At 39.1% G+C, this 67,047-nt stretch overlaps 2 protein-coding genes, 1 long non-coding RNA gene and 1 other non-coding gene across 4 annotated transcripts; 3 read left to right on the top strand and 1 right to left on the bottom strand.

Annotated features, from left to right (window-relative positions):
- The first annotated feature begins 24,903 nt into the window (after window positions 1-24,903).
- Window positions 24,904-39,648, top strand: LOC100357463 (membrane-spanning 4-domains subfamily A member 5). Its single transcript, XM_002709188.6, has 5 exons — window positions 24,904-25,056; window positions 28,067-28,195; window positions 30,559-30,615; window positions 32,198-32,350; window positions 39,538-39,648. Exons 1-5 carry the CDS (start codon window positions 24,904-24,906, stop codon window positions 39,646-39,648), a joined length of 603 nt encoding a protein of 200 aa, XP_002709234.1.
- Window positions 31,461-47,854, bottom strand: LOC127493038 (uncharacterized). Its single transcript, XR_016216802.1, has 3 exons — window positions 46,574-47,854; window positions 37,474-37,551; window positions 31,461-31,644 (listed from the first exon to the last, which is right to left on the bottom strand). It is a non-coding gene; the product is annotated as an uncharacterized LOC127493038 (long non-coding RNA).
- Window positions 44,771-60,200, top strand: MS4A1 (membrane spanning 4-domains A1). Its single transcript, XM_002709189.6, has 7 exons — window positions 44,771-45,082; window positions 51,054-51,228; window positions 51,636-51,758; window positions 52,859-52,915; window positions 54,208-54,444; window positions 55,324-55,425; window positions 56,145-60,200. Exons 2-7 carry the CDS (start codon window positions 51,070-51,072, stop codon window positions 56,361-56,363), a joined length of 897 nt encoding a protein of 298 aa, XP_002709235.3. The 5' UTR covers window positions 44,771-45,082; window positions 51,054-51,069; the 3' UTR covers window positions 56,364-60,200.
- On the top strand, window positions 47,560-47,695 carry LOC127485222 (small nucleolar RNA SNORA2/SNORA34 family). Its single transcript, XR_007912366.3, has one exon. It is a non-coding gene; the product is annotated as a small nucleolar RNA SNORA2/SNORA34 family (small nucleolar RNA).
- Window positions 60,201-67,047: the final 6,847 nt, after the last annotated feature.

Below are 67,047 nucleotides of genomic sequence, written 5' to 3'. Positions count from 1 at the left end.
CAATCTGCTAATCAGAGAGGCAGTATCTTTTCAGAAATTATACCTTACAACTGTCTCCTTGTCACAAATAAATAAAGCTTTCCTCTGAGAAAGCCTCCTGCTTGAGGCTCATTGTTTGGTGACATCCCATATGAATGGAATCCTGTGTCTAATAACAGTAGTCCCATCTGGAACACTAAATATCTCTAGTGCAGCCATGCACCAGGCAAATATTTTCAGTGAATGCTCTAAGTGAAAAAAAGAAGTTGTGAAGCACCTGTCTCAGTATGGAAGATCAAAATTTAACTCACTTTACTCTTTCCAACCCCAACCACCACACATATGCATGTTTTTCATCCCCCAATATAGTAATATCTCAATATAGTGACACAATTTTGGTCAGAGAGACACATGTTTGTTTATGTCTTCACAACTGTATACATTACCAGAGTCAAACCACTTCATAGCTTATTATTATTCCTTGCCTATGTAATTGTGTCTTGTTTTGTTTATGGTACTTTACAACCCCAAACTCTGCACCAGTTTTTTCAAAATCTTCTCTTAGCATAGTTTCATTGTACAAATCTTACAATGTTTTAAATTAATTAATATAAGAACAGATTTTAAGTAGATCAGTCACAATTCCAAGAATATAATAATACCTCTCTCCTCTCCCTCTCTCCCTTCTCTTCCTCCTTTTGTAACTTCTGCATATTTTAATTTATCTTATAATTACAGGCTTAATGCTCCACTAAATAAAGAGTTCAATAAATTAAAAGTGGAAAGACCTGTTCAACAGGAATACAGAAAAGGGCTATAAACATTAATCATATCCCAAGATGTCAATTTCAATATATATATTTGTTCTATATATTACCAACCACAAATCAGAGAAAGCATGTGATATTTGTGGTTTTGGCTCTGGTTTATTTAACTAAGCATAATGGCCTCCAGTTGCATACATTTTGTTGCAAAAGACAGATGTATTTTATCATGTATATATACCAGATTTTTATGTAATTGTCAGTTGATGGACATCTGGGTTGATTCCATATCTTAGCTATTGTGAATTGAGCTGCAATAAACATTGGGAGTACATATTACTCTTTCATATGCTGATTTAATTTCACTTGGGTAAATTCCCAGGAGTGGGATGACTGGGTCATATGATAAGTCTGTTTTCAGCTTTCTGGGGTATCTTCATACCTCTTTCCACAATGGCTACACTACTTTACATTACCACCAATAGTGTATTAGAGTACTTTTCCCTCAGAGCCTCACCAGCGTTCATCGTTTATTGATTTCTGTATAAGAGCCATTTTAACTGGGAAGAGGTGACACATCATTGGGTTTTTATTTCCATTTCCCTGATGGCTAGTGATCCTGAGCAATTTTTCATGTGTCTGTTGGCCATTTCAATTTCACCTTTCGAAAATTTCCTGTACAAGTTCTTTGTTCATTTCTTAACTAGATTGTTTCTTGTTGTTCTGTTTCTTGAGATCTTTATAAATTCTGAATATTAATACTTTATCAGTTGCATAGTTTGCAAATATTTTCTCCCATTCTGTTGGTTTCCTCTTCACTTTGTTGAGTGCTACTTTTCCGTGTAGAAGCCTCTTAGATTGATATAATCCCATTTGTCTGGTTTTGCTTTGATTGCTTGTGCCTCTGGGGTTTTATCTAATAAAACTTTGCCTATGCCAATGTCTTGCAGAGTTTCTCTGATGTTTTTCTCTAGTAATTTGATGGTATGAGGTTGTAGATTTATATCCTTGAATAATTTTGGGTTGATTTTTATATTAGGTATAAGGTTGGGGTCTGGTTTCATAATTCTGCATGTGAAGATCCAGTTTTTCTAGCACCATTTGTTGAAGAGATGTCCTTGCTCCAGGGAACATCTTAGCAATATTGTCAAAGATTAGTTGTCTGTAAATATGTGGATTAATTTCTGATGTTTCTATTCTGTTCCATTGGCCTATATGTCTATTTTTGTGCCAGTACCAGCCTGTTTTGATGATAACTTCCTTGTAGTATGTCTTGAAATCAGCTTTGTTTTTCCTGTTTCAGATTGCTTTAACTATTTTGGGTCTCTTGTGTTTCCATATGAATTTTTAATACATTGTTTCTTATTTTTTTTTTTATTTTTTTTTTTTATTTTTTGACAGGCAGAGTGGACAGTGAGAGAGAGACAGAGAGAAAGGTCTTCCTTTGCCGTTGGTTCACCCTCCAATGGCCGCCGCGGCCGGCGCGCTGCGGCCGGCGCACCGCGCTGATCCGATGGCAGGAGCCAGGAGCCAGGAGCCAGGTGCTTTTCCTGGTCTCCCATGGGGTGCAGGACCCAAGCACCTGGGCCATCCTCCACTGCACTCCTGGGCCACAGCAGAGAGCTGGCCTGGAAGAGGGGCAACCGGGACAGAATCCGGCGCCCCGACCGGGACTAGAACCCGGTGTGCCGGCGCCGCAAGGCGGAGGATTAGCCTAGTGAGCCGCGGCGCCGGCCTTAATACATTGTTTCTTGATCTGAGAAGAATGATATTTGGTTTGGGATATCCTTGAATTTGTCAAATGTTTTCAATAGTATGAACATTTTGATGATATTAATTCTTAAATCCATAAACATGGAAGAATTTTTGGTGTGTCTTCTTAAATTTTTTTCTTTAATGTTTTGTAATTTTCACTGTAGTGATCTTTCAACCTAATTGGCTAAATTTATTCCTAAGTACTTAATTTTTTATAGCTATTGTGACTGGTACTAAACTTACAATTTCTTTCTCAGCCATGGTTATGTGTTTATATACAAAACCCATTGATTTTTGTGTGCTGATGCTGTATCCTGCAACTTTACCAAACACTCTTTTAAGTTCCAATAGTCTTTCAGTGGAGTCCTTTGGTTCCCCTATATATACAATCATGTCATCTGAAAAGAGGGATAGTAAGATTTCCTCCTCTCCAATTCATATCCCTTTGATTTCCTTTTCTTGCCCAAATGGTTCTGGCTACACCTTCCATAACTATATAGAATAATAATGGTGAAAGGGGGCATCCTTGTCTGGTTCTGGATCTTAGTGGACATCCTTATAACTTCTCCCCATTCAATATGATGCTGGCTCTGGGCTTGTCATAAATTGCCTGGACTGTTTTGAGGTATGTGCCTTCTATACCCAAATTACTGAGGTTTTCTTCTTGAAAGGATGTGTATTTTATCAAATGCTTTCACTGCATCCACTGAAATAACCATATGGTTTTTATTCTTTAATTTGTTAATGTGATATACCATATTTATTGATTAGATTATCTTAAACCATCCCTGCATACCAGGGATAAATCTCATTTGGTCTGGGTGAATAATCTTTCTGATATCTTATTGGATTTGATTAGCTAGTATTTTGCTGAGGATTTTGGCAACTATGTTCATCAGAGATATGAGTCTATAGTTCTTTTTATTTGCTGATCTTTTTTTGGTTTTGGAGTTAAGATGATGCTGGCCTCATAGAAAGAGTTTGGGAGGATTCCTCCCCTTTCAATTTTTTCAATAATTTGAGAAGAATTGGAATTAGTTCTTCTTTAAAAGTCTGAAAATTCTGCAGCGAAGCCATTCATTCTTGGTATTTTCTTTGTTATGAGGGTCTTTATTACTAATTCAATATCCATCTTGGTGTTTGGTCTATTTAGGTTTTCTATGTCTCCATTCCTCAGTTTTGGTAGATTGCATGTATCTAAAAATCTATCCATTTCTTCTAAATTTCCAATTTGTTGACACATAGCTGTTTTCAGTAATTTCTAATGATTTTTTAAATTTTTGTGTTATCCATTGCTATATCTCCTTTTTAATCCCACTATTAATTTTTAATTTGGCTTGCTGTTGTTATTCTAGGTCATTGTGTTGCACAGATAGCTCATTTCTTTGATGCCTTTCTGATTTCTTGATGTAGGCACCAATTTCTATAAAATCTCCTAAAACTGCTTTTGCTGTTTCCCCTAGATTGTGATATGTTTTATTGATATCTTCATTCATTTCTAGGAATTTTTTATTTCTCTTTTGATTTATTTATGACCCTCTGTTCATTCAGAAGTGTGTTTTTCAGTTTCTATATGTTTTTACATTTTCTAGAGATTCTTAAGTTGTTTGAAAAAGATTCATAGTGTGATTTCAATTTTTTTGAATCTTGCTTTATGAGACTTGCTTTATGGCCTACCATATGGTCTCCAAGAGAAAGTTACATGCACTGATGAAAGAATGTGCATTCTTCAACTGTGGGATGAAATGTTCTATAGCTATCGTTTAGTTTCATTTGGTCCATAGTTTAGATAAGCTCTGTTTTTGTTGTTGTTGTGCTGTGTCATTGACTGTCTGTTGATAAACATGGGGTGTTGAAGTTCCCCTTTACTACTGTATTGGATAAGTATATGTCTACCTTTAGAGCTATTAAGATTTTTTTTATATAGCCAGGTGCCCTGGCAATGGGTGCATATATACTTATTATAGCCACATCATCCTGTGTAATTGATCCCTTAATCATTAGTTAATTCCAATCTTTGTCTCTTTTAACAGTTTTTGTGTTAAATTCTATTTTATCTGATGCTAGGATGACTACATCTGCTTTCTGTTAGCATGGAATATCTTTTTCCATTCTTTCACTTTCGGTCTGTGTGTATCTGCAGCGGATATATGGGTCTTGTTTTTTAGTCCACTCAGCTAGTTTGTATATTTTAATGGGTGAATTTATGTCATTTTCATTATTATCATTAACAATTTGGCCCTACCATTTTCCCATACATATTGCCATTGTTTGCTTTGGATTTCCTTTGTACTCTTACTAGGAGATTTTCTGCCTTCACATTCTTTCATAATGATGACTATAATTATGCTTCTTTGTGTAGTACATCCTTGAGAAACATTTGTAAGGCTAGACAAGCAGTGAAAATTTATTTCAATTTATGTTTGTTTTGAAAGATTTTTATTTTCCTTTCATTTATAAACAAGAACTTTGCTGTACAGTATTCTGGGTTGACACTGGTCTTTTATGAGTTGGACTATGTCTCTCAATTCTATCCTAGACGATAGAGTTTTCCATTAGAAATCAGCTGTTAGTCTAATTTTGGATCCTCTGAAAGTAACCAGACATATCTCTCATGCACATTTTAGAATCTTTGTTTTACTTTTGAAAGTTTGACTGTAATATATCATAATGAAGATTTTTCTGATCTTGTCTGTTAGGGGTGCTATGTGTTTTCTGTGCTTGGATGTCCCCTTATTTCTCCAAATTAGGGAATTTTTCTATTATGTTGCTGAATAGGCCTTCTAATCCGTTCTCTCTTTCCATGCCTTCAGGTACTTCTAAAACACATATGTTTGGTCATTTGACAGTATCCCATAAATCTCAAACACTACTTTCATTTTTTCTATTTTTTCTTTTTTGTCTGATATATTTAATGATTAGTCTTGTATCTCAGATATTCTTTCTTCTGCCTCATTAAGGCTGTTTTTAGGCTTTCCACTGTTTTTTATATTTAATATATTGAAAACTTCATTTCCAATATTTCAGTTTGATTTTTTCTTCATTATCGCAATCCCTCATCAAAATTCTTCATTCATATCATGTATTTATTTCTTTATCTCATGAATTTGTTTCTCTGTTTCTGAGTTTATGATCATTCTTTTGAATTTTGAAGCATTTCATCAATATCTTCATCTTTACATTTTATATTGAATGTTGTTGTGTTCCTTTTGCGGAGTCATATTCTCTTCCTTGTTCTTGTTTCTTGTATTTCTGCATTTATTTTTAGGCATTTGTAGAAATACTTGTTGGTTTTTCTCCTGTGATTTTTTTTTATCTTCAAAGTAAATTTCTGTGGTTTAGTGGAGTGTCTGCTCCTTCGGTAAATACCCAGAAGTGTATGCTGGGTGTGGCCAGGTAGCTCTGGTCATTGCTCAAGTGTGGAGCTAGAATCCAGGGTGACACCCAAGTTGGGTGTGGTAGATCTCTATTGTCAGCAGGGTGGAGGGTATGAATAGTCTGTTGGCCTAATCACAACCTTACCTCCTCTCTTCAAAAGTGATCAATGCCTGTGGTTAGCCCTCAATGGGTACAACCTCAACCCATGCTGGCACATGAACTGCACAAAGGATCTTGCAGTCATCAGTGTGAGCATGGAACCCTCTGCAGTGACCCATCCCAGGCAGTCAGGGAGCTCTGAGACTTCTCTAGCCTTGGCAGTTTGAGCCCTGGAGCCTGTGATAGGTTGAGAGGATGGGAGCACCTCACAGTCCTAAGTAGCTGCCCAGCCCCTTACAACACTCCCCAAGTCGGTAGGGAATATAGATTTTCCCTCTGGTAAAATCTCCTGGTGACACACATGTGCAAGAGCAGCCACAGCCTCAAGTATCATCAAGATGGTGCCTTCTCCCTGCTAGTCACTGCATGCCTTTGTGGGGGAATAGAGGGAAAGAAATGTGCTTTTCCTTCACTCGATTAGGTGGGTATCCTGCTCCCCACTAGGGATCTAGGCCAGACTCAACGTCAGTGTGGGCTGCAAAGCCCTCCCTCAGTATCACCAGTGGCATGGACTGCTGCAGTCTGTTCTCATCTTGCTCTCAGAAGATAGTATCTCCTCCAGCCTTCAACTGTGGGAGTCATGGTTGGTGACCCCACTCACTGCTGTACTTCTGCACTTTCCATGCTGCTCCACAGTGTACCTCTTCTTTCTGCAGAATTTCCACTGCAAATTTCTCTACAATGCTCCCCTGAGAATGCATTGCCTCAGCTTTTCTTCTGCAGTCTTCTCTGGTCAATATCAGCATATCTTTTTCCTATTCAGCCATTTTGAATCCCCCTCTTTGATGTTTAAATTCACCCTGTGAGATAATTTGATTCTCTTAACTGGTGTACAAGCAGCCCAGATATCAAAATTAAGAGAATAATGCTTTGAAATAATTACTGGAAATATATATAAGAAATTATAGGTAAATACACTAAAAAAGGAATAAAAATTAGACCGTATAAAAGACAAATAGAAATACATTTTAGATCTGATAAAAACTTGCAATTTTAAAAAGTTTGCATTAGTTGGGTTTAATGGCAGAATAAATAGTGAAGAATAAACGGACTCTAAATATTGAGACTATCAAAAGTTATTATAAATAAAAGAAAAATGTTTAAAAAATTGAGCCCAGCCATCTGTCACTTGTGAGATAATTTTGGAGTCTAAACATTGTGTAATTAGAGTCCCAGAAGGAGAAAGATAATGTAGCAGAGAAAATCTCGAAATAATTATTGACAGAAATACCTCTAAAATTTTATGAAAAGCAAAAATATACAACCTCAGGAACTTTCAATGAACCCCAAGCTAAAATAAAAGGAAACCTTGTGTAAGTGCATTAAACTACTGAGAACAAAAGATAGAAAAAATCCTGAAAGAAACAAGAGGGGAAACAAAGCAAAACAAAACCGTTGATCTCTCATCTAAAACTGTGCACAACAGACAATGAAGAGTATCTCCAAGAATCTGTTAGAAAGGAAAATGTTAAGATTAGAACTTTAATTTATGGCAGACATGACAGGTTCTAGGATGCCCCTCATGATATTCAAATCCTAGTGCTCACCTCTTTGTGATATCCCCCCTCCTTAGATTCATGTGCTTCTAGAGGGATATGTCAAAAGTGATGAAATATCACTCTTGATTATATAATGTGATATAGACTCCATTTTGCTGGCAGACTCATTCGCTCTTAGTTGGCTTTGAAGAAGCTAGCTGCCATGAGTCCTACAGCCACAAGGAAATGAATACTACCAACCACCACAGGAATCACTATTTGAATCTCAGAGAACACAGCTGGCTTAATGCTTTGATTCAGCCTTGCAAGATACTAAGTCAAGGACCCATTGAAATTATACCTAAACAATATGGAATAATAAAATGTCTATGTTGTTTTAAGCCATAAAATTTGTACTAAATGGGCATGCAACAATAGAAAACAAAAATAGGTTGCAGTACCAAAAATGGAATGACTAATGCATCTATCCAATAATCCTTTTTTTTTTTTTTTGACAGGCAGAGTGGACAGTGAGAGAGAGAGACAGAGAGAAAGGTCTTCCTTTTCCGTTAGTTCACCCCCCAATGGCTGCTGCGGCCAGCGCACCACACTGATCCAAAGCCAGGAACCAGGTGCTTCTCCTGGTCTCCACACGGGTGCAGGGCCCAAGGATTTGGGCCATCCTCCACTGCACTCCCGGGCCACAGCAGAGAGCTGGACTGGAAGAGGAGCAATCGGGACAGAATCCAGCACCCAGACTGGGACTGGAACCTGGTGTGCCAGTGCCGCAGGCGGAGGATTAGCCTATTGAGCTGTGGCGCCAGCCAAGAATCCTTTTTGATCCTTTAAGATTGATGGTATGATGAATGTTTTGGGAAAATTCAATGCCACTATAGCTGCACTCAAGAAACATTATGCAAAGTCCTTTATATAAAAATTATACCAGTTGAAAACTCTGACTTGTAGGAATAGTTGCAGGTTGCCATGAATAGTACTATGTAAGAAAATACACAAGATTATTTTTATATTCCTGACTTCTTTGAAACATTTTATTTTTAAAACAACAATGAATAAACAATTGATGTTTTAAACAGATCACTCTGGCTATAATGTGGAGGACTGACTGATGGAAGGAATATAAAGGCACATGTACAGTTAATTAGGAAACTCCTAAAATAGTAAAAGAATAGGTGGTGAGTGTCTGATCTGGGGAAGTATATAATATTAGAGACTGAAAAATATAATTTAGGAGTAAAATTCTCAGGGTAGGACAGGAAAGAGGTGTACTTAGACTATCATGTTATGTTAAGGATGCTGAAGATAAACTGTTCCAGCTTAAGAGATTAGGAGGTGGTGACAATATCATTAACAGAATGAAGAGGCACAGGATGGAGCAAGAAGAGTTAGGGGAGTAGTCAGTTTTTCTAGTCTAGGTGTTTGCCAGGGTTCTCCAGAGAAACAGAACCAACAGGAGAAATATAGATAAATGATGGATAATTGATATATGATATAGAAATAAATAGATAAGTAGACAGACTTATAGGAATTGGTTCACATGTGTATAAGACTGAGAGGTCTTAAGATGTACAAGCTGGAGATCCAGGAAAGTGGATAGTGTAGTATTAGTCTGAGTCCGAAAACCTGAAAACCAGGACAGCTTAAGTTCCAGTTCATGTTTGCATCCAAAGGCATGGAAAGACCAAACTCCCTGCCTGAAGACAAAGGAAGCAAATTCTTTCTTGCTCAACCTTTCATTCTATTTAGGCTTTCAAAGGATTAAATGAAGTTTCCCACATTTAGGACAAATTAGCTCCATCTAGAATCATTTTTTTTAACTTTTATTTAATGAATATAAATTTCCAAAGTACAGAATATTGATTACAATGGCTTCCCCCCCATAACGTCCCTCCCACCCACAACCCTCCCCTTTCCCACTCCCTCTCCCCTTCATTTCACATCAAGATTCATTTTCAATTATCTTAATATACAGAAGATCAGCTTAGTATACATTAAGTAAGGATTTCAACAGTTTGCTCCCACACAGAAACATAAAGTGAAAAATAATAGATGATTTTTTTTAAATGATGATGAAATCAGATCAGACCTATTGTCATGTTTAATCCCAGTGAGAGTCAAGTTGGGAGTTGATAATTTCTTTTTTTTTTTTTTTTTTTTTACAGAAGATCAGTTTAGTATGCATTAAGTAAAGATTTCAACAGTTTGCACCCCCATAGAAATACAAAGTGAAATATATTGTTTGAGTACTCGTTATAGCATTAAATCTCAATGCACAGCACATTAAGGACAGAGATCCTACATGAGGAGTAAGTGCACAGTGACTCCTGTTGTTGACTTTACCAATTGACATTCCTGCCTATGGCATCAGTAATCTCCCTATGCTCCAGTCATGAGTTTCCAAGGCTATGGAAGCCCTCTGAGTTCTCCAACTCTTATCTTGTTTAGACAAGGTCATAGTCAAAGTGGAGGTTCTCTCCTCCCTTCAGAGGAAGGTACCTCCTTCTTTGAAGACCTGTTCTTTCCACTGGGATCTCACTCACAGAGATCTTTTTGCCAGAGTGTCTTGGCTTTCCATGCCTGAAATACTCTCATGGGCTTTTCAGCCAGATCCGAATGCCTTTAGGGCTGATTCTGAGGCCAGAGTGCTATTTAGGACATCTGCCATTCTATGAGTCTGCTGAGTATCTCGCTTCCCATGTTGGATCACTCTCCCCTTTATTTATTCTATCGGTTAGTGTTAGCAGGTACTAGACTTGTTTATGTGCTCCCTTTGACTCTTAGTCCTTTCATTATGATCAATTGTGAACAGAAATTGATGACTTGGACTAGTGAGATGGCATTGGTACATGCCACCTTGATGGGATTGAATTGGAATCCCCTGGTATGTTTCCAACTCTACCATTTGGGGCAAGTCAGCTTGAGCATGTCCCATATTGTACATCTCTTCCCTCTCTTATTCCCACTCTTATGTTTTACAGGGATCACATTTGAGTTAATTTTCAACACTTAAGAATAACTGTGTATTAATTACAGAATTAAACCAGTCATATTAAGTAGAACAGACAAAAAAACTACTAAGAGGGATAATGTATTAAGTTGTTCATTAACAGTCAGGGCTATGCTGATCAAGTCACCGTTTCCCATAGTGACCATTTCACTTCAGGAGGTTTCCTTTTTGGTGTTCAGTCAGTTGTCACCGATCAGGGAGAACATATGGTATTTGTCCCTTTGGGACTGGCTTACTTCACTCAGCATGATGTGTTCCAGATTCCTCCATTTTGTTGCAAATGACTGGATTTCATTGTTTCTTACTGCGGTATAGTATTCTAAAGAGTACATATCCCATAATTTCTTATCCAGTCTACCGTTGATGGGCATTTAGGTTGGTTCCAGGTCTTGGCTATTGTGAATTGAGCTGCAATAAACATTAGGGTGCAGACCGCTTTTTTGTTTGCCAATTTAAATTCCTTTGGGTAAATTCCAAGGAGTGGGATGGCTGGGTTGAACGGTAGGGTTATCTTCAGGTTTCTGAGGAATCTCCAGACTGACCTCCATAGTGGCTTGACCAGTTTGCATTCCCACCAACAGTGGGTTAGTGTCCCTTTTTCCCCACAACCTCGCCAGCATCTGTTGTTGGTAGATTTCTGCATGTGAGCCATTCTAACCGGGGTGAGGTGAAACCTCATTGTGCTTTTGATTTGCATTTCCCTGATTGCTAATGACCTTGAACATTTTTTCATGTGCCTGTTGGCCACTTGGATTTCCTCTTTTGAAAAATGTCTATTGAGGTCCTTGGCCCATCTCTTAAGTGGGTTGTTGGTTTTGTTTTTGTGGAGTTTCTTGATCTCTTTGTAGATTCTGGTTATTAACCCTTTATCTGTTGCATAGTTTGCAAATATTTTTTCCCATTCTGTCGGTTGTCTCTTCACTCTCCTGACTGTTTCTTTTGCAGTACATCTAGAATCATTTTTAACCAAATATCTGAGCATCTTGTAGCCTAGTAAAGTTCATGTATAAACTTAACAAAAAAAAAAAAATACACCCCTTGTCAAGCTGGACCCATATACATATCCTTAAACCACACTTAATCCCCAAATAAAGACTAACAGGTCATAATTCTGTCAAACATCATACAACTATACTGCATACAAGAAAAAAATGCACTAACTCCTTTTTAGGAAGACAGGGTAAAGTCTATGAATGATGTTTACTCTTCTTGGTGTCTCATAACTTAGTTTCTATGATATAAAATAATAACACTTAAATAACACTCTGATGTAATGTTAACACATCATATGTTACATTATAAGAGATTAAGAGAATAAAGATTATATATAATATACAGTTTCTGTAACTTATCATGTGCTCTAACCAGTATTTCCATAAGTGATCATATGGTTGTAACTGGCATTTGTAACCACTGTTTTTCACTACCTTTGCCTTTAGTAATCACCTTAGCTGGCCATGGTTCTTTACCTAGTAAATTGGCCCAAGCTGTTATTACTGAAAAGCCTGGACAATTAGTAGTCCTTTCTTCATTGTGTTATTGTAGTTTTCTTCATATGGTAATATTAAGACATCTCCTGTATTGGGGATGGTGCTGTGGTGTAGTGGGTGAAGCTGCCGCCTGCAGTGCTGGCATCCCATATGGGTGCCATTTCAAGTTCCAAATGCTCAACTTCCAATCCATGTATACTCTTATTTCCATTGTTTGTTAGCATTTCAGTTTTCCATTTGTAGTTATGAACAAATCAGCATAGTAACCCATTCTTTTCCTATTAATTCAGAGGCATGAGGAGTCCAAAGTATCAGTTGGCACTTATTTCTTTATTTTATTTAAGTTATACAAGCTTCATTTGTTGCATATATATAGATTTAGGAACATAGTTATGCTCCTCCCAACCTGCCACCAACCCACCTTCCCACCCAAGCTCCAATATTTCTTACTCCTCCTTCTCACAATCCTACTCTTAATTTTTACAAAGATCTATTTTCAGTTTACTTAATGATGATATAGTTAACCCTGCACTAAGTAAAAGAGTAAAACAAATAGTATGAGGAAAGAAAACATTGTTCCTCAACAGAAAAGAGCTTTAATAATAATCAAATCTGAAAATGTCCATTCACCCCTAAAAATTACATTTTAGGTACTATGTTACCTCAGGTCAGGGAAAACATATGATATTTGTTTTTTTGGGACTGCCTTATTTCACTAAGTGTAATGGTATACAGTTGCATCCATCTTATTGCAAAATATGATTTCATTTTTTTACAGCTGTGTATACAAAGGTTGTTGATTCTTGCATGTTGATTTTGTACCCTGCTACTTTTACCAAGCTTTTCTATGAGCTCTAATAACCTCTTAGTGGAGTCTTTTGGATCCCCTATATATAGAATCATGTCATCTGCAAATAGGGATAGTTTGGCTTCCTCCTTCCCAATTTGTATCCCTCTGATTTCTTCTTCTTGCCTAATGGCTCTGGATAAGGCTTTCAGGACTATATTAACAAGCAATGGTGAGAATGGCCATCCATGCCTGGTTTGAATCTTAGGGGAAATGCTTCTAGCTTTTCCTCATTCAACAGGATGCTGGCTGTAGGTTTGTCATGAATTGCTTTGATTGTGTTGAGGAATGTTTCTTCTATACTCAATTTGCTAAAGGTTTTCATCATGAAAGTATATTGCATTTTATCAATTGCTTTTTCTGCATCTATTGAGATAACCACATGATTTTTGTTCTTCAGTTTCTTAATGTGATGTATCACATTTATTGATTTGTGAATTCTGAACCATCCCTACATATCAGGGAGAAATCTCACTTGGTCCAGATGAATGCTCTTTCTGGTGTTATGTTGGATTTGATTAGCTAATTTTTTTGAAGATTTCTGCATCTATGTTCATCAGGAATATTTTCTATAGTTTTCTCTCTCTGTTGTATCTTTTTCTGATTTAGGAATTCAGGCGATGCAGGCTTCGTCAAAGGAGTTCAGGAGGATTCCCAACCTTTCAATTGTTTGAGTAGCTTGAGAAGAGCTGAAATTGCCTGTTCCTTAAATGTCTGGAGGAATTCAGCAGTAAAGCTGTTCAGCCCTGGGCTTTTCTTTCTTGGGAAGGTCTTTATTACTGATTCAGTTTTAGTCTTGGTTATATGGTCTGTTTAGATCTTCTATCTCTTCATGACTCAATTTTGTTAGATTGTATGTATCTAGGAATCTATCCATTTCTTCTAGGTTTTTCAATTTGTTGCCATACAGCTCTTTGTAGTAAAATTCTTGATGATTTTATTTCAGTGGCACCTGCTGCTACGTTTCCTTTTTCATCTCTGAGTTTATTAATTTGGATCTTCTCCCTCATTTTTTGGGTTATTTGGGCCAATGTTGATCAATTTTATCTTAAAAAAAAACAGCTTTCTTTTCACTGATCTTGTTTTCTGTTTCAATTTTGTTTATTTACTCTCTAATTTTAATTGGTTCTTTCCTCCTACCAATTTAGGATTTGGTTTGTTGTTTTTCTGGGTCTTGGAGATGCATTGATAGCTCATTTATTTGGTACCTTTCCTCAACTGACTTTTATAACTTCCAGCTGAATGGTGTCACTGTGTCTTCTGAAGGAAGAATTATTTTCGGTACTAAGGCATATAGTCCTGCAGAGCACGGGCCATGGGAACTTAAAGAAAAAAAATTTCTGGTGGGTTTTTATGAGTAATGGTGAGTAGTGCCACTGTCATTTCCACTCTTGATTCCTGGACCCATGAGTCCTAGATACTTGAAAAAGAGCAACACATAGCAGATGTGTCAAACAAAGTACACAAAGCATACAAAGTCATCTGGAGAACTTTGCCAAAACCCTGCAGAGTACTGCCACCTAGATGGCACTATCTTCAAAAGGTCATTCCACCATTGTATCAACTGCTTCAAGAGGTGGGGGACATGTTTGAATTCCAGAAAAACTGACTCATTTGTTGCATTTGTTTTGCTGTGAAATCAGTTCATTGACCAGACGCGAGGATGTATGAACACCATAATGGCCGTTCAGGATTCTGTAACTCTATAGATGATAGTTTTGGCAGAAGCACTGAATGCAGGGAATGGAAACTCATATCCAGAATGTCTATTTCAGGAAAATAGTGCCCCTTTCCATGATAGAAGCAATCCAGTGTAATCAACCTGCCACCAGGGTTGCTCACCTTGGGGAATAGTGCCATACTGGGTGAAACTTTGCTGCTGGCAAATTGGGCACTAAGTAGTGGCCATAGACAGACTGATCTCAGTAAATAGAAGTCCATGTGGCTGAGTTCACACATAACCCGCATGCCTGCCATGATGTCAAATGTGTTGATGAGTCCATGGGAAAATGCAAAGGTGGTTGGGGTAAGAAGTTGGCTGTTATTCACAGTACAGATCATCATATCCACCTGGTTAAAGGTCACCCTTTTGTGAAGATTCATAGGGGACACAAATATATTTGTGTTTTTTGTCCATACAGAGAGATTCATAGACAAATAATTTCCTCAAATGCCTTATAACCAATTTTAAAATCATGTTCCTTTTAAATCCCTGACCATCCAGCCAAATCTTTGACCACAGATCATAAAAAAGGATATAGTTGCATACACGGCCACTTCTCTTTGTGAGCAATGTAGAAAAACAGGAATACTGCATGAAGTTCTGCTTACTGGTACATGAAGTACCGCTTACTGCTTACTGTTGGGAGTTTCCCTTCACCATAGTCCATCAGGATTTCTCAGAAAGAGGCTACAGTTCTAGAACTGTTCACTACATGTAGCTCCTGAATATCATGTAGAACTGGCTGTAAATCAGGCTCAAGACCTTAATTCCTCTGTCAGTTAGCCATAGAGAACTCCCTGAAAGGCCATAGGTGAATGCTGGGAAAGAGAAGGTGGCATTACAGGAGTGGGGAGCATAGGCATCTGGACCACATCTCTGTATAACTTACTTGTATCCCCTGATCACCTATTTACCATTTGCCTTCGATGATGCAGTGCTGCTGTGTACACTCAATTTTACAGCTTTCTGAGAAAAATAGCAGTTTATGAGGGGAAGCTCAGCTCATATGGTAACCTGGTGACTCACGGTTAAGTCAAGTCTGCAGTCTTTACTAAGATCCAGTAGTAAAGCAAGACATATTGATCAAAAGAGAGTGGTTATATGAATAAGAATGGCAGGGATTTACCTAAAAACTCTGCAAATCTGTAGGAGTCTACCAGAGGCTCCAAACAGTAGTACAGTATCTCTCTCTGCCCAACACTTCAAGCATCATCAGATCTCCTGGACCATATGACTCAAGCAAAATGCATCTTTCTTAGCTACCTGGACCTACAGCAGGGCCTTCTTTTCTTCTGAGACCACTAAAAACTAGCTGTTTAAGTCATCAATAAATGGGCAGAGTAACACACCAAAATCAGGAATATGCTGCTTCTGGGATCCAAACAAGCCCATCAGATGCTGGGCCCCTTTTATTGGTTCTAAGAGGAGTCAGATGCAACAAATTATGTTTCACCTTAGAAGGGATGCCTCAGCATGTCCCATCCCATTGAACCCTGAAACTTTATTTCCCACCCTGTATAATGCAATTGCCTTACCCATGAGTATAGAGTAGTTACTATTCTTGCTCACTATAGTCAGACAACATAATGTCAACAATGTAATCATGACATTTTGTTGACAGGAAATGTGATCGAGTTCCCTGTGAACTAAAAGTTGACATAGGGCAAGAGTTCACATACCCTTAAAGGGTATGTATGTCTGGCCTTCCAAGCTGAAAGCAAATTGGTTTTGGTGGTTTTTTTTACCAACATGTATGGATAAAAAGTTATTTGCCAGATAAATAGCTGCACACAAGGTGTTCATTTGCTCACGTAATGAAATGATATCTCATACAGCAAATGCAGCTGGAGTCACCACTTGTCTAAGCTTAGGAAAATCCATTCATTCACCAACATCCACCTGTCTTCTGCAGAGGTCAACTAGGCAGGTTGAATCAGGTTATGCTGAGAATCCCATTCTTTGCCTCTTTCAGGTCACAGATGGTTTCACTAACCTCTGCAATTCCTTAAAAAATGTGGCATTGCTGCTGGCTTACTATGTTCCTAAGCAAAGAAAGTTGTAGTGGATTCCACTTGGACTTTTCTATAATAGCATTATACCACAGTCTGGGAAATAATAACCCCCAATTTTAACAAATGCTGAGTATAGCTATGCCGATTATGTATTCTAGAACTGTGGAAATAACAATACGATGGGTTTGGGAACCACAGGGGTCAGTCTGAGATGGACCTGAGTTAAAATTCAAAGTATAATCTTATGTCTGAAAGCTCCTGACAGGAAAGCCAGAGTGAACTTTTGGACCTCCTGGTATTAGTATCAACTCAAGGCTTTTGTCCAGTAGTCTCCAAAAGATCTGATTGTTTCCTTTTCAACCCCATGCACAGGAATCCTGATAAAAGACTGAAGATTTCTTTGAGGAAGGCTGGGAGAAGGATTATCATAATAATTTTTGACAATATACCATCATCCTTCTTCAAGGAGACCTGATCAAGGGGTCCTGGGACTGATCTGGGAATTCACTGTGAGGTTGTGATATTCTGTTTTTATGATTCAATTTAGATTTCAGTTCACTTGACCTAGAACTTTTCTGCTTATAAAAATCAATTATTAATTTAGTAGATTTTTATCTATTCCATTTCTTTTAATTAATTATTTTAAAGGCTGAGTTATAGAGAGCTAGAGGCAGAGAGAGCGAGAGAGGTCTTCCACTTGCTGGTTCACTCCCCAGATGGCCGCAATGGCCAGAGCTGTGCCTGTCTGAAGCCAGGAGCCAGGAGTTTCTTCCAGGTCTCTTGTGCTGGTGCAGGGGCCCAAGGACATGGGCCATCTTCTACGGCATTCCTAGATCATAGCAGAGAGCTGGATTGGAAGTGGAGCAGCCAGGGCTCGGACCATTACCCATATGGGATGCTGGTACTGCAGGTGGTGGATTTACCTGCTACACCGCAGTGCCCATCCCATATTCCATTTCTAAAAACACAGTGATCAACTAGCTAGCACCATAAGGTCTGCATTTCAGTCTATTTGACTGCTACTTTGACTCTGCTATACATTATGGTAGCCATGCCCATTTTGCATTTAATGGCTGAGTCCTACTGTTGGCTTTGCCATGCTGGGAATCCAATTACTCCTATTTGGGCTTCCCAATTCAGTGACTATAATTCCTGTTGTCAGGTCTGGCCCACACAGAAAAACAACCACAAAGCTCAGGAATGCTAGTGCTCTACTCACAAATTTGTCACCATAATGGTGAAAGGCAGATCTTTAGGATCCTTCAGTGTGGTCAAACAGGTCTTGAAAAATCCATGCCAACAATACATTCTCCGTAAACCTGTGACTCTTGCTACATAAAATCCAGCTGGTTCCAGCACCTCCAGTTCACTCACATGATACATCTTTTGGTCCATATTTTAGCCAACCAACTAAAATGTCAGGGAGGGCCTCTTCTTACTTGCAATGCTCAAATATTAAATACAGAATTTCTGCTTTGTAAAGCCCATACTAATGAATTCAGTATGATTCAATATTATATTTTTCCCACCATTATTACCCGACCCTGAATATGCATGTCTACTCATGGTCTTTCTCTGGAATTCTGTCTATATAAATCAGAACACTCAGAAGTTCTCTTGCATTATAATATACTTCTTCAATTGATGCATTTTGTACCTTAACTTTGGGGATCTTGAGTCATTTTACAGGTCTAGAAGCAAAGAGGAGTGGCTGGAAGATCAATGCATGGGAAGAGAAGATTCATCAGAATTTAGGGACTCATTGCTGTCAGCTTTATCAAGGTCTCATCATGTCTCCCTATTTCAACTTTTAGTATCCCATTTTCTCCAATCTACTCCCATGTTAACAGAGAATATCCTGCAAAGCAGAGTTCACCTTCCCTTGTAATTCAGCTAGTTTCTAGACAAGATTATGTATTTGGTTTTAAGCAATCTTGGTCCTTTGGCTACAGGAGATAAGTCTCCTTCAGGACACACACAGAAATTTCCAGGTCATTTGTGCTACACTTAAGCTGGGAATTCAAACCCCTAAGGTCATCATTTTCTCTCACTAGCTTGTTTTTCAATAATGGGAACAATGAGTCAATCATATTATATTTATTAATGCTCAAAATGGCTAAAAGAAGATTTTAAATATTCTCATCCCAAAGAAATAGTACTTGAGGTGATGGATATGCTAACTAATTTACCTCAATCATTGCACATATATACTCCATAAATATATTCAATTAGTATTTGCCAACTAAAAATAAAACTAAGAAAAGAAAAATGTTTGAAAAGTACTGTTTATACCATCACTCATCCTTACCAAATGGGGCTTGAACAGGAGTATTCAGTGGAGATATTTTGCATATTTCTGTTTCCAGATCATGCCATTGACCATCAGGGTTCTCTTTATCACTGGAAATAGTAATTATTATCTTTAAATTTAATCACAGTGGACAATCATTTTAGACACCCCAGAGTAGTTATAAAACTAGAAGAACTTAAAATTCTGTTTCTCTAGAACCACTCATTACCAATATCTGGAGAAATAAATTGTATCTGGAGACATGGATTATTATATGAATGAGAGGAGATAGATGATAAATCATATATAGATAGATCAATAGATAGGAATGTTAGATGTGAGAGATAGAGGTAATTGATTATAAGATATTGGCTTATGTTTCTGTAGGCTGAGAAATTCTAATATCTGTAAGCTAGAGATTCAGGAATCCAAAGGCTTGAGAATAAGGAAAGTAAATGCTATATGTTCCAGTTTAAATATGAGTCTGAAAGTAGGAGAAGATAAATATCCCAGCTTAAAGACCACAGGCTGAGGAAGCCAACTGTTTCTTGGTCAACTTTTTTTCTCTTCAGGCAATCAACAGATTGAGGCCCATCCACACGGGGAAGACAATCTGGTCTACTCACACTAGTGATTCAAATATTAATCTCATCCAGACACACACTCACAGACACAGTTGGAGTAATGTTTAATCAAATACTTGAACACACAGTGGCTCAGTCAAATTGACACATGAAGTTAATCAGCACACCTAGTTTATTCTTATTGTCTTGAGTCACAGTCCTGGAAAGGCCTTAGTTGAAATCACCTGTGTAGATCAGGGGAGCTGCTACAACAGAAATACACCCAGCAAGCCCTCACTGAGACATCACTAGTAAGGAACAAAAATTTCATTTTCAAAACATAGTGCAGGGATCCTAAGAAAGGAGCACTGAATCTATGAAACTCCTACTGGCACTTACAATGCCTAGAAAGACAGGAAGGTATATTACATTTCTAAGAACACCAAAAAGGAAACCTCCTGAAGTGAAATGGACACTATGGGAAACGGTGACTTGATCAGCATAGCCCTGACTGTTAATGAACAACTTAATACATTATCCCTCTTAGTAGTTTTTTTTGTCTGTTCTACTTAATATGACTGGTTTAATTTTGTAATTAATACACAGTTATTCTTAAGTGTTGAAATTAACTGAAATGTGATCCCTGTTAAACATAAGAGTGGGAATAAGAGAGGGAAGAGATGTATAATTTGGGACATGCTCAAGCTGACTTGCCCCAAATGGTAGAGTTAGAAACATACCAGGGGATTCCAATTCAATCCCATCAAGGTGGCATGTACCAATGCCATCTCACTAGTCCAAGTCATCAATTTCTGTTCACAATTGATCATAATGAAAGGACTAAGAGTCAAAGGGAGCACATAAACAAGTCTAGTACCTGCTAACACTAACCGATAGAATAAATAAAGGGGAGAGTGATCCAACATGGGAAGTGAGATACTCGGCAGACTCATAGAATGGCAGATGTCCTAAATAGCACTCTGGCCTCAGAATCAGCCCTAAAGGCATTCGGATCTGGCTGAAAAGCCCATGAGAGTATTTCAGGCATGGAAAGCCAAGACACTCTGGCAAAAGATCTCTGTGAGTGAGATCCCAGTGGAAAGAACAGGTCTTCAAAGAAGGAGGTACCTTTCTCTGAAGGGAGGAGAGAACCTCCACTTTGACTATGACCTTGTCTAAACAAGATAAGAATCGGAGAACTCAGAGGGCTTCCATAGCCTTGGAAACTCATGACTGGAGCATAGGGAGATTACTGATGCCATAGACAGGAGTGTCAATTGGTAAAGTCAACAACAGGAGTCACTGTGCACTTACTCCTCATGTAGGATCTCTGTCCTTAATGTGCTGTACATTGAGATTTAATGCTATAACGAGTACTCAAACAATATATTTCACTTTGTGTTTCTATGGGGGTGCAAACTGTTGAAATCTTTACTTAATGCATACTAAACTGATCCTCTGTAAAAAAAAAAAAAAAGAAATTATCAACTCCCAACTTGACTCTCACTGGGATTAAACATGACAATAGGTCTGATCTGATTACATCATCATTTAAAAAAATCATCTATTATTTTTCACTTTATGTTTCTGTGTGGGAGCAAACTGTTGAAATCCTTACTTAATGTATACTAAGCTGATCTTCTGTATATTAAGATAATCAAAAATGAATCTTGATGTGAATGGAAGGGGAGAGGGAGTGGGAAAGGGGAGGGTTGTGGGTGGGAGGGACGGTATTGGGGGGGAAGCCATTGTAATCCATAAATCGTACTTTGGAAATTTATATTCATTAAATAAAAGTTAAAAAAAAAAGAAAGCTAATCTCACTGTTGGTAAATAAGAAGCCTGAGGATGGTGTAGATCTCCTTTTCCTATAGATCAATTCATGAAGTCCTCTTTGGACACTCTGGAATGTCCATCTCACCTGGCTCCCTCAACTAACACTCATGCATATCTACCTTTCTTTCCCTGCAGCTGCTCTGCTACTTTGCTACTGCTTTGGCTCCGATGGGATCCACGTATAGAGCTGTCAGCGACTTTAAGGTTTTATGCATCACCAAAGAAAGCTGAATTTAGATGTTCAAGGCAAAGCTCTGAAGCATCAACTGACTCTATGGGAGCTAAAGCTACACCAAGGGTCCAAATTTTTTTTTTGACAGGCAGACTGGACAGTGAGAGAGAGAGACAGAGAGAAAGGTCTTCCTTTGCCGTTGGTTCACCCCACAATGGCCGCCGCGGCCGGCGCACCGCGCTGATCTGATGGCAGGAGCCAGGTGCTTCTCCTGGTCTCCCATGGGGTGCAGGGCCCAAGCACTTGGGCCATCCTCCACTGCACTCCCAGGCCACAGCAGAGAGCTGGCCTGGAAGAGGGGCAACCGGGACAGAATCCAGCGCCCCAACTGGGACTAGAACCCGGTGTGCCGGCGCCACTAGGCGGAGGATTAGCCTAGTGAGCCACGGTGCCGGTCAAGATTTTGACATAGAGCATTACCAGCTGGGATACACTGGAGAAGTTTTTAAAATCCCCATTTCTCAGTTTCCTCATTTATAAAAGATGGACAGGAATAGTACCCAGAATAGAGTTTTTGTGAAGACTGAGTAATTTTACAGGTATAGTATTTAAAAGAATATCTGGAAAAAGTAGTCCCTCCTTTTTTCTTCTATTTTGAAATGTGTATAAAACTAATTCTTTCACAAGTAGTTATTTCTTTTTTTTTTAATTTGACAGGTAGAGTTATAGATAGTGAGAGAGAGACAGAGAGAAAGGTCTTCCTTCCGTTGGTTCACTCCCTAATGGCCGCCACGGCCGGCACTATGCCAATCTGAAGCCAGGAGCCGGGTGCTTCCTCCCAGTCTCCCATGTGGGTGCAGGGACCTAAGCACTTGGGCCATCCTCTGCTGCCCTCCTGGGCCACAGCAGAGAGCTGGACTGGAAGAGGAGCAATGAAGACCAATACCCGATGCCTCAACGGGGACTAGAACCCAGGGTGCTGGCATCGCAGGCGGAAGATTAGCCAAGTGAGCCACAGCACCAGCCACAAGTTGTTATTTCTTCTCATGGCACACAGTTGATATGCTTTATGCTAACAAAATCTCTCTTGCCCTCCTCTTTTATTCTGAATTTTACAAACTGTCTCTTTGCTATGCACTTAACTATCCCCTCAAATTTCAGCTGTTGAATCCTTTACTCCCAATGTGATGACATGTGGAGATGAGGACTTTAAAAGTATTAGGTTTGTATCAAGATATGAAAATGGGGTCTTCAAATTTGATTCAGTCCCCTTCTAAGAAGAGACATCAGAGAGCCGGGTTTCTGAATCTCAATCTTTCTCTCTCTCTCTTTTTGTGTTTGTGTGTGTGTGTGTGTGTGCGTGTGTACACAGCAAGAGAATAACTATTTTCAAGCAAGGAACACCAGATATAGACTGACACCTTGATCTTAGATTTTCCATCTCCAGAACTGTGAGAAATAAATTTCTATTATTTAAACCCCTTGGACTACAGTACTTTCTTACTGAGCCTGAGCCTTAGAGGGTGGGAGGGAACGAGTGCACAAAAAGCCTACCTGATTATATGAAACAAGGCATGCCCCTTTTTTCAAGCTAAATCCCTGGCTAATCACAAAGGGAACAGCTCATATCTCTGTATAAGTCAAATAGTAAGAATTAGAGAGTTTATGTCAGAAGATTGATCCAGTGGGAAATCCTTAGATCCTGCCCTTGTAAGCACCACAGAAGTATTTGCTATTATTTTAAGTATACTATACATGTATCATTGTATTAGGGTATCATTGTTTTTAGGGTAGTGAGGAATGACAACTAGAAGAACAATTCAGAAAGGAAGACATCATGCATAAAAGCCTAAACATTCGCAGAAAACTAAGAATTCCAGAGAAGCAGGAAATCAAAGGCTGAGGCCACTAAGCAAAATAGAAGCCTCAGTAAACAGATTTGAGGATTCCTAAGCAAGTGACATCTGGTCACACCAGTTGGCTGCTACTATTGTACTCTCTAGAGTCTGAATATGGGTATTTTAGAAAGGAGGCACTTGCAACAGAGAGCGATGAAAAACTGAAAAACAGAAAAATGAACTTTACCTGCAGTAAGAAAAGAATGAAACCCACAGATCCTTTCTTGGAACTGTTCTTGCAAGGGCATGAGAAGAGGCCTAATCCCATTGATTAGGAATCACAGCGCTTTGTATGAACACTTGGATCATCGTAACTTCCTAGGAATAGCTGGCAACAAGGAGCCTGAAGTAAATGTTTGATTTTGGAGCAGTGAGGACTACAAGATATATAATACCATAAACCACCTTAAAATTAGAGCAATTCCCATAATATAGGCTTAAGTAGATTGGAAATTAAGGAATCTAAGAATATGGGAACAAAGTAATGAACAAGTACATGCCATCCATGTAGGAATGGGTTAGCAAGTGGATAGTTCTAGTTACCTTGAAGTAAATAAACAGGGTAAAATGACTTGTCAACTGACTCAGGGTGATACTTCCAAGCCATGGAAATACATTTAATGACAAAGATCCAAACAAAACGAACTTCAGAAACAATGCAATGTAAAGCAACACAAAGCATCTGGACATCATGATTAGAATGATAATAAGAGAAATATACTCATTGCTAATGTTTTATTATTTCTACAATTTAGTTAGCATGTGCTATACGCTAGGTACCTTATAATTCACTCAAAATAATTGTATATAATAACTATTATTCTCATATAAGAAATACAATGTTCTAATGAATATGTAAGTCATATAAATATGTAAGTTAATAGATAATTTCACATAGATCTTATAACTAGTAAATTAAAAGGTTTGGAATTGATTCTAGGTTGTTACGCTCCAAAAGATTGATTTTTCACTGTATCAACATAACTAGCTTGCATGAATTAAAGCATAATAACAAATTAAAGTGATCTTTTTTGAATACGTCAGATAGTTATGAGATGCCGTTCTAGTCACTGAGTAAAAGAGAGAAAAAAAGGGATACTGTAAAGTACATTGAAATAGAGAATGCTTGTTTCAGGGAGCACTAACCCAACATCAAAAGGTGTGCATGAGGATGACTGCCAGTTAGATTCCAGAGTCACAGAAATTGAATGAAACTAGACCAATTTCAGAGAAAAAAATTTTAAGGGAAAATTTCTAACTGAAAAGTGACTAGAGACCAATATTACAGTATGTTCCAGACCAGTAGTCAGGTCCTTAGATCCCCAGCTCTGGTCCTTTTACTTATTAACCTTCTAGGGATCTTGATCACTCCTGGGATTCTATGACTCTGTGACTCTATGGTTCTGTAATTCTAAGATAAAGCACAAAAAAATGCCAGTGTTCCAGACAGCCTCTGGACAGTAAAAGAACATGATCTAGACTGAAGAACCAGACAAGTCATTTTCCTCCAGTTCAAAATATCAACTATACCATCATGAACTCAAGAGATGCACATAGTCCTGTATTTTTGATATTTCCTCCAGAGATCACTGTTCCGGATTATCAATCAACAGTCATTACAGCTACATCCTATGAGTCTCAAAGCCCCTTGGAGAAATTACTTGTTGGAAGAATGAAAATCTCAGGGGTAAGAATTATTCCAAGTAAGTTCTATTAAGGGTGGGAAAAGGATAGGAAAAGATATCTGATGACACATGTTTTAAGGTAGGAGTCAATTCTGACTTATCCTCACTCAACTCAGGAAGTATGGATTATATTTCTATACTAATTAAGAACAAGCAAAGGTTTCTGGGCTCTTTAAATCAGTCTCCTAAGTATCTGTGATATTTTTCTTTCAAAGAAAGGAAACTGAAAATCAAGCAGAAGGCAACAGTCTAGATTCTATATCCTGGGTTATTATATACTACAATTTTATAGTTGCCCAATCAAAAACCAGAATTCACAATTTGATGACATGACAAATATGTATATTTTTATATATGGGGCTTTTGCAGAATGTCCTCTTAATACCATAAGCATTCTGCTCTTTATCCATCCACCTATTTACTCCATAAGCAGCAATTTACTTTTATTTACCAAATTGTAACCAAGATAATAAGGGGAGGTTGTAATGTGGCCCTTATCTTCTAAAACATCTTCCCTTTCAATCCTCAGCGTCCAGAATTGAAAACTCAAAGAAATTAGTCTTTTTCAGAAATAAAAGTAGAGAAAACATAGCTCACCAACATACAGAAGAGGGCTATACACCCATACTGCTTGAGCATCTATTCTTATTTAAGAGAATCTTAACCTCTGCTAAAGAGCTCAAGTTATTTTAACAAATAGTTATTGAATTTTGTGCAAAGAACTGTGTTGGACACCATAGGGGATGCATAAATAAACACAATATAGTTTCTTTCATTGAGGAGGAGAAATATATAAATTTGAAGTAATAATAAAATGAAAACATTAAAAAATACATTTCGGTGGAGCATCTAGTAAGAGCCATAAATGGTGGTAGTGATGGGAGGATCCAGAAAGAGAGAGAGAGAAAGTTACTTTCAGCCAAGAGATGAGACAACTTCACCAAATATTTGGCATTGAATCTGGGCTCTGAAGAAGTGATGTGATTTCAGCCAGTGAAAACAAAAAGCAAGGAGGGGAGCAGAATATTCCCAATGGAGAAAGCATCATTCATAAATGCATGGAATAGTAGAGGTTGGAAATGAGAAAGGAAAGCTAGGAGAAATCAATCTGGGATGAAAAGATGTGAGAGGATCGAAAATATAGGAAATAAGAAACAATTAGGATGGGAAAGATAAACCACGGTAAATCACACAACTGAGTATTATTCAGTGCTTAAAGAAGTGCACCATCCAGCCACTAAGAGATACAGAGGAGCCTTAAACACACGCTGCTGCACGAAAAAAGGTCAACTTTAAAATGCTACATACTGCATGATTCCAGCTATATGGCGTTCTTGAAAAGATAAAAGTATGGAGACATTAAAAAGGTCAGTGACTACCAAGGAATCTGCAGGAGGCAGGTAGTAATGAACAGGCAGAGCACAGGGGATTTTAGGGCCAGGAAAAGTGTGACACTGACACTATTGTAGTAGATCCATGTCAAAACTCAGACAATGTGCAGTACAATGAACTAAGCCTAATGTAAACTGTATGCTTTGGTTGACTATGTGTCATCAACTGTAACAAAAATACTCCACTGACATGAGATGTTGCTCATAGCAGGAATGGCTGAGTGGAGTAAGCTGCAGGGTAACTTTCTGTGCTTTATCCTCTATTTTGCTGTGAATCTACAACTACTCCAAAATATAATATTCATTAATTTGGACAAAATGGTAAGTATGGAAAATTCTATGTTGTGTATCTTAACATGTTAAAAAGAAACACACACACACACACACAATGAGGCCAGCATTATACTGTAGTGGGTAAAGTGGCCACCTGCAATGCCAGCATCCCATATGGGCACCATTTTAAGTCCCAGCTGCTCTACTCCCAACCCAGCTCCCTCCTAATTGTCTGGAAAAAGCACTGGAAGATGGTTCAGGTGTTTGGGTCCTGCCAGTCATATGGAGACCCGGATGAAGCTCCAGGCTCCTGGCTTCAGCCTGGTCCAGCCCTTTCCATTCTGTAGCCATTTGGGGAATGAAACAGTGGATGAAAGATCTTTCTCACTCTGATCTTCAAATAAATTTTGTCTTATTTTTAAAGATGTATTTATTTATTTTAAAGGTGGAGTTCACAGAGAGAGGGGGCAGGAGAGAAAGAGATGCTCTGTTTGCTTGTTCACTGCCAGTCCTCCAAGCCTACTGAAGCATTATCACATTCCTGGACCCAGAGCACTCCCATATCTTTGGCTTATTTGTCTTTCTCCCTGCTAATCAAATCTTGTGGTAAAAGAAATTCATTCAGAAAAGAGTTTTAAAGAATACACATTTCTAGCTTCCAACTCTCTCAAAACTGTGGTTCAGCAGTTTAGGTTTGAGGCCTCGGGACTTGGTGTGTATTTCCTACAGCTTGTTTGCTTGTTCTAATAATTATGTGGATTGGTAATTAATTATCTCACTTTATAACATTTGTAAGAATGGAATATAGAAGTTTCATTCTTGGCAACTGGGTTTCTGGTTTTCCTGTTCATATTTCTGGTTGTTTTCTTAGTTTCTAAATATTTATTTTATATGTGTGTCTGTGCGTTTATGTGTATTTTAAAAGATATACTTGAGGGGCTGCTGTTGTGGCATAGGGGGTCAAGGTACAGACTACATGCCAACATCCCATATGGGTGCTGGTTTGAGTGCCAGATGCTTGATTTCTGATCTGCTAATGTCCTGGGAAGGCAGTGGAAGATGGCCCAAGTACTTTCTGATCGTCTACTTCTGTTTGAGTCCAAGCCTATATGGTGATTTAGAATTCAGTGCTTCTCAGATGTTCACAATAATTTAGATCATTTCACAAACCACTAAATATCAGATGCAGGGATTAATAAAAGGCCCAGGAGCACTGCCAGTGGAATTCTACTGTCCTTCCCTAACTTACAAAAAAAAAGTAACCGCATTTTTCCCGAAAGAAGATATTCTACATGGAAGAGAACCCACCACTTTGCTTTTCCCTCACTGTGACTTCTTTTATTTACAGACTCTCCAGATCCTGCTTGGGATTATGAACTTTTCTTTTGGAATGATTTTCCTTTTCACTTTGGTACAACCATACCCAAGGTTCCCCTTTATATTTATTTCAGGATATCCATTCTGGGGCTCTGTTTTGGTGAGTATAATCAACCAAGGATGTTTGGGAATTCTTAGTTACAAAATAAACCAGATTTGGCTATAGGAGAAGCTTTGAAAAGAGGGAGGGGGTGCCCAAACATTACCTTTATTGAAATCATTTCCCCATTAATTCATCAGAGTTAGTAATATACCATCACTGGGTCTTGAAGTTTCTTTGGGAATTTTCTTTTATGTCTTGAAGTTGCTCATTTCTCTGTTCATCCATTCAGAATTACTTATTATTCATTATAAGCCACATATAGAAAGAAAAGTAATGAGAATCCAAAGGTTAGTACATAATCCCTTCCTTCAAAGGGCTCTCCATCTAGCAAGAAAGAAAACATGCAAAGGCAGTGTGATAAATGATTGTTATGCATGCTCAGAAAGCAAGCAAAGATGAAAATGCACTTTATTCTTTAAAGAAGTTGGGAAGTCACTTCTCAGATATGCCTTTTTTGCACAGAGGCATTTAATGTAGCACATTTAGAAACATTCAATAATCATTAATTTAGCACCCAACTCAGTGCCAGAGAATGGACAGGCTGAGGGCATGGACAGAATGGAAAGAAAAGGTCAGTCCTTTGTCCTTCCCCTGTAAGTGGGAAGTCAGATATTTTCCACAGTGTATGATGAGTAACGATAGGCAGAGGGGCTGCCTCTACAGGAAAAGCACCTAATTAGGGAGGATACCCCAGAAATATTTCCAGTTTGACCGAGTTTTAAAGGATGAGTGACGAGTCAAGTGAGGACACACACAAAAGAATGGGATAAGGAATGCTTGGGTGTAAAGGCTGGGGATACCTTGCAGCCCACCAAGGGAGAAGCAAGAGCAAGGATGGACATATGGCAAAGAGTCTTCTTATTCTGTGAACGATACTGATTCAGCACAAAGAATAAGGGTTGAACTGATGAGCTACCAAAATATTACCAAATTTAAACGTGGGTTATTATCATCATATTTGAAGTTTCCATTAGATAAAATGCTCTGCATTTGACTTATCTCCATGGAAATTCTTTTTTTTAACTTTTATTTAATGAATATAATTTCCAAAGTACGGCTTATGGATTACAATGGCTTCCCCCCATAACGTCCCTCCCACCCGCAACCCTCCCCTTTCCCACTCCCTCTCCCCTTCCATTCACATCAGGATTCATTTTCGATTCTCTTTATATGCAGAAGATCAGTTTAGCATACATTAAGTAAAGCTTTCAACAGTTTGCTCCCACACAGAAACATAAAGTGAAAAATACTGTTTGAGTACTAGTTATAGCATTAAATCACAATGTACAGCTCACTAAGGACAGAGATCCTACATGAGGAGTAAGTGCACAGTGACTCCTGTTGTTGACTTAACAAATTGACACTCTTGTTTATGGCATCAGTAATCACCCTAGGCTCTTGTAATGAGCTGCCAAGGCTATGGAAGCCCCATGAGTTCACCAACTCTGATCATATTTAGACAAGGCCATGGTCAAAGTGGAAGTTCTCTCCTCCCTTCAGAGAAAGGTACCTCCTTCTTTGATGACCCATTCTTTCCACTGGGATCTCACTTGTGGAGATCTTTCATTTAGGTTTTTTTTTTTTTTTTGCCCCAGAGTGTCTTGGCTTTCCATGCCTGAAATACTCTCATGGGCTTTTCAGCCGGATCCGCATGCCTTAAGGGCTGATTCTGAGGCCAGAGTGCTGTTTAGGACATCTGCCATTCTATGAGTCTGCTGTGTATCTCACTTCCCATGGTGGATCGTTCTCTCCCTTTTTTATTCTATCAGCTAGTATTTGCAGACACTATTCTTGTTTACATGATCCCTTTGGTTCTTAGTCCTATCATTTTGATCATACCAGGGGATTCCAATTCAATCCCATCAAAGTGGCATGTACCAATGCCATCTCACTAGTCCCAGTGATCAATTTCTGTCCATGGAAATTCTTGCGACTGTTTTTCAGAATTACTAGCATATGAGTTGCATCACCGCTTTATGTCCTTGTCCAATCAAACCCATTAGATGCAATAAGACAGAATCGATCTTATTGGCTATAAACTGATTTGATGAATGTCTGATGCTATCAAGGCTGAGTCAACAATGGCTACATAGGAAGATGGATGACAGAACTAAAACCCAGGGAAGTTTTAAAACTTCTCATGTTCACACAAATTATTTCAGCTAAATAATTGACTTCTAATCCAACGTTTAGTTTACAGTTCACTGTGAACAGTCATACAAGGCAGCTTACCCTTTTCACTGCCTTGAGGATTGTGATCTCAAGAACATAGAAAGGAAATGTGCAGAGGTCTATTCTGTCAAAACTCCTTAACTTTAGCTACAGATGTTCATCACTAAGATATTTATTCTTTTCAACAGTTCATTAATTCTGGAGCTTTTCTAATTACATTGAAGAGAAAAATGACAAAAACTCTGGTGAGTTATATTTCTATCTCATTAATAATGTAGGATCTCTGTCCTTAATGTGTTGTACTATGTGAATTAACGGTAAAACTACTACTTAAACAGTACTGTATACTTTGTGTATCTGTGTTGGGTGTAAACTGTTGAAATCTTTACTTAGTATATACGAAGTTGATCTTCTGTATATAAAGATAATTGAAAATTAATCTTGATAAAGAATGGGATGAGAGAGGGAGTGGAAGATGGGATAGTTGCGGGTGGGAAGTAGGTTATGGGGGGGAAAGCCGCTATAATTTGAAAGTTGTACTTTAGAAATTTATACTTATTAAATAAAAGTTGGAAAAAAGTATAACTTCAAAATAATTTATTCTAGCCTTGAAAGTTAATTTAGAAAGTTATTAGGCCACTAATAATTCCATAAACTGCTAATGATACTAATCAATGGCTTCCTGCCTTCATAGAATCATAAATTAGTGCCAAAAGAGCATTTTCTAGGCTATCCAGTTGATTTCTTATTTTATGTATGAAGACACTGAGGTATAGAGTAATTCAATGACTTATCCAGTTGTGCCAGTCAATTAATGATAGAATAGGCATCAATATTCCAAGTATCACATTAATTCATTCTTTCTGAAAGTATTTGTGATACCTATTGCATTATGGACATTTTGACAGGCACTAGTTTGTTTGCCTCATATGAAAGACACACTATAGACAACTTAATTAAATCCTATGCCAAATTTGGAAATAAAGAATATACTAGGAAATAAAGAATACACTGTTATGTTGACTAGGTTTAGCTTAGTGGTTAAGATATCCATATCCCACATCAGAGTACCTGGGTTTGTTACCTGGTTTCGGCTCCTGACTCCAGCTTCCTACCAGTGTAGACCCTGGGAGGCAGCAGTGATAGCTGAAGTAATTGTACAGGTAGTCACATCAGAGACCTGGATTGCATTTCTGGCTCCTGACTTCCAGCTGTTACAGGCATTTGTAGAGTGAACCAGCAAATGGGAGCATTCTCTTTCTCTCTCTTTCTCTCTGAATTAAACAAACCAATAATTTTTAAAAGGGTTAAACTATTAATGAGTGTAAAATTATAACTTGTAGATAAATTATAAGCAAAATATTTTATTAACGCAAAGAATTAAAGTAAATTAATAAGTCAATAAATTATTTTTGGCAAAAAAAATCTCCTGTAAGTTTGTAGTTATAGGAAGAAATAACAATGGCAAAGAAACTTAACTGTTAAACACAACAGTTCTTAAAACAAAACCATAGATAAGCCATGACTTTCATTAGAGCATCAAAATGCAATGCAACACATCCTATACCTCTTTTGTTCTGTGTGCTCTCCTATCCCCAACTGGGTGGGATGTAACTTAGGCACAGAATGGGATGCAAAAAGTTGTTACAAGTTCACTGGATCCCCTTATTCTGTAGAAAAGGTCCTGAAGTCCAAAGAAATGAGATTTGCACACATTCACACAGCTGGTCTGTGGCACTTTAAGGCTCCTAAGCCTGCTCTCTGGGCTCCCCAGTCCATCACTTTGTCTATGGTGAGTCACTGTGTTATGTTCTTATTCTATTTCAGATGAAAGCAAGCCAAATAATGAATTCTCTTAGTGTTCTGGGAGCAATAGCTGGAATCATTCTCCTCATATTTGGTTTCCTTCTAGACCAAAACTACATTTGTGGTTATTCTCAAGAAAGTGATGAGTGTGATGCTATTACTGTGATATTCACTGTAAGTATTTGCATTTTTTGATTGAGGAGTAAATGGTTTATTCAGAAAGATTTATAAGTACCATCAAGATAATGTTTTGGGCATACATTTTTTTTTATTTCACCAACACATGAAACCCATAACACTTGATAAATGTTAAACCAAGCATTATAAAATAAAAAAGCACATTGTAATACCCACCTTGAGGAATTCACATAAGACACAAAATATGTACACAGATGATTATAAATATAAGGTGATAAATATAACAGTGTGTTGTGGTTCATAATCCTAGAGGTACATTAGAATCTCAAATGGAATGTTCTTATGGTTTTTTATTTGGTCTTGTTATTTAGACTGGACTTATGAAAAAGTATAGTGGGCTTAAAACAAACATTTATGTTTGCTTATTAAAATTAAGATAAAGGAATGTAAAAAATACATTGCCACACAGAATAAGAAAGAGAAGACGTATCAAAAGTTCCTGAGAAAACTAAAAAGTACCTAAGGAAAAGGGGGATCCTAATGGAAGTAATATATTAAGTAATATATTTCATATGGCAGATTCTAAGAAACACTAGTATTTTAATGTGCTAGGACCACAGAAAGTAAAGGTGGAAAAGAGAAACTAGGGAGTCTCATCTTAGTAATGGTGAAGTGGAATATCTGAATCAACCTTTCTCTAAAGCAAAAATGCTACATTAAAAAAAAAAAAAAAAACAGAGGCTGGCACTGTGGTGCAGTGGGTTAAAGCCCAACACGGCAGCATAGGCAACCCATATGGGTGCCATTTCAGGTTTCAGCTGCTCCACTTTGCTAATGTGCCTGTGAAGGGGGCATAGGATGACCCAAGTCCCTGGAACCCTGAACCCATGTGGTAGACCCGGAGGAAGCTTCTGGCTCCTGGCTTTGGATCAACTCAGCTCCAGCCATTGTGGCCATTTCAGGAATGAGCCAGCAGATAAAAGACCTTCTCTCTCTTTATCTCTCTCTGTAACACTGTCTTTCAAATAAATAAAAATAAATTTAAAAAAGATCTCTTTAAAGATAATACTAGAAATACTAGATTATTTTTTAGATGAAAGCCAATTATCTCAAATTTATAAATGAAATGCTGAAGAGTGAGAAAGTGACTTATGCTTTAAAGCCATTTTGGCAATGTTTCCCATTTGGAATCTGATCCATGTGAAATGAAAGAAAAAGAAGTCAAAGCTCAGAGTCTACTCAAGACTGGAGACTTAGAAGATACCTTCTACAAATGACCTAGACTGCTGATACTACTACACTCCTCATGTAAGAACAAAGAGCCACACAAAGTACCTGCCCAATAACAACAAAAAAGAATTTCTGAACAAAGTGAATAAAGTAAAAGTATTTGAGAAATTTTAGCCACAAACCAAGTCCGCTGACAAATTCGTCCTATCTCACCCTCAACAGATAGAAGTAACAAAGCCTGTGTTCCATTGCATAGTGGGGATGACTAAAGTTCATAATAATTTATTATATGATAAAGAAACAACTAGAAGAGAAGAGCTGAGTTCAAACACAAAAGGTTCTAAACATGAAAGTAAGGAAATGGAAAAGCAAGTTGCCTGGTTTGATCATTTTATGGTATATATTTGTGTTGAAATACTATGTTGAGGGGCTGCCGCTGGGTAAAGCTGCTGTCGGCAGAGCCGGAATCCCATATGGGTGCTGACTTGAGTCCTAGCAACTCCACTTCCAATACAGCTCTCTTCTATGGCCTGGGAAAACAGTGGAAGATGGCCCAAGTCCTTGGGCTCCTGCACCCATGTGGGAGACTCAGAAGAAGCTCCTGGCTCCTGGCTTCAAATGCGTCCAGCTCTGGCCATTGTGGCTATTTGGGGAGTGAACCAGTGTATGGAATACTGATTCTCTCTCTCTCTGTCTCTCTCTCATTCTCGTTATCTGCTTCTGCCTGTCTGTAACTCTGACTTTCAAATAAATAAACTTTTAAAAAAAAGAAATATTGTGTTGCACTCCCTAAAATGTACAAGTATTATATGTTAGTCAAAAATGTTATAAAATAATAAAGGAGAGGGTGAAGTAAATAATGAAGAGCAAATAAAAGTTACCACAAAAGAAGTAAGGTTTTTAACATGAGGTATTTTCAGCTCTACAAAAGAAATCTCACTGTTTTCTCATAAATTTTTTCCATCACCATATTTATTCAGTTATATCTATCTTTTTATTTAAATATATCTCAATAAAGTTTACCTTAAAGAAAAAAGAATTAAATCATATTTCACGGAGATAGGAAATACAAAAAAAAAAGGACAGAGGTATTAAACAGACAGTGAAAAGGTCTAACATAAATTGGAACAAGGCAGTCAAAGTTGGAGAAAACAGAGTAGCTTTTCAAGTCATGGTTTCTGTTTCATTCCTCAATTCTTGGCCATCTTACCTAAAACCAAAAGAATTAAACTTTTAAAAAATGATACCAAAAAAGGTACAAAAAGGCAAAAGGAAAAGTTACTACACTGAGAGATAACTTCTCCAAAGCAGCAATAGTAAGAAGACAACTGGATATTTCCATGTGCTGGCAAAAGTTACTGCCAACAAATGATCTATCGTTGTCCATTAAAATGTCCCACAAAGAAGAAGGAGAAATGAAGAATTTCAGAGATGCAAAAACTGAGTTTGCGTCCTGAAGGTCCCCTTCAGCATAAAAGGTATAAGAAAGGATAAACTCTGAACAGAAGGACGATTACAACACAAAATGGAAGAAGAAACTAAGAACAAAGACTATGATAAAAATGTAAGCAAGTACAAATGAATATCACTTGAATATACATATGGATTTTAAAGATAAACATGCAAAATAGCAGAAAACATTCATATATAAGGGCAGATGGAAGAAAACTGTATTTTTTATATTTGCTATGTTTCATAAACTTTAGATATTGGTAATTTAAGTATGTTTTAATGCTTATAGCACTTTCAAGAACAAGAATCTATATATAGTAGATATATTTAGTCTACTATACCCCAAAACAACAGAATATACATTTCTGTAGTGCATACTAAGAAAAAAATAAGCAGGCATTGAAAATAAAACACAGATTAAAACCAAAGAATGAAGTCCTACAGTGTATGCGCTATGCAATAAAACCATACACAACCATGAAATAATTTCAAACCCCTTACATGGTCATATGTTAAGCTATATACTTCCGAGTTTCATTTGTGAAGGGACAATATACTCTAGAATTAGAGGAAAAGGAAATAAACTAGCCTTTTTTTTTTTTTTTTGACAGGCAGAGTGGACAGTGAGAGAGAGAGAGAGAGAGAGAAAGGTCTTCCTTTTGCCGTTGGTTCACCCTCCAATGGCCGCTGCGGCCGGCGCGCTGCGGCCGGCGCACTGCGCTGATCCCATGGCAGGAACCAGGTACTTATCCTGGTCTCCCATGGGGTGCAGGGCCCAAGCACTTGGGCCATCCTCCACTGCACTCCCTGGCCACAGCAGAGAGCTGGCCTGGAAGAGGGGCAACCGGGACAGAATCCGGCGCCCCGACCGGGACTAGAACCCGGTGTGCCGGCGCCGCAAGGTGGAGGATTAGCCTAGTGAGGCGCAGTGCCAGCCATAAACTAGCCTTTTAAAATTGAAATTCATCCCTGAATTATGTTGATCAACATAAACTTTCCCTAACTTAACTATTAGATGGAAGAAAAATAATTTCTAGAGAAAAAGAGCATCATTTAGAATATCTACCATTTTCACACACAAGGTTTGATTAAAAATAATACCAGTCATGCCAGAAAACAGTACTGAAAGTGTAAAGTACAAATAAAAATTAGAGAAATGGAATACATATGTCAGAGTTATCAGACATAAACTTAAAAACAGCCATGGCTATTATGTTCAAGAAAGGGGGGCTGGCGGTGGCTCACTAGGCTAATCCTCTGCCTGAGGCACCGGCATACCAGGTTCTAGACCCAGTTGGGATGCCAGATTCTGTCCTGGTTGCTCCTCTTTCTGTCCAGCTCTCTGCTGTGGCGCGGGAAGGCAGTGGAGGATGGCCCAAGTGCTTGGGCCCTGCACCCAAATGGGAGACCAGGAGGAAGCACCTGGCTCCTGGCTTTGGATCTGCGTAGCTCAGGCCGTAGCGGCCATTTAGGGGATAAACCAACGGAAGGAAGACCTTTCTCTCTGTCTTCTCTCTAACTCTGTCTGTCAAAAAAGGGGGGGGGGGGGCAAATTGGATAATATTGCCAAAATACTGATATTAATGAGAAAGAATCAAAATGAATTTTAGAACTGAAATTTTTGAAATCTGATGTTAGGGGTTCAACAAATAGTGTCAATAGCATTCAGTAAGCATGTAAAAATGTGCTCAGTATTAATAGTCATCAAGGAAATGCAAATAAAATCAATATAAGACACCACTGTGGTGCCATGGCTCACTTGGTTGATCCTCCACCTGCACAGCCGACATCCCATATGGGTCCCGGGTTCTAGTCCTGGTTGCTCCTCTTCCAGTCCAGCTATCTGTTGTGGCCCGGAAAGGCAGTGGAGGATGGCTCAGGTGCTTGGGCCCCTGCACCCACATGGGAGACCAGGAGGAAGCACCTGGCTTCTGACTTCGGATTGGCCATTAGGGGAGTGAACCAGCGGAAAGAAGACCTTTCTCTCTGTCTCTCTGTCTCTAACTATCTATATCTCTACCTGTCAAATAAAAAAAAAAAAAAAAAAAAGGACACCACCACATCAGAATGACTTCAATGAAAATGACTGGCAGTACCAAGTGTTGGCAGGAACATGATGCAACTGAAAATCAGTTTTTCTGAGCGAGTGTAAAATGGTTCAACCACCTTGGAAAACTATTTGGAAGTTTTTTAACAAGGTAAAGCATATACATTTTATGACTCATAATATATTTAAGTATGTTCACAGTAGCTCTATTCATCCTAGTTACAATCTGGACTAACTCAAATTTCTATCAACACCAGATTGGTTAAACAAATGATAATTATTCAAATGATAGAATACACAGCAATTAAAAAAGAAAAAAAACCCTACAGATACATGGAACAACATGGGTGACTTTCTATTCATCACATTGAGCAAACAACTTTTGATACAAAATTTAATAAATGGTATTAGGAATCAGAAAAGTGGTTACCTCATCTGGGGCAGGAGGATTGACTGGGAGGGAACACAAACAACATAATGAAGGGGTGGAAATGTGCTTTATCTTGATCTGGAAAGCAAAACAAAACAAACATTTAAAAAGGAGGATACAGCACATTTCTTTACATATAAATTTTGCTATGTAAAAACTGGAAAATAACTTTAATGCAGATAACACAAAATTTTAATACTTTTGTACACAAAGTGCATATAACTGATAAGAAAAAGTCAAGAGCATAATTTATAAGTAGTAAGGAAAGGAATTTACAAAAAAAAAAAAGCAAATCTAAGCCAAACTTGTTAATGTACACATTCGTAGCAGGGAAATGCCAGTTAACAATGGGTTTATAATTGCATTCATTACACTGGTAAAAATTAAAGAGCTATCAAAGTTATCACTGGCAAAGACATGGTGAAAAGGATACTATTACATCTGTATTTATCAGTGGTAGAAATGTGAAATGATACATTTTGGAAAGCAAGGAGATCTGGAATTAAATGAAAGACACATATGCTCTGTAAACCAGATTTTTAGCTCCACAGCAATTAAACCACCTATATATAAGGGTATATGTATAAGAATGATAGTATCCACAGTGCTCTAACAAACAACAACCCAGAAAAGAGAAGGAAGAGGAAATAAATTAGTTCCTGTTATTAAAGAATAAATGAATTATGGCACACTATACCATCAATGTGGCCATGAAAAACCATATCACTCTAAAGCGAGTACTTATTTAACCTATGGTTACATGGTAGACAAAAATGGCTATAGACAGAATGTTAACCATACTGACCCCTGAAATTAATATATAAAATATAAAATTTACATCCAAGGGGCTGGTATCATGGCACAGCAGGATAAGCCACCACTTGTGACCCCAGCATCCCATATTGGAGCATCAGTTTGAGTCTCTGCTCCTTCTCTTCCAATCCAGCTCCCTGCTAATGTGCCTGGGAAAGCAGCAGAAAATGACCCAAGCATTGGGCCCCTGCCACCCATGTGAGAGACCCAGGTGGAGTTCTGGGCTCCTGGCTTCAGCCTGGCCCAGCACTGACCTTCATGGCCATTTGGAGAATGAACCAACAGGATGAAGGATTTGATTTTCAATCTCTCTCTCTCTCTCTCTCTCTCCCCCACCCCTATAACTTGGCCTTTCAACTAAAATAAATAAATCTTTTGGAAATGAGTTCCCAGAAGATTACAAGCCTTAATGACATAGTGTTAGTGTCCAGCTTCTGGACTCCTGACTACAAGGTGACAAAACAGAAAACATTTTTTTTTTCCACAGGCAGAGTGGACAGTGAGAGAGAGAGACAGAGAGAAAGGTCTTCCTTTGCCATTGGTTCACCCTCCAATGGCCACCGTGGCCGGCGCGCCGCAGCTGGTGCACCGCGCTGATCCGAAGCCAAGAGTCAGGTGCTTCTCCTGGTCTCCCATGGGGTGCAGGGCCCAAGCACTTGGGCCATCCTCCACTGCACTCCCTGGCCACAGCAGAGAGCTGGCCTGGAAGAGGGGCAACCGGGACAGAATCCGGCGCCCCGACCGGGACTAGAACCTGGTGTGCTGGCACTGCTAGGTGGAGGATTAGCCTATTGAGCCGCGGCGCCGGCTAAAAACAGAAAACATTTTAAAAGTCCCAGAGGTGACATAAAGAACACAAGGTGGTACTCATTGCCCATGTTTCTTTTTATGTCTTTCCTTTCCCTGCTTGTTCCTCTTTTTCTGGGTCTATAAATTTTCATTTTTTCCTTCTTTTTCTTTCTTGTTCGGTTTTTGTCTCTTTTTCCACCACCTTTGTTATCACCGACCACTCTTTTCACATGGATTTCTTTATATCTTGATTTCTTTATGAAGTGTTTCTTATAAATTTAGAAAATATATTATTTTACACAGCTTTCTCTAAGAAAATAACATGATATTCTATGCTAGACAGGGCTAGGCTAGGAGTCCTTCACTCATTTGATTCCCAAGCATCAGAAACACTTGAGAGGCTTGCAGGAGACTTGACTTTGCCAACCCGATGACTGTATTTTTTCCCTTCTTCTGTTACAGGGAATTTTGATTATGTTGATGGTGTTAACCATTATCGAATTATTCATTTCCCTGTCTTTCTCGATTTTGGTGTTCCACTCAGAGGACGATGCTTGTGAGGAATGTTGTTGAAGAGCACTGTGAGAATAAAGATGTGTTATGACCATATTTAAAAAGGAATTCTGCCTGTGAGGAAAAGCTGAGAGGAACACAGACTCCTGAGAATGGCAACTCTCTGGAGTAAACGGGAGTGTCTCTGTAGCTGATGAAGCGTATCCTGCCCCTTGGTGGCACCACCTCCCTTGTCCCCAAATGGAATAGTCCACCTGTATGTCACTGCCTCTGTGAGTCATGCATTCTTTAAAGAGCAGCAGTGTGGTGTTGATTCTGCGCAGAGATTAAAGCCCAGAATCTGGGGTGACCAAGTCACCCAACGTCAGCGGCTTCCAACATTTCCTGCTGACTTTCACTAAGAGACTACATACAGCCTGTGGCTCCTCCTCTAATGTGGTGTGGAAAGATGAGCTGGGTGGAAGAATGATTTGTTCCACAGATTGTACATTGGTGCTGCCAGATCATCAGATAAGGAGTGCTCAACTAGATTCACAACAATGGTGAAAAACGTGAGGGCAAATATTGGAGTTATTACCACGTTCCAGGCGTCACACTAAGTGGTATACATGTACTCATTTAATCTCACAAAAATCCCAACAGGTAAATTGTGAGTTATATTCATCTTAGGTATAAGCAAGCAGAAGCACAGAGAAGGTCAAGGTCACAAAGGTTGCAATGGCAAGGTTGTAATAGTAACAGGTAGAGATCTTAATCCCTGTGCCAAAATTTCTTAAAATGGTTTGGTCTTAGAATCCTTTCACACCTTTAAACATTATTTGGGACTCAAATAACACAAATAATGCTTTACTGAAATAACCATAGTTTCCAAAAGAAAATAATTAGTGTAGAGAATGGCATTGATTTGTATTTTCACAAATCTCCTAAATGCACTGGTTCCTAAATTTTACTGCACATTCAAATCATCTGAGGAAATTTTATAAGCCCCAGTGCACCACATACCAATTAAATCAGAGTGCAATGAGAGGCATGCTTCAGTAGTTTTTAAGGCCTTCTAGGTGATTCCAAAATGATATTTGAGCTACTAATTTATTCTGGCTTTATGGAAGACAACTGGATTCTCCTATGGGCTTTTGCATTCAGTCTGTCATGGTACCTCATGTTCTGTAGCCTGCAGGGTACAACACTTCACCTTGTATAAAGGAGATGTAAGGGTTTAATATTAATGTGAAAAGTTTTGAGCTCACAAAGTCACTAAAGGGTCACAAGGACCCCAGGAAACTCCCAGACCACATTTTGAGAGCTGCTATCTTCCATTGTCTCCCACTACTAAGCATTAGAGATCTTACCTGTACCACCTCGTTGTCACACAGCTCTCCAAAGTAGGCTTGCCTTTTTGTCACAGACATGAACACTGACGCTCAAAGTGCTTAACTTTTCTGAGACTACAAAGGGAGTCCAACTTAGAATCAAATTGAATCAAGATCCCTAACTCCAAATCCCATTACCTGATGCTGGTTTAACAGACAATAAACCAGCCTATTCACAGACATAAAACAGGTTTTCACCTCTACTATAAGCTACAAGGAGCCTGTGTCTGTAAGCACACAGCCACATGTGCGAAGGTAAAGGATAGCAGGAGAAAAAAAATGTTAATTTTTCATTTCCAGTGAAATAAGCTTCTGATGAAAAATATGTTTCAATTTAGTGATGTTAAGGTTTGCAATATATTTAAGGGGGTTGGAATCCCTGACATATAATGGTAAGGGGCTTTAAGTCAGACCTCGATTTAATTGTCATTTGGCCATGTAAAACTGAATTATTTTAACAAACTCGTTAACTTCTGTGGGCTTTAAATCCAGAGACTAAATGCAATAATAATAATAATATACACCTAACAGACTTACTGTGAATGTTGAATATATGCAGTGATTTTTATCAGTGCCTGGAACTTAAAAACTATTTAGTAAATGGTACATTTTAAATATATATATATATATATGAGATTGTTTTACTTTCTAAACATAACTTATTTTATCACTTACTAGTTGTGTGATTTGGGGTACATTTCCCTCATTTCCGGAACTTAGTTTCCACAATCATCAAACAATCAATGCTGCATGTATTACAAGATTTTTATGCAGATTGTGCTTATCATAGAAAAAGGTATTTGGCTAACATTACTTTCCTAACCTTTGAACATGTAACGTGGTGCCTCAGAACAGAAAGAAGACCTCAAAAATGCATCACTCTTAAACACACAAATTTACTTTGTTCTTAGTATTATTTATTTCTGAGTGCAACATTGGGATCTTCTGACCAGCAACCAAATTTTATTTGCAACTGGATGTTTAGTCTCACTTCTGGGGCACTCATACCTCCTTGCCACATCTCTGAAACCAAAACCCCCTGACAGCAGACAATTCTGGGTGTCAGGACCCTGTTAAGCAGCTGGGAACATGCCATAACTTTACTTCCTAACACATACCAATCTGGTGACGATTACTCTGAGGGGAGAGAGAACCAAAGCAGAATCATTTCTCATAGCACTACAGAGGACAGAGCAATCAGAAAAGCCAGTCTTGATTTCAAGTGGCATGGAGGCTGCCAAAGGCTGAGGGAGAAAATGACACCAATCAACACAATGCAATATGTAGTTTTCATATGAGAGACAAACATTGCAAGAATTCAGATTTGGAAAAAAAATTATACCAGGCAAATAATAACTAAATAAAAGTTGGCATAATTTTATGTAGATTTTAAGAAAGAGATTGTCTTTTGGAAGCCAGAAGGCCACTAAATAAGAGGTTTAATTTAAAGAGAAATATTTTAAGTGTGCAATAGGCCTAATCAAATATCCCCAAGACATGAAAGAAGGTGGAGCACAGAAGGTGCTGTTGACAAATCCAATGTACTGAAGATTTCAACACAGTCAAGCACTAAAAAGACAATCATCCCAAGTCAGCAAAGACAACACAAAAGTTTACTTAGCCATATTAATCTAACTCAAGTTTATTTAGAAAGAACTACAAGTAGGGCCACCTAAGCAATCTCACTAACCACCAACACCAGAGTAGCAAACAGCCTGCACTGACTGGGGAGAAACAGGGCTTAAACAGAGGAAAGGGTGGGAAAAAAAACAAGCTATGTAAGTCCCACTCAAGTCTCTGAGGCTATACAAGTGCCAAGTCCTGACTCTGCTCTCGTGCCCACTAGAAGATACACACCCCTAAGGCCCTATCAGCTTAGACTCCAACCTCAGCCTTCAAAAGCAGACCCTATGTAGTATGGTTTGGATGTGCCCCTCAAAGTTCATATGGTGGAAACATAATCCCCAGTGCAACAGTGTTGAAATATAGGACCCTTAAGAGGCAATTAAGGGGCTGGTGCTGTGTGTAGCAGGTAAAGCTGCCACCTGCAAGTGTCGGCATCCATATGGGCACAGGTTCAAGTCCCAGCTGCTCCACTTCTGATCCAGCTCTCTGCTATGGCCTGGGAAAGCAGTAGAAGATGGCCCAGGTCCTTGGTCCCCTGCACCCACATGGGAGACCCAGAAGAATCTCCTGGCTCCTGGCCTCAGATAGGCTCATCTCTGGCCATTGAGGCCATCTGGGAAGTGAACCAGTGGATGGAAGACCCCTCTCTCTCTCTCTCTCTCCCTCTCTCTCTGCCTCCCTGTAACTCTGCCTTTCAAATAAACATTTTTTTTTAAAAAGAGGCAATTAGGTAATGTGGTCTTTGCAATTATCACAAGAATAAACTAGTTATTACAAGACTTTCTGATAAAAATAGGAGTCTGAGCCCCCTCCACACTGTGTCTCACACACACATGCACACAAGCACCCTCTCTCACCTTTCTGCCTTCCCCCATGGGATGATACAGCAGAAAGGCCCTCACCAGATACAGGTCCCTTAATCTTGGATTTCCCAGCTACCAGAGTTGTAAGAAATAAACCTCTCTTCTTATAAGCTACTCAGCTTCAGGTATTCTGTTATAGCAGCACAAAAATAACTAAGATACTATGTAATGAAAATCCCGGCAACCAATCATTCAAGCATTTTAGCAAATATGAATAGACCCAAACTAGAATCTTAAATGGATGGTGGACCTTATGTTTCTACTCCCCTTCTCTTTCTGGCATTTCTAACAGGTGACTGCATGGCTTTTACTTGAGTATTCTTGATGGCAAACATTCTCTATTCAAAGAGTAGTGTGTTCTACTAATGAACTGCTTCAGAGGAAGCATTCATATGGGCATGGGTTCAAGTCCCAGCAGCTCTGCTTCTGATCTAGCTCTCTGCTTCACTGGTGGGGAGATGACATTTTTATGTTACACACAAATCAGTCTCCCCATGTCTACTCACTGGTTCAAATCCTGTTGTCACAAACCACCTTAACCTTAATGAAAAAGAGAGGCAGAGGGAGAAAGGGATAAGAAAAACATATTCAATTAAGATTGCTTTCCTAATGTTATATTCATGGTGATTAGGAAATAAACCGCCATATTTCAATCCCTTAGATTAAATGAATATTTGTTGCTTAACTATACTCCCATGTCTCCAATAAAGTGATGGGCAAGGAAATTAGAAAGTAATTTTAAAAATCCAACATATGGACCAAAAAAGTTACCCATGGAAGGGGGAGTTTGACAAAGTCTTTGGGCAAAACTTTTCATCTTCTTTAGACTCTTCTGGTGCCACCAATTCTTTCAATTTGCCCACTTGATCTAGCATTGGGTTTGATGGCCATGAAGTTCCAGCCTAGGCTAAGAAAAGATGGGACAAAGGAACTAGACAGACAGCAGGGAAAAAACTGCTTCTCACGTAAAACACAATTTCAATTTATATCGAGGCTAACTTTTGCATCAAACATCCGGGTACATGTCTTGTGGCATCAAAGTACATTTTTAGGTCATTTCTGCTAAACCTGACACAAGTCATACATGGTCTGATAAAACCCAAAGCACAAACCAATGAAGACAGGAGGGATGGATAAGTACAACTCCCTCAAGCGTATGGGCTCACTGATCCTTGAATCTCTGCATGGATGCCTTGTCCCCACCTACTCACTCCTAAAAGTGAAGAAGGTAAAAGTCAGTCCTATCTTTGGAGATTTTCTAGAGGCCCTCAGGGACCCACCATCCACACCTGCTTGCAGGGTGGGGGCTACAGAAGTTCTTCTAATTAAGGTAGCATGAAGTGCACCAGGCAGTCCCCTGGGGTCTTTTTCAAGAAGTGAAACCGCCTGGTAAGGCAGAAACTTTTTTCTATCTCATTCGGCTCTGGTAAGTGTATATCAAACCAGAGTAACTGGAGCAAAGCCCAAGGTAGCAGAAGCTAGTTATTTCCTGTCACCTGGTATCTATCAGAAATCCCAGCCCCAGGCCTCACCTATCTCACTCACCCTCCCAGAGTTCTTGAGAAACCAGCGGCATCGAACTCAACTCCACTGCCTGCGTTGCATCGAAATCGGCTGTTGAACTTGGAGACTCAGGTAAGGAATTATTTGTTTTCTTTCAACTGGCTTTAAAAACGTGACAGGGCCTAAGATGGTTTTGGAGACCAGAGTGTCTCAGTTTTAATTCTAGGACTTCCCCCGACTTTGCAGTTGTGTCATGATTTGACAAGGTATGAGATCAAAGATTCTTGCCCACCCAACACCTTAACCATTCTCCAAAGTTAGTAGACTACTGCATGTAGCTTAAAACATGATTCAAGCTGGAGCTCTAGCATTGACAAGCCATCTAACCACGGGCAAATTACTAAATCTCAATGAGCCTCAGCTTGCTTGTCTATAAAATGGGGGCAATAGTAGTACCCACTGCATTACAAAGAGAAAATGAGGCCGGCGCCGCGGCTCACTAGGCTAATCCTCCACCTGCGGCGCCAGCACACCGGGTTCTAGTCCCGGTTGGGGCGCCGGATTCTGTCCCGGTTGCCCCTCTTCCAGGCCAGCTCTCTGCTGTGGCCCGGGAGTGCAGTGGAGGATGGCCCAAGTCCTTGGGCCCTGCACCCCATGGGAGACCAGGAGAAGCACCTGCTCTTGGCTTTGGGTCAGCGCAGTGCACCGGCCGCAGCGGCCATTGTGGGATGAACCAATGGAAAAGGAAGACCTTTCTCTCTGTCTCTCTGTCCACTCTGCCTGTCAAAAAAAAAAAAAAAAAAAAAAAAAAAAAAGAGTAAATGAACTGAAGTCCTTAGGACTGCTGTAGACCAAGAAAGAAAACAGTTATGGACATAATGAAAATAACTCCCTTCCTTGATTTAAAGGCTTTTCTCTCCACGTATGTCCTGTTAAATGTAAATACACCTGAATGATATTAAGCCTCCCTGACTAACCTTATGTGGCGGGGATTGGCAGATACCAGACCAGCACAAAATCTTGCCTCAGATCCATCACATAAGAAGCCCAGAGTAAGAGCAGGCCCTGGGAAGTTTGCTCTAACGAGGACAAAACAAATTAATGTTTGACCATGGCGAATTTTTTCCTAAAACTCGTATGTATATATGCATCATTCCTGTGTGTGTGTATGACTCCACTTTCTAGTTTCTTATAAAATGACTTAATCTCACTGATCAGGTGAACTGAAATGACCACCATTTAGACTGACATCCTAAGCATCTGTAAAAACATTTCTGAGGAAGCAATAATGTTGTTTGTTCAGTTTAATGTTTACACTATGTAGGGAACAGCTTCCCAATATTATCTCAATAGGACAATTTCCTTGAGAAATTTACACTCCCTTGTATGCACTGCCATTTAACTTAGAAAGAAAGTAGCGGCAAATGAGGGAGGTGAAGAAGTGTGAGCTTTGCCCTGTGATCAGATGAGGAGAGCAAGACCAGCCCCAGGTGATGTGAGTGTCTCAGCAGAGAGCTTGGAAGTGAAGAGGAAGGGCGCATTTCAAAGTGGAAAGGACTCAAAGCAGAGAACTGAAGACACCTCCAGACCAGTGGCCCTGGTGGGGAGCAATGGGATACAAACCTTGAAAGTCGTGGTGGACTGAAGTGTGAAAGCTTTGAAGAACCAGATGGCAGGTTTCTGTTTCTCCAGGAGCCAGTGACAGGGAAAGAGCTCCAGGTCAGGAACAGCCTGAACTGAGCCATGATATAGGGAACCTGATCTAGCAGCCTTGTGGAGGAGAGATTAGAAACGAGAAAGATCGTGCGCAGATGCACACATTTTTGTGCTAACAACCCAGGAAAATAAATGAGTCCCGAATTCACGGGGGCGACACTGAATGGAGGAGAGAGGCCCATGTTGGGGAGACATCACAGAGGGAGAAGTGGTGTGAATTGGTCACACGGGCTGAACTGTGGCTTCAATTTCTGAGGCAGGGGTGACAGAAATAAAGCCATCTGAGGTGCGATGCCTGAGAAAAGGTCCCTGATTCGCTAGCGCAGTCTCCATATAGCAGTTCCTGTTGAATGACTCTGACAGGAACTAACTGCAAAGCAGTGAGGAGTGAGTGGGTGGTGAGGAAGTGGGGAGAGAGGAAGGCAGAGCTATGAAGCAGCTGGGTGCAGGAAAGGCGCTGTTGGTGGTGACTAGGGACATGGCCCGATTAAAGGAAGGGGACTCTGGGATTGGGAGTCAGTGCACACTTCAGTCAAAAAGGGGGCCCCTCTGAATCTCAGTAGATGATGGGATCATTGGGCCAAAATGTTATTATTCAAGCCAAAATCAATGAAAGTTCTGGGCTCCTTTTCAGTGGATGGCACAGAAATAGTTGTACCTTTAAAAGTCAAAAGTGATTTGCAGAAATTGCTGTGTGCAATACAATGGAATAGTGCATGATAAAAACTGAAATAAAATACCATTTTCACATATTTACTAATGTGGCAAATAATCACTACTAAGCTACCAACTCATCTTTGATCATAACTGTGTTGTCACTGTTTTAAGTCATTGAGAAATTTTTTTGTAAATGACAAGGCAAAGTTTCAGCAATCTTTAATATCCATTTTATATTGGCCCTGAATCAAGACCAGTAGTTTGCTGAAGCTGTTGGTTTCAAGCAGGAGTCTAAAGAAATGCCTTTCCATGGTCTGTTGACCATTTCAGAACTTCAGAAATATAATGTCACTTCATTTGGAAGAAACACCAGAGTTGTCTTATTAAAAAATCCATTTTATGTATTTCCACGGGCTGAAAATTTATTACGCAGTCAACCTACAGTGCCCTGGCACCAAAACAAACAAACACACACAAATATTCTAGAGAGACTGATTCCAGAAAAAAAAATGGAGTATTATGTAAAAACTGCCATGTTTTTGCTTATAAACCACTGTAGTGTAGTAATACTCATTGAAGGCTTTGTGCAAATATGGTTGCCCCCCACCAGATTATCACTGCTTTTGGTGACTACAGACACAGCCAGAGTAGAATTTGCTTGCATAAAAGATTTCGCTCACCAATAGTATAGACAAAGCCCAAATATAGCAGTTGATAACATGAAATTAAAACAATGGTACTATAGTAATCTCTTTCCAGTACAAAAACTGATGACTTTTGCATTTTAATACAATTTTTTATTCATATAAGGTGAACATATTTCATGTTTTTCATATATAGAGATTTAGGAGTATAGTGATGGCTTTTGCACCTTATCTTCTCTACACTTACTGTTCTGGGGAGGAGAATAATGACTTCCAGAACATTCCATATTTGCCATTGGACCTTGGTAAAGTTAATTAGCCTCTTCTAAAGTCATTTTCACATCATTATGGAGGAGATGAAATGCCTACTTAGTGAGAAAGGTGTTGAGAGAGTTGGAAATAACACACACAATGTCCCTGGTACATAGCAGGTGCTCAAGTACACAACTATAACTCTGGTCTTGCCGGTGATACTGAAGATCATCAACATGGCCTGGCATTCTGGCACAGCGGATAAAAGCCACCTCATGCAATGCCAGCATCCCATATGGGCACCATTTCATGTTCCGGCTCCACTTCTGATCCAGCTCCCTGCTAGTGGCCTGGGAAAAGCAGCAGCAGATGACTCAACTAGTTGGGCCCCTGCTACCCACGTGGGAGACCTGGAAGAAGCGCCTGGATCCTGGCTTCAGCCTGGCCCAGTTCTGGCCATTGCAGCCATCTGGGGAGTGAACTAGTGAATAGAGAGCTCTCTCTCAGTCTCTCCTCCTCTCTTTCTTTGTAATCCTGCTTTTCAAATAAATAAACAAACAAATCTTAAGGAAAAAGAATAAAAAAAAAGACCATCAACATCAGAGCCCTGGTGACTGCTATCCATTTTGGCTCTGTTACTAAGTGAGGATTTTAGCAAGGTACCTCCCTTCCCTAAGCTGTAGCTTCCTCATTTGTGAAATCAACAGAACGGTTTTTGAGGTTTTGCCAGCTCTAGAAATTCTGCCTATTGACCAAATCAGTTTACAAACTCCTTAGTGGGCTAAATTAATGTATTCCTTTTTATCGGTGGTCTTGTGGATGTGGTTTGTGGTATAATGCAGATCACCAGGAAACATGACAGCTGGTAATCTAGGGCATGGGAAAAAAATCAAATGAGAAACATTCAGTCACAGCCTCTTCTCTCCCTGTCTGGCCTGTGCCCCAGACACATAATCTATTTTTCAGTTGATTTGTAGTCATAAAAATGAGATATAATTGAAAGGGAGTCACGAGAGAAAGACTGGAGTCCTCTTCCCCATAGGAGAGACAAAACATCCTGGTCCCATGGATACTTCATTTGATAGATCTGGATCCTCGTTCTTAGTCTTTAGTAACTGTAACTTTGAAAAAGTCACCTAACTTTTCTCTGCCCTTGTTTCCTCTTTTACAAAACAGAAGCAAAGATTCAGCCACTATCTGCTTTATGAGGCTCAAATGAGATGTCCTGTGTGAAATTTCATTTTGACTATAAACAGAGTACAAATGTGGCAGATACCCAACAACCCGCCATAGAGCACACCTGCAGTACCCAGTTCTGTGTAACTTTATTAAGATATGTATTAAATTATACACACAGTCTGATTTTCAAGTCTCTGCATGTGACTCATAATTCATAAACACAAGGTCAAAGATGCATCCCCCAAATAGGGCTTTCCAGGGTCCATGAAAGTTCCAAAAGAATTCACCTAATTGACTGATTTATGATTGCCAAAAGGAAGCAGAAAATATGAGGACTGAACAGAATATTAAAATGTTAGAGCTGGAATTGCCACCTTACTTCAGAAACAAATATATCAAGAATACCAACAAAAAACATTTGCCTCATTCTTTCTGGGTACATTCACATATGATAGCACATTTATTTCCTATAACATCTCCATCAGAGTGGTATTGTGGTTTTTACTTTATAGATGGACAAAATAGAAACTAATGCTTAGAAATGCAAGAAAAAAAAAAAGAACACCAACAGAATAAAATAGCATCTATTCAGAAATGGTGATTGGTATAAATTTATTTCTTTAATAATATTTATCATGAAGTTACTAAACTATTATTTTAGATACTTAAAAAAGAAAATCTGTGTTTTGATGGAATTAACATTCTGTAGAAAGAGACATAAGCAATTAAATAAATTCGGCAATTTCTCATAGTGATAATAGCTATGAAGCAAATATTTATTTTCTTTAATTTCAGTACATTATAAGAGGGAGGGAGGGAGAGAGGGAGGGACACAGGGAGGGAGGGAGACAGGGAGGGAGAGAGACAGGGAGAGAGAGAGAAATATAAATAGGAATATGTGCTATATATTCAAAGTCCAGAAAAGCTTCTCTGAGCAGCTGACACTGGAGCTACAAATTAATGAAAAGACATCAGCCATGCACAAACCACTGGCTTATTTAAATACTCTAACAACCTATGAGATTAGAATTATTATATTCACATTTCACTTTACAGTTGAAGAACTCGAGGCCCAGAGACTTTAAAGCACTTACCCAAAGTCTCAGAGAAAATAGAAGAACCACTGTTAAATCCCAGGCAATGTGGTCTAAGAGGCCATGATCTCACATGACATTAAAGTGCCTTCTCAACATGAATTGTAGAATTAGAGGCAGGCAGAGGCCCACGGTCAGCTCCTCAGGTAAAGGACCGTACTCTCCACACTCTGTCTTGATGCCTCTGGCCATCACAATAGACAAGGGTAGATAAGAAAAGGCACAAAAACAGGTCAATAGAGAAGACATCTTCCTATTGTAAAGCATAAGAAAAGCATCAAGGATGAGAAACAAGGCATGTGGACATAGAGGTGAACTGTGCCCCCAGCATGGCTGTCACGATGTCCTGGCCTAAGATCACCCCTCCAGGGCTCTTCTCAGAACCTGGCAGTAAGCCTTGCTTCAGGTCTAAGGTCACCAAAAGAAGCCAAGGCTGTCTACCCTCAATGACACCCACAGGGGAGGGAATATTGAGAGAAGCATTCAGATGCAACACCCAAGACACAATTGGAAAAAAAAAAATGTGTTCCCTCTCTCCTCATTTTATTGTTTCACTTTTAGGAGTCTTGCAAGTGAAATGACAACACCTAGAAATTCAGTGAGTGGAAACTGTCCTGGAGAGCCCATGAAGGGCCCAATTGCCATGCAGCCTGTTCCAAAAGTAGTCTTCAGGAAGACACCTTCAGTGGTGGGCCCCACACAAAGCTTCTTCCTCAGGGAATCCAAGGCTTTGGGGGTAAGTCACTTCCCTGTATTCCATACCCTAGGGTTTCGATGGTCTCCAGAAGCTGATGCTGTAAACCCATGCGCAGAATTCAGTCCCTGACCCAGTGGGACAACACAGGGTGGTATCAGAAAAGTTATCACTTGGATCACCTCAAGGTGATCTTATACACCTTTTTGTTTGAAGTCCTGTGTGGTTAGGGATTTCTCAGTCCATTGCTAGAATCCCAGGTCTTCCTGCTTCTCTCATATGGTGAGGAATACAGATCTAAATAACAAAAGGGCAAAATTCTCAGCACCTCCTCTCCGTCTTTCACACACATTGCACAGACCCAAGTCAGGAGCCAGGGCTGCCAGCCTTACCTTTGCCTTCCAAGGATGATTTCAGTTCACTCATTGGCACCCATGTTCTTTCCCCAGGCTGTCCAGATTATGAATGGGTTCTTCCACATTGCCCTCGGGGGCCTTCTGATGATCCCTATTGGGGGAGTCTATGCACCCATCTGTGTGGCTGTGTGGTACCCTCTCTGGGGAGGCGTTATGGTGAGTGAAAACTTAACAACCATTTGTGGATTGGTGCAGTACAATGTCTAAAGGCTTCATGAGGCTATGCCAGATTATTTGTGTTTAGGAAAATGGATGAGTAGGAAATAGGTTATTCAGTTAAAATAATTAGGTGCGAAGAGAATGATTAAATTGTGAATCTCATAGTTGAGAGTTGGTGGTCATGCTTCACGTGCATTCAGTGAAATAAGCCCTGTGAGGGTCTACAAAGGAAAGAAATATTGCTCAAAATAGGACCTGTCCACAGTGAATTTTGATAGGGAAGACAGTAAATATCTGGACCATTCAGCAGTGTTTGGGAAAGCAGAAGGGAGCAAGGACATCTCATTCCCCCACCTGCTCCTTCACGACGGTTCTGTTGTTTCTATGTCACCTGATGAAATTAGTCCTAGCCCAGATCAACTGCCTTTTGCTTATTAGTAGAGCAGCACTCCCTTGAGCTGCTTCATGTCTATGTTCTTATAATCTGTTATCCTGCCCAGATGTGGCATGGGCCAATGCTGTTTACATCCCCATGACACTCTTCATGGCTGCCACTATAAAGGTGAGACCAGGATGGACATTTTTAGAACAAATTTCCAATCTTTTACAACTTGAACACTAGAAGAGGAAGATGAGAAATATTCATCATTTCCTGTAGCAGCCAACATTTTAATAGAGTGGCTATCACATTCAGGCCAAGTATTTCCTACTATATTGATTGGCATTAAAATCACTTAAAAGTGTTGTGAACTCAAAGATCATCTCCATAAATAAAAGAAAAACTAAAAATAAAGCTCTTAACTTCATGTTACTATGAATTGAGAAGGAAATATGAGTTCTTTTCTCCTTTGTCTTATGTACCTACTCACTGATCCCCAGATGGTTAAACTGAATGTGGTTAAGGCTGAATAAAGGAAAAAATACAACTGCTATAAAGTGAATGAACCAGATGAAAATGGGTGCATAGTTTAGTAAAGAGGTTAGAAGTACAGGTGACTTTTTTATGACCAGTTCTTAATGTGAAAATGTTATCTCCCTGTGTCTCCACTTTTTCTCTTTCTCCCACTTCCCCTCACACCTCTTCTCTCTTTTTACAGTATATTCTTTCAGGATCACTCCTGGTGGCAGCAGAGAAAAATCCCAGGAACAATTTGGCAAGTAACCATATGTCCTTCTAGAATCCTCTAGAATGGATTGTGATTTTACTTATGGAAAACTTGAAAGTGAGATCTACCTGAAATATATCTGTGGAAACAGAACTAAAGGCAGAGCGAGGAAGCCTGTATTCACAGTTCTGTGAATGTTACCTGTTGGGTGGAAATAATAGACGTTTTTGAAAGTTATGTCATTTCTCCCAGACTACTACTTGGGAAAATTATCAATGTGATACTATCTAGCTAAGTTATAGCCTTAACCTTAAGTACTGCTACGTACTACTACATTTTCACCTGTAAGATAGAGGTAGAGCCCTTGTTGCTATAGGAAATCAGCATGTTTCAGAGGCTCTAAAGAGCTACAGTGTGATGCCACTCATATAATGCCTGGGGATGATTCTGAATGTGTGAGGAAGAGTTTAGCAGCAAGTTTTCTCCCAAGAAAACCCTTTCCCAACACTTTTTATTGACTAAGTTGAGTCAATTTTAAAGTCACTGATGGACTGAGTAAATTGAGATGATTCTTCTCTAGAAGTGATCTAACTCAATGTTGGGTGGGTAAAATGCTTAGCAAGACCAAATTATTCTATGCCCCCAAAATAGTTACACATACTGTCTCACCATCTGTAGGTCACATAGCCAGGCATGAAATGTGTGTGTCATGAAATGATCATCAGTAACTCCATACCTTTAAAGTACTTGTCACATGTATCTTTCCATTTCAACCTCTTATCAGCACTGCAAGGTAGAACATGCACAGTCTCTTACCTATGCTACCCAAAGACATCAGTCCTAGTTGCATTTTAAAAGATTGTAGGCTGGGACTGATCACAACCTATCTCCATAGAAAGTAAGTAGTAGTGTTGGTGCTTTTTACTCCCATTTGATTATAAGTGGGCTGTGAAAACCTCTATTTTCATATTCAGAGAATAATCTAGATAATATTTGTTTTAATTTATGCAAGAACCATTTAATGAATGTCTGCTAAGATAATGGCAGTGATAGGAGTGCAAGAATACAAGATAAAATTATTACGGATCATTGCTAGAATCTTGGTTTGACAAACTGAATGGACAGTGGTAGTATAAAATGAGACTGACAAAGGAACAGGAAGGGGGAAAATATTATTTTATAGATACAAAAAGAGACTAAAAACAATGGTGAGAAGAACTTTAGTCCAATTTAGGTTCAGTGACTTTGTGAGTTGGGAAACGGCATCTGGAATTTCTTCCTAGCTTGTATTTTCCAAATGGAAATCAAAACTAATTCATGAATTTGTGTCTCAATTTCAGGTCAAAGGAAAAGTGATAATGAATTCATTGAGCCTCTTTGCTGCAATTTCTGGAATAATTCTTTTGATCATGGACATACTTAATATTACAATGTCCCATTTTTTAAAAATGGAGAGTCTGAATCTTATTAAAGCTTCCACCTCACTTATTAACATATACAACTGTGAACCAACTATCCCCTCTGAGAAAAACTCTCCATCTATACAATATTGTTACAGTGTACAATCTGTGTTCTTGGTAAGTGTGGAACTGATTTTTTTCCAGGGAAAAATTAGGGAATCCTTATAAGGAGCATAAACTCTAGGCCTGCTACTTACCACCCATATAACTTTGAGCTAGAATTTTAACCATACTCTGTGCTAATTTCTTCAACTACTAAATGTATATGGCAACACTATTTATAGAGTTGTTTTGAGGAATTAATGAGTTTATATTTACAAAATACTAAGAATAGTGTCTGCTACATATGAAGTGCTTTGCATTTGCTTTAATGTTACTTATTAATTACTACTAACATTATTATTCATTTATCATTCTTAATGACTAAGATAAACATAAAAGAAATGCCTTAGATATAATGAACGTCTTTTACCTCAAGAGTTTTTGATGTAGTTTTGGGGGTGTGGTGGTAAAAATAAGCATTTCCAAAGTATGGAGCAATCTCCTTGGAATGACACTGTATCATAACCTATAGCTGGAACTATTTTTTTTTAAAGATGTATTTATTTATTTGAAGATCAGAGTTACAGAGAGAGAGAGAGAGAGAGGGATCTTCCATCCACTGGTTCAGTTCCCAAACAGCCACAATGGCCAGGTCTGGGCCAGGCCAAAGCCAGGAGCCAGGAATTTCATCCAGGTCTCCCATGTAGATGCAAGGATCCAACTACCTGGCCATCTTCCACTGCTTTCCCAGATGCTTCAGTAGGGAGCTGGCTCAGAAATGGAGCTGCCAGGATTCAAAGTTGTGCCATATGGGATACCGAAATCTAAGGCGGTGACTTTACCTGATATGCCACAACGCCGGCCCCTGGAAACAATGTGATTTGAGACTAAGTACCAACCACATGCTTTGTGCTATTACTGCATTTTTACCTTCATCCTTCTGTTGTTTTTCAGGGCATCTTGTCAGTGATGCTGATCTTTGCCTTCTTCCAGAAACTTGTGACAGCTGGTATTGTTGAGAATGAGTGGAAAAGAATGTGCTCCAGACCCAAAGCTGTAAGTAATGTTCACTGTGTCCATAAACTTCCTCCAGAAAATTCACATTCACAAAGGGGATCATTTATGGAACATAATCTTATGACACTTTGAAACTAGAAACTTCAGGAAAAATTATTTGGCATGTTTCTTGAAAGCAGATAAATAATAGAGAAATATCTTAAATTATAAATCCATAGTTAGATAGTGAGTAGAGTTTTACATTTTATGCACTCTCTCACTAACCATTCCTTCAATTCTGCTTTCATGATTCCACAGTTAATGTGTAAAAGCAGGATGACTGAAGGTTGAATAAAGGCAGATTAGAGGCACCAGTTCTATCACATCGTACCCCATAAATATGTATAATCTTTGTATGTAAAATTTTTGAAATCTAATTATTCAATTTTATTTATGTTCATTTCAATAACTCCTAGCCCCGGAGCCATCTTTCAGATTGTTATAAATATTCTTAATTCAATAGTTCATTATGGCACTTGTGCTCATTTTCATAAATGATAGACCTTGTTGCCTTTTATATGAATAGAGCATGCAACTGAGTTTGGATAAGTTAGTTATCTGATCAGGACTTGAGCACCTGGGAAATCAACCTTGGTATCTGGAAGCACACAGTAAGTAACACATATAGCATAATAATTAGGAAGTATTTGATAAATATTTGTAGAGACTGTTGAAAAAGATAGCAAAGGTAAAAGACAAGAAATTTTTGTTTTGTCTAGAATGTGGTTCTCCTGTCAGCTGAAGAAAAGAAGGAACAAACAGTTGAGATGAAAGAAGAAGCAGTTGAGCTAACTGAAGTATCTTCCCAACCAAAGAATGAAGAAGACATTGAAATTATTCCCATCCAAGAAGAGGAGGAGGAGGAGCCAGGAGTAAATTTAGCAGAACCTCCCCAAGATGAGGAATCCCCTCCAGTAGAGAATGACGATTCTCCTTGAACCATTTCTTCCGCTTTCTGTTTCTTTTCCTTAAGCATTAGTGCTCAAGCTTCCAAGAGACAAAGTTACCCCCATTTCTTGAGGTACTCTGCACGTATCCTCAACATTTCCAACCAGTCTTTGCATGGATTGACCACTGCTCCTTCTCTCTCACACTCAGAGAATGTAGCCATTGTAGTTGATTGTATTGTAATGTTTCATGCTTGGAACAACTTTCTTATATTGAAAAAAGGAGTAAGTACTGTAGAATGTGATCTCTCACTAACCTTTTCATTGCATAAACATTTTAGTAGAGTAGTAGTAGTATTTTTTTCATTTCTTCTCTCCTTCTCTCAGGAACAGAGAAACTGGAAAGACATACAACGGCTGCATGCTACTCCTAACCTCTTTACTTCCTTCCATATCTATGTGTTTGGTTGAATACCTTTTGCACCATTGTTTTAAACAAAGTAAAAAGTAGTAATAATGAGAAGCAGTAAGGACCCTAATCCATACATCTTTCTATAGAGCTGACACTGACATATTCTTAGAGATTCCACATCTCATTACAGAAGCTTTAAGCGGCCATACCCAGCCCTTTATGTGTGCCAACAGCATAACTTAGACATGTCTTTCTGAACCCATGCTCTAGGTTTATGACTGCATTGTCTACTTGTAGTTTTGAGGCAGAAGAATGACTTTAAAAGGTCATAATGAGCACCCAACTCTCAAATAATCATCAACACTTATATTTACAGAATGGTTTCCAGATGTTAAAGTATTTTATCAAATAATCTCATTTGATCTTTCCCAATCAAGAAAGATTATTGTCTCTATTTTACAAGTGAATCAAAGAAGTAAAGTAACTGGTAAACAAGAAAAGGTAACTTGTCAACAGTCATGTTTAGGAATTGTGAGGATTGTATCATACCAAGGTCATCTTCTTCAAGTCCTGTGATGTCTGAAATAATCAATTATCTACCCAATGTCTACATAACCTACTAAATCCTAGTTAGCAGGTTTTTTTAAGAACACAATTTCTGATCAGCACTAAACAGGTATTGAGAAAAACAGAGTCAGAAATCAGTTTATCTTTTGGGGATAAAAATGATAAATATTCACAATATTTGGAAAACTAAACTATCAATTAGCTGGTAGATTGTATAATGAAGATACTAAATACTATAGATATTCTCAGAAGGAAGGTCATGTTTGGTAATTAACATAATCTAAGGCCATAGCTATCCTGTTTTTTGATTCCTGTTCATATTACCTTACCTACAAAGAGTGTTAACCTAGGAATACATTACTATAAACTACCAACCATCTTTGAGCACCTGCTACAAGTGCTATAAGACTGTGGCAGGTAAAGAGACAATGTAATACCTGCTTTGACAGGGATGCTCAGTGGGAGATATTCCCCATAATTAGAAAGAAGAGAATGATTCCTCATAATTGGGAAAACAACAGTTTTATGTCTGTGTAAAGTTCTAAAAATCAGCTCTAAACAAATAAAAAAAGGGAGTTCTTCTGTGCAACAGATGACTTCAACATTAGTGTTTTCACATTCTTTAGTCTTACAATATCAGACCACGGGAGGGTCCTCTAGCCTTGAGTTCATATTCATAAAATCCTGATCTGGATCTGAGCTATGAGATGTCAGGTCACTGAATATTTTTGTCATGTGTTCTTGTATATTCTCAAGGAAGATTTTCGAGGAGTAGGCCATTGACAACATATTTCTCACTCACAGGACTCCAGAATATGACTGAAGTAGATAGCAGGTGTTCCTGCTTAGAAGTAGAAATGAAGGAAAGATGATGACAATGGGAAAAATTTTTTTTTCAAGGGAAAAAATCAGAAACCCTTAAAAACACAAGATTGTATTCCTAATTTTCTCCATTTCTAAAATGGAAAAAAATGCATATGCAAATCAATGGCTTCTTTTATTTCATTCATTTCTACTATCTCAATTAGTTTTTACTGACACCCCATAACTCCTTTTGAGATAGCTGGAATAGCCACTATTAAAGAAGGAAGGGGCTGGCATTATGGTGCAGTATATTTAGCCACTGTTTATAACACCAGCATCCCATATTAGAATGCTGGTTCAAGTCCAAGTCCTGGCTGCTCCTCTTCCAATCCAGGTCCCTAGGAAGGCAGCAGAGGAGAGGCACCCCTGTGGGAGACCAGGATGTAGTTTCTGGCTTCTGGCTTTCCCCAGACCCAGCCCTAGACATTGTTGCTATCTGGAGCATAAACCAGCAAATGGAAGAAATAGCTTGCCCCCCCACCCCTTCTTCTCCTCTTCCTCCACGCTCTGCCTTTCACATGAATAAATAAGTCCTTAAAGAAAGAAGGAAATTCTTGCTATATACTCTCCCCTAATTATCCCTTTGGCAATATACAAATAACATTGGCAATAGCAAACATGTTTTGTCCTGAAGTGGCAGATATATTCTTTAGTCTCAAGTTCATTTTTCCTCTTAATTTTTATATATTATAAAAACAAATTTATAGCCATAAAGGAAATAAACTTTAAAAAGTCAATTGTACTCATTGGGAGGTTAACATAACTTCTCATTTTTCCTGATTTTTAAAATAATCCTCATTCATGTAGGATGACTGGCTATCTTAATTTGGTCTGTTCTGAGGAACTTCCTGGGATATAGAATTTTTAGTGTTAAAACCAAGATAGTCACAGAATATTCAGAGCAAAGCATAACTTCAGCCAGTTAAAATCATTGTACAATGTAATCTTTTTGTAAGTAACAATATATCATGCCTTTTTCCCTATTGATAATTTTCATAAACAAAATTTTATCTGCAATTTAGAATTTATTATTTTAGATAAATTCAATATTCTTTGATAACTGGGTGCTCAGGGTATTTTTCTTAAATCACTTTTGGAGCTGCAGAAACCATAAACAATATATGTGTGTCCTCTTCTCATTATTCAAGATGCAGTGTCACACTTCAAGCCTTGTCCAAATCTAAAAAGAAACAGGAAATTATTATTTTCTTTTTTTGACAGGCAGAGTGGACAGTGAGAGAGAGAGACAGAGAGAAAGGTCTTCCTTTGCCATTGGTTCACCCTCCAATGACCACCGCGGCCGGTGCGCTGCGGCCGGCACATCGCACTGATCCGAAGGCAGGAGCCAGGTGCTTCTCCTGGTCTCCCATGGGGTGCAGGGCCCAAGCACTTGGGCCATCCTCCACTGCACTCCCGGGCCACAGCAGAGAGCTGGCCTGGAAGAGGGGCAACCTGGACAGAATCCGGCGCCCCGACCGGGACTAGAACCTGGTGTGCTGGCGCCGCAAGGCGGAGGATTAGCCTAGTGAGCCGCGGTGCGGGCCAGGAAATTATTTTTTAATATTTTGCTTGGACAAGTGAAATTGTGAATGATCCAATATACAGAAATGTAACTTTGGACAGAGTTAGCATGAATTCACTTATGGAATTTGATTTGTTTAAAAATTCTTGGCACCTAACCTAAAATACCACTGGGCATGGAGTTAAAATATGAAATTTTCTTAGATGGTATCTGCAGTCCTTAATGGGTTCTCCTTTAACTCAGACCTGGTTGTGTGTAGCGTTTTTTTTTTTTTTCTTCTTACTATTCTTTGAATTATTAATGTAGAGTTAATAAGTATAAAATAAACTGAAAGCAGATAATTGTAAAAATTAAAAGAATAAGAAAGGAACGAAGAAGGAGGGTGGGAAGTACCACTATGCTCCTAAATCTGTATATATTAAATATATAAATTTATTCATCTAAACATTAAAAACTAGCAAAAAATATAAAATGAATATGGTAGAATCATATGGTGGCAAAATTAAAGGATTTGCCTATGCAATCGTGTTTGTCCTTCATTCACCTCACCCCTTGTCCCTTGTGATTTAGGATTAAAAACACTTACCCTGGACCTGTTTGATTTTGCTGCAAGACAGAACAAAATCCTAAAGGAAAAATCTAACTAATCACTGAAAAACTCATTAATTCATTCATCCCAAAATATTCATTGTAGCACAAACTGGTGAATTAAGATTGGCAAATTGCCTCCTCATGGAGATTACTGTCTGGCTCGAGAGACATTAGTAAAATATCTAAGGCATCGGTTATGGGAAAGGCTACTGTTAAATACAGAGGATATACCTAAAGAGAAGCCCTCTGCCATAAAAAAAGAAAAAGATGACAAAAAATGCATGTTAAAAGATAACCAGTAGGAGTAAAAAGAAATCTCAGTGAGAAAATAATCTTTTCAACAAACACTGGTAGGACAACTGGATAACCACTTATAAAGAAACAAATTGGATTTCTACCTCACACAATAAACAAAAAAGGAATTCAAAATGGATCACAGGTATACATGCAGGAGGTAAAACTATAAAACTCTTAAGGGGGGAGGGGTGGGCAGCACTGTGGCACAGATTAATCTTTTGCCTAAGGCGCTGGCATCCCATATGGGCACCAGTTCTAATCTGGCTGTTCCACTTCCAATCCTGCTCTCTGCTATGGCCTGGGAAAGCAGTAGAATATGGCCCAAGTCCTTGGGCCTCGGTACCTGCGTGACAGGCTCAGAAGAAGTTCCTGGCTCCTGGTTTCAGAATGGCCCAGCTCCAGTCATTGCAACCATTTGGGGAGTAAACCAGTGGATGGAAAGCCTTTCTCTCTGTCTCTCCCTCTCATTGTCTGTAATTCTACCTCTCAAATAAATAAATAAATCTTTAAAAGAAAGAAAAAAGCTCTTAAGGGAAAACACAGGTATAAACTGCATGACTTTGAATTAGGCAATGGTTTCCTAAATATAGCAGCAAAAGCATTTGCAACCAAAAGAAAAAATAAATTGGCCATCATCAATTTTTTTTTTTTTTTTTTTTTTTTTTTTACAGGCAGAGTGGACAGTGAGAGAGAGACAGAGAGAAAGGCCTTCCTTTTGCCGTTGGTTCACCCTCCAATGGCTGCCGCGGCCGGCGCACCATGCTGATCCGAAGGCAGGAGCCAGGTGCTTCTCCTGGTCTCCCATGGGGTGCAGGGCCCAAGCACTTGGGCCATCCTCCACTGCACTCCTGGGCCATAGCAGAGAGCTGGCCTGAAAGAGGGGCAACCGGGACAGAATCTGGCGCCCCGACCAGGACTAGAACCTGGTGTGCCGGCGCTGCAAGGCGGAGGATTAGCCTATTGTGCCACAAAGCCGGCTATCATCAAAATTTAAAACTTCTGTGTTTCAAAGGTCACTATAAAGAAAATACAAATATGATCTCTAGAAGGGGAAAAATATTTGCAAATCACATATCTGGTGGAGGTTTACTGTCCTGAATGTATAGAGAAAACTTAAACTTCAACATTAAAAAGTTAACTTAATTTCACAATTGGCAAAGAATTAGAATATGTATTTATCCAAAGAAAATGTGAAAACTGGGGCTAGCATTGTGGCACAGGGGGTTAAACCACACTTGCAATGTCAGCATCCTACACTGGAGTGCTAGTTCAACTCCCAGCTGCTCCACTTTTGATCCAGCTCCTTGATAATGTGCCTGCAAAAGCAGCAGAAGCTGGGTCAAGTTCTTGGGCCCTAGCCACCCATATGGGAGACCTGCATGGAGTTTCAGGATCCTGGCTTTGGCCTGGCCCAGCCTTTCAAATAAAAAAATAAATCTTAAAAAAAGAAAATGTACAAATGGCCAGTATGTACATGAAAAGATGCTGAACATCATCAGACACAAGAGAAAGGGAAATCAAAACCACAATGAAATACTCTTTCACATTCACAAGGATGGGTAGTATCAAAAACAAAGTAATGGGGCAGGCATTTAGCCTAGTAGTTAAAACATCAGTTCTAGTACTATTGGTTGAACTCTGTAATTAACACACAATTATTCTTAGGTGTTTAAATTTCAGCTGAAAAGTGATCCCTGTTAGGAACTTGGAAAACATTATGCTGAGTGAAATAAGCTAGTCCCAAAGGGACAAATATCATATGTTCTCCCTGATCGATGACAACTAACCAAGCACCAAAAAGGAAACCTGTTAAAGTGAAATGAACACCATGAGAAACGGTGACTTGATCAGTGCTTGCCCTGTTGATGAACAACTTAATACGTTATCCCTCTTAGTATTTTTTTTTGTTTGTTCTACTTAATACTTTTGGTTGAATACTGTAATCAATACACAGTTATTCTTAAGTGCTGAAACTTAACTGAAAAGTGATTGCTGGTAAATATAAGAGTGGGAATAAGAGAGGGAAGAGATGTGCAATTCGGGACATGCTCAAGCTGACTTACCTCAAACAGTAGAGTTAGAAACATACCAGGGGATTCCAATTCAATCCCATCAAAGTGGCCTGTACCAATGCCATCTCACTAGTCCCGGTGATCAATTTCTGTTCACAATTGATCGTAATGATAGGACTAAGAACCAAAGGGATCACATAAACAAGACTAGTGTTTGCAAATACTAGCTGATAGAATAAAAAAGGGAGAGAACAATCCAACATGGGAAGTGAGATACACAGCAGACTCACAGAATGGCAGATGTCCTAAACAGCACTGTGGCTTCAGAATCAGCCCTTAAGGCATTTGGATCTGGCTGAAGAGCCCATGAGAGTATTTCAGGCATGGAAAGCCAAGACACTCTGGAAAAAAAAAAAAAAAAAAAAAAACGACCTAAAGGAAAGATCTCTGCAAGTGAGATCCCAGTGGAAAGAACAGGTCACCAAAGAAGGAGGTACCTTTCTCTGAAGGGAGGAGAGAACTTCCATTCTGACTACAACCTTGCCTAAATATGATCAGAGTCGGTGAACTCAAAAGGCTTCCATAGCCTTGGCAGCTCATGACAAGAGCCTAGGGTGATTACTGATGCCATAAACAAGAGTGTCAAATTGTTAAGTCAACAACAGGAGTCACTGTGCACTTACTCCTCATGTAGGATCTCTGTCCTTAATGTGCTGTACAGTGTGATTTAATGCTATAACTAGTACTCAAACAGTATTTTTCACTTTATGTTTCTGTGTGGGAGCAAACTGTTGAAATCTTTACTTAATGTATGCTAAACTGATCTTCTGTATATAAAGAGAATTGAAAATGAATCTTGATGTGAATGGAAGGGGAGAGGGAGCCGGAAAGGGTAGGGTTGCAGGTGGGAGGAAAGGTTTTTTTTGGGGGGAAGCCATTGTAACCCATAAGCTGTACTTTGGAAATTTATATTCACTAAATAAAAGTTAAAAAAAAAAAACCATCAGTTAAAATAACCACATCCCACATCACAGTTCCTAGGTACAAAATCTTGCTCTGGCTCCTGACTCCAGCTTCCTGCTAATGCAAATCCTAGGAGCCAGTGATGATAATTCAAATATTTAAGTCCCTGCTACCCACATGGGAGACCTGGTTGTGTTCCCTGTTCCCAGAATCAGCCCAGTCCCAGCTGTTACTGGCATTTGGGGAGTAAACCAGCAGATGACCTTGCCCTCTCTCCATCTTCCACTCTCCCTCTCCCATCTCTGAATCCAAAATTATTTTTTAAAGTAACAAGTGTTGGTGAAAATTTGGAAAAAATGGAACCCACATATAACTCCAGTGGGAATGTAAAAATTTTTTAAATAACTACCATTATTTTTTAAATTTATTTGACAGATAGAGTTAGACAGTGAGAGAAAGAGACAGACAGAAAGGTCTTCCTTCCATTGGTTCAACCCCCAAATGGCCCCTGCGGCTGGTGCTGTGCCGATCCGAAGCCAGGAGCAAGATGCTTGCTCCTGGTCTCCCATGCAGGTGCAGGGGCCCAAGCACTTGGGCCATCCTCCACTGCCTTCCTGGGCCACAGCAGAGAGCTGGACTGGAAGAGGAGCAACCAGGACTAGAACCTGGCACCCATGTGGGATGCCAGCGCCGCAGGCGGAGGATTAACCAAGTGAGCCACAGCACTGGCTCCAGGAATGTAAAATATTATAGCTTATTTGAAAAATTGTTTGGCAATTCCTCAAAGACCTTAATGTAAAGTTACTACTGTTTGATCCAGTAAGTACATTACTAGGTATATACTCAAGAGAACTGAAAACATATTATCACAAAAAACTCATAGGCAAATGTTCATAGCCAAATAAGCAAAAAGTACAAACTCAAATACCTGTCAACTCATGAGTGGATACAGAAAAAAATGATACATCCATATAATTAAACATTTTCCAGCCATCAAATGAATGAAATACAGGTACATGTCACAACATGAATGGACCTTGAAAACATGTTAAGTGCAAGAAGACAGACACTAATAGCTACATATTCTTTAATTCCATTTATATGAAATGTCCAGAATAGGCAAATCCCTAGAGACAGGAGTAGCTCAGTAGTTGCCAGATGTTGGGGAACAGGTTGGAAAATGGGGAGTGACTACTAATAAATTCAGGTTTCTTTTAGGAGTGATCAAAATACTCCGCAATTAGTGGTGATGATTGCACAATATTGTGAAACTATAAAAGCACCTTAAAAGTGTAAAATTTGATGGTGTTTGAATCATATTCCAATTTTCAAACATTCTAAAATATAACCAGTGACATGCAAGACAGAAAGAAAGAAGAAGTAATAGAGAAATGCCTAGTTCCTAGCCCAAAATAATTAGTCAATAACATAACAAAGGACAAAGAGAGGGAGCTCAATGAACTAACTGATGGAATAGGAAGGATTTGAGTTGCATGTTGAGAGTGGATGTAAACTACATAGTAGAGGAAAAAGAGGGATGAATATTCCAGGTAGGGGGAGCAATATCTACTCAGGATAAAAACAAGCATTCTAATGGTATTTAGGGGTAATGACTGAATAACTAGTTTGAACTGTGACTACATTAGGGCATAGTTAAAATTCAACCAGTAGAGAAAAGCTGGAGCTACATCATGCAGGGTCTCAATGTTAATATTTTTAATATTTTTCTTTTTGCTCATTCTAAAGTATCTAATTATAACTATTAAAAAAGCCTTAAATTTAAAAAAAAATACAGCATCTGTACTTTAGCTGGCAAGCATTTAAGAATCCTTTGAGGGGCCAGCACTGTGGCCTAGATAGTTAAGCCTCTGCCTGCAGTGTTGGCATCCTGTAAAGGCGCTGGTTTGAGTCCCAGCTACTCCACTTCCAATCCAGCTCCCTGCTAATGTGCCTGGGAAAGAAAATGATGACTCAAATGCTTGGACTCCTGAACTCATGTTGGAGACCCAGAAGAAACTCCTGGCTCCTGGCTTTGGCCTTGCCTAGCCCCAGCTATTGCAGCCATACTGGTAGTGAACCAGGAGATGGAAGATTCTTTCTCTCTCTCTCTCTCAAAGTCTCTCTCTCTTTCTCTCTCTCTCTCCCCTCTTCTCTCTCTCTGTAACTCTACCTTTCAAATAAATAAATAAATCTTAAAAAAAAAAGAGAACCATTTTATGGAGGACCAGCACTGTGGCACAGCTGGTTGGGCCATAGTCTGCAGTGCTGGCATCCCATATGGGTGCCAATTCAAGTCTCACCTGCTCCACTTCTGATCCAGCTCCCTGCTAATGTGCCTGGAAAAGCAGATGGCCCAAGTGCTTGGGCCCCTACACCCATGTGGGAGACCCTGAAGAAGCTCATGGTTACTGGCTTCCACCTGGCCCAGCCCCAGTCATTGCAGCCATATGGGGAATGAACCAGCAGATGGAAGATCTATCTGTCTCTCCTTCTATTAACTGTACCTTTCAAATAGATACATAAATCTTTTTTTTTAAAAAAAGAATCATTTGATGTGTTTGACTAGGGAAGTAACAAATTCCAATGAACTGTCCAGAAAATAACTGAGACAGCAGGCAAAAGCAAGAAAGCAGATCTAATTAAAGACTAGAAAAGAGTAGACGTTAGATTTTAGAAATATTTGGGAGTGGACAAGTCTTAAATGATATGGAATACTTCATTAGATACAAAGGAGTGAAAGAGGAAGTTACTCTCTCAGCTCTGAGTTGTGTTTGTGGGGAGGACAGAAAGGGGGTCAGACTGGTAATGACGCTCAGGAAGAGAAATGGGCAGTTGAAAAGGGAAGTGGATCATGAGCACAGAATGGACTGGTTCTATATACAGTTTCTCATTGTAGACGAGAGATTCATTATGAAATACTTTGCAAATACTTAGATATGCAGGCTTGGAAATCAGATAAAGTATAAGACTGAAAATGGAATTACATGAATTAGTCACCTAAAACTGATGGACTGACTTATCAGACTACAGTTCCCTGGGGGAAGTTGACAAGGTAACAGATGTCCACATTTAGCTGTCAGAGAAAATTACAGTACAGGAGACAAAAAGTAATGGTGTCAAAGAAAGCAGGAAGGGACTTCAAAGAGTGTCCTACCTTGGAACCCAAGAAAGGTCGAGTGTTTCAAAGTGCAGAGAGGCAGAGAGTAGTGTTGCTGAGAAAGCTCAAATGATGAGAATTAAGTGAAGACCACTGAATTCGGCCACTTGGAGGTCACTGTCAGCACCGGGGGCAAGCATTTTAGGAATTTTTTTAGGAGAGAAGACAGATGTGATTGTGTGTGATGTGATAAGATTCAAACTGAAAGGACAGATTCTGCTTTGGAGAGGTTTTGTTATGCAGAAAAGGAGAAAGACCATTCAGCGGATGCAGAGAATCAGGGCAAACAATTACCTCAAAATGACAGGTGGCCTAAATTCTGCAGCCACAGAGAGGTATGAGGGGTTACC

This window comes from Oryctolagus cuniculus, chromosome 1 (assembly GCF_051225735.1).
Source record: "Oryctolagus cuniculus isolate XC-2025 breed Fujian yellow rabbit chromosome 1, ASM5122573v1, whole genome shotgun sequence".
Taxonomy (NCBI): Eukaryota; Metazoa; Chordata; class Mammalia; order Lagomorpha; family Leporidae; genus Oryctolagus; species Oryctolagus cuniculus.
This window is presented reverse-complemented; position numbering and strand designations above follow the sequence as displayed.

Bases quoted from the DNA above. Each gene is read 5' to 3' on its own strand.
- LOC100357463 (XM_002709188.6), top strand. From the start codon at position 24,904: ATGAACTCAAGAGATGCACATAGTCCTGTATTTTTGATATTTCCTCCA. The intron at 25,057-28,066 runs GTAAGAATTATT...TTTTATTTACAG, and splicing joins GAAGAATGAAAATCTCAGGG to ACTCTCCAGATCCTGCTTGG. The intron at 32,351-39,537 runs GTAAGTATTTGC...CTTCTGTTACAG, and splicing joins CTATTACTGTGATATTCACT to GGAATTTTGATTATGTTGAT.
- MS4A1 (XM_002709189.6), top strand. From the start codon at position 51,070: ATGACAACACCTAGAAATTCAGTGAGTGGAAACTGTCCTGGAGAGCCC. The intron at 54,445-55,323 runs GTAAGTGTGGAA...GTTGTTTTTCAG, and splicing joins GTGTACAATCTGTGTTCTTG to GGCATCTTGTCAGTGATGCT. The intron at 55,426-56,144 runs GTAAGTAATGTT...TGTTTTGTCTAG, and splicing joins TGTGCTCCAGACCCAAAGCT to AATGTGGTTCTCCTGTCAGC.